The sequence below is a fragment of the Salvelinus alpinus genome, chromosome 4, assembly GCF_045679555.1.
Source record: "Salvelinus alpinus chromosome 4, SLU_Salpinus.1, whole genome shotgun sequence".
In the NCBI taxonomy this organism is placed as follows: domain Eukaryota; kingdom Metazoa; phylum Chordata; class Actinopteri; order Salmoniformes; family Salmonidae; genus Salvelinus; species Salvelinus alpinus.
Window position 1 is genome coordinate 58,443,744 of NC_092089.1, and position 61,308 is coordinate 58,505,051.

General features: G+C 43.1%; 1 protein-coding gene across 3 annotated transcripts; it reads right to left on the reverse strand.

Annotated features, from left to right (window-relative positions):
- Positions 1-4,999: 4,999 nt before the first annotated feature.
- Positions 5,000-24,013, reverse strand: LOC139574032 (E3 ubiquitin-protein transferase MAEA-like). Of its 3 annotated transcripts, none has more exons than XM_071398150.1 (10): positions 23,879-24,013; positions 23,536-23,650; positions 22,268-22,450; positions 21,736-21,939; positions 21,421-21,543; positions 21,247-21,323; positions 21,039-21,147; positions 13,675-13,808; positions 6,449-6,644; positions 5,000-6,344 (listed from the first exon to the last, which is right to left on the reverse strand). In XM_071398150.1, the coding sequence occupies exons 2-10, from the start codon at positions 23,602-23,604 to the stop codon at positions 6,249-6,251; spliced, it is 1,191 nt and encodes a 396-aa protein (XP_071254251.1). In that variant the 5' UTR covers positions 23,605-23,650; positions 23,879-24,013; the 3' UTR covers positions 5,000-6,248. The 3 variants fall into 3 exon arrangements, with proteins under 3 accessions (XP_071254251.1, XP_071254252.1, XP_071254253.1); XM_071398151.1 differs by having other exon boundaries at positions 23,829-23,957; XM_071398152.1 differs by having other exon boundaries at positions 6,114-6,344; positions 21,805-21,939.
- Positions 24,014-61,308: the final 37,295 nt, after the last annotated feature.

The window sequence follows — 61,308 nt, forward strand, 5'->3', positions numbered from 1 at the left end:
CAATTGGTAGTTACAGTCTTGTCCAATCGCTGCAACTCCCATACGGACTCGGGAGAGGCGAAGGTCGAGAGTCGCACGAGTCCTCGAGCCTGGACTCAAACCAGAATTTCTAGTGGCACAGCAGTGCCTTAGACCACTGCGCCACTCGGGAGGCACCTTTGCATTAAAGTCTTAACTAGTCCACACAGGTCTAGTTTCCATCCGGTCCACACAGGTATGGATGTTCATCCGGCACACAGGTTTGGATGCTAATGTTAGTTTTCATCCGGTAGATTTGGGTGTTAACGTTAGATGGCATCTCCCTCGGACCTCCACTGAAAAAAATAATAATAATGTTTTCAAGAAATGTCAGTCTCACCCTATTCATCTGTCTCTGTTCGGAACACCATAACCACCCGCCTGACACCCTTCTTCAGATCTTAGGCAGATCCCTGGCTTCTCCTTCAGTGGAGCGCAGGTTTGCCTTGAGCCAGTTAGTGTGTCCCCCCGTGGACGGTTAAACCTAGGTCCTCAAGAGCAGTCAGCAGATGGCGTTTGGTGTCCCATCTGGATCGCCAAATATTGTGGTGGAATATTCTAATCAGGTGAGAGAGACTTTGTCATTCTTCAAACAATCATCTTTATTCAATATTGATTAATTATTGCAATAATGAGGCTGGTCAACCTAACACCCTTGAGTCCAAGAGTCTAACCTTTACAGGTTCTTTATATAGGCTTGGCTCCCCCCACTGGAGTGCCAGGTTTAGCCAATCAGAGTTCGTTTTCCCCACAAAAGGGCTTTATTACAGACAGAAATACTCCTCAGTTGTTGTTTTTTTGTTTGTTAGTCTTTTTACCCCTTTTTCGTGACATCCAATTGGTAGTTATTGTCCCATCACTCAACTCCCGTACGTACTCGGGAGCGAAGAAGGTCGAGCTACATGTGTCCTACAAAACACAACCCTACCAAGCCGCACTGCGTCTTGACACACTGCCCGCTTATCCCAGAAGCACCAATGTGTCAGAGGAAACACCGTACAACTGGTCAGGGCATGGCCCGCCACAGGTGTAGCTAGAGTGCGATGGGATAAGGACATCCCGGCCGGCTAAACCCTCCCCTAACCTGGGCCAATTGCATCCCGCCTCATGGGTCTCCCGGTCAAGGACGGATGCAACACAGCCCGGGATCGAACCCGGGTCTGTAGTGACGCCTCAAGCACTGCGATGCATTGCCTTAGACCGCTGCGCCACTCGGGAGGCAAAATACTTCACAGTTTCATCAGCTGTCCGGGTGGCTGGTCTCAGACGATCCCACAGGTAGGTCCTGGACTGGCGTGGTTACACGTGGTCTGCGGTTGTGGGGCCAGTTGGACGTGCTGTCAAATTCTATAAAACGAAGTTGGAGGTGGTTTATGGTAGAGAAATTAACATTCAATTCTCTGGCAACAACTCTGGTGGACATTCCTGCAGTCAGCATGCCAATTGCACGCTCCCTCAAAACTTGAGAAATCTGTGGAATTGTGCTGTGTGACAAAACTGCACATTTTATAGTGGCCTTTATTGTCCCCAGCACAAGGTGCATGTTAAGTTCCCCAGTTTCTGTGTTGTTGTAGGTTTGTATGTGTTCATGTGTGTATTTCAGGAAATGGCTTTCTGAAGTCTTAAGGAGCTGATTGGTCAGCCCCATTGTGTGTTTGTATGTGTTTATGTGTGTATTTCAGGAAATGGCTTTCTGAAGTCTTAAGGAGCTGATTGGTCAGCCCTCTCGTCAGGATATACAGCTGTTTTCAATTACCGACTCCTTCTGCAGGTTTAAAAGCCAGTGTTGCTTTGTTAGGAGGAGAGAGAGCTTCTTGGTATGTCCTGTGTTTTGTTGGTCTGTATGAATATTTGTAAAGTATTTTGTTGCCGGTCCTGCTGAAGTTTGTGTATGCCATAGGACTGTGTTTTTGATTAGGGAAATTGTTCACTTTAAGTTTGTATTAGTCTGTTTCATTTGTTCCCGAAGGGGAAGGCACCTTGGGAGTGCTTAGGCAAGAGGCCTGCGGCATACATATACATGTAGTACATACTATGTCTATGCACACTAGGTAAGACCTGGGTGGACAATCCCCTGTATTTTGGTTAGTGCGCCAGTTGTGGCTAGGTAGGTAGGAGAGGGGGGCTCTTTAACTTTTACTTCCTTTGCTTTGGTTCCATCCAGCCCCTTTTCCACAAATTACCGTGACAATTAAATAAATTCCCTATAAATGGTAATATATTCTGCCTCTGTCATCCTTACTCGCACCTGCAGTCACATACGTCTTTCACTCCACGGTGAGTTGAGTGTAGCAGGGTGTTGCGTTCCCTCCAAGAGGTGTGTGTAACAGTGCACCTGTGTAATGATAATGCTGTTATGTGACCAGCACTTTTTACATGTTGCGTTTTATATTTTTGTTCAGTATAGTTTTTGGTATCTTTTAGTTGTCACTGTATTAGACTAAGCATAGGTGATTAGATGTTAAAATGGTACTGGAATAGTGGAGGCAGCTCCTGTTTTCTTTGTGATTAGCGATAACTCTCTGTGGTTCTAAATCAATAGTTTAGTAGTGCAAAAATGTTAAACATTACCTTGCTTAACCATGCTGTAGGTCTTGTAACTGTTTGTTACATGCAATATGTTTTGTGGACTTGACCGGACAGATGTTGCTCTCTGGTTTTGTAATGAAACATTTGTGGTTGACTTTATTCTGCCACTGTCTTCTTACTGTCTCAGCCTTAGGCCTATATATGACGTGTCAAGGTATATGAACTAACTGTTTTATAGAGCAAACACAATTATTACAACACGTAGGTTGTAATATGGCTTTTTTCTGGATTGGCTTTCCCGGTGATTTTACACATGCACCGTAACTACCCTTAAAACGAACCCAGTACTTTTGATAAACATGCGTTATCTGGCTTTGAAAATTCAAACATTTATTTTATAGAAAAGAGATGTTTGTATGTTTCTGGACGATAAACCATGCTCCCTTACTGACATGACCCAGCACTCCTCCCTCTCCGCTTTTGCCCGTTCACATCACAGTGCAGGGGAGAAAGTCGGCCCCCTCTCATTGATGCCATGGAAGTTCAAGGCTTATTTGTGAACTTATATTAGTACACTCGTAACCACAAAGATTACAAAACTTCCGTTTGATCAAATAAGCCTCACGTATCAAAAGAGCAATACATGTTTATCTTGACTAAATTTGACTCATTGCGCCCAATAGAAAAACTCCTCGCGTAATTAAGGATCTGATTAACGTGGAACAATTTTGGCCGGAGTAAACCTTCTCGCTTCGTCTCTTCCGCTTTTATACTGACGATTTGTCGCCACAGATTGTTTACGTTTCTACTGTTGTGGCTAGATGGAGAAGGCCTACAACTCCATCTAGTGTTCACGTTGGGTACCAGTTGACAATTGTGGACCACGGTTAACAATTGTAGCTAAGCCTAAACCGTTTCCTAATGTTAACTTAATTCTCCAAACCTGCAATGTTTATTATCCTAACCTGCTATGTAAACAAACCATGTGTGCTGACATATCATCAGTATCACCACACTGGTGATTTTCTGCAATATAAGTCAGGTTTCAAGTTTAGCTCAGTGGATTAAGTGCTCATGTTCAAAATTGTATTACTAGTAAAACGCAACCCTGAAGAAGGAACTGCGTTGCGGAAACGTTGGTTATATTCACATAGTGTAGTATAGTCTGTCTACAGATACTTTTGTGTATATATAGTGTATGTACTCCTTCAAATTGGTGGATTCGGCTATTTCAGCCACACCCGTTGCTGACAGGTGTATATAATTACGCACACAGCCATGCAATCGCCATAGACAAACATTGGCAGTAGAATGGCCTTACTGAACAGGTGTGACTTTCAATGTGGCATCGTCATAGGATGCCACCTTTCCAACAAGTCAGTTCGTCAAAATTCTACCCTGTAAGTACTGCTATTGTGAAGTGGAAATGTCGAGGAGCAACAAAGGCTCAGCTGCCAAGTGTTAGGCCACACAAGCTCACAGAACGGGACTGTTGACTGTTGAAGCGCGTAGCGTGTAAAAATCGCCTGTCCTCTGTTGCAACACTCACTACAGAGTTCCAAACTGCCTCTGGAAGCAACATCGGCACAAGAACTGTTCGTCGGGAACTTCATGAAATGGGTTTCCATGGCTGAGCGGCCGCATACCAGACTAATATCCCCATGCGCAATGCCAAGCGTCAGAGTGGTGTGAAGTTCACCGCCATTAGACACTGGAGCAGTGGAAAGGCATTCTCTGGAGTAATGAATCACGCTTCACCATCTGGCAGTCCGACGGATGAATCTGGGTTTGGCGGATTCCAGGAGAACTCTACCTGCCCCAATGCATAGTGCCAACAGTAGTGTGGAAGAGCAATAATGTTCTGGGGCTGTTTTTCAAGGTTCATGCAAGCCCCATTAGTTCCAGTGAAGGGAAATCTTAACGCTACAGCATACAATGTGCTTCCAACTTGTGGCAACAGTTTGGGGAATGCCCTTTCCTGTTTCAGCATGACAATGCACCCCGTGCACAAAGCGAGGCCCATTCGGAAATGGTTTGTCGAGATCGGTGTGGAAGAACTTGACTGGCTTGCACAGAGCCCTGACCTCAACCACATTGAACATCTTTGGGCTGAATTGGAATGCCGACTGCGAGCCAGGCCTAATCACCCAACATCAATGTTCAAGTCCCCACAGCAATGTTCCAACATTTGGTTCTAGGGAAAGCCTTCCCAGGAAGAGTGGAGGTTGTTATAGCAGAGAAAGGGAGGACTAACTCCATATTAATGCCCATGATTTTGGAATGAGATATTCAAGAGCAGGTGTCCATATACTTTTGGTCATGTAGTGTATGTTGCCAATTGCCATTGATTTAATCTGGGTATGCATAACTCGCTGTCATATTAAATCTGATAAAGCAGCACTTTAACTTCTATGGAGATGTTGGGTGGATAGAAAGAAAGACAGGACCCAAATGTAGTAAAACAATTTTATAGTCAATAATTAATCTATCCTACCAATATAAACATGCATGATCAGTTTCTAAACAGTCTCTCTACAATAACAATACTAAACAGTTCAGAAGCAACCAACCAAGATGGGGGGGAAAGGTGGGAGATATGGTAGGTACTGAAACATATGTTAAGGTGACCCTTGCTCATTTCAAGGAACTCCTTGGACCAACTATAGCCCCTTGAGAAATCTGCAGCAATTTGTGTTAGTCATACAAAATGTCTTAAAATCGGCAATAGAAAACAAAGAGCAAAAAATATAATCAAAATTCTCTTTAATTACAATGCAATGTTCATCGTTGAAAGATATGTATGAAATTAAAAGTCAATCAGTATTTTGACTATGTCAGAGTTGTTTAACTAAATATCAAAAGTACACTGATGAATTAACCCATCCTTCTGAAAAAAGTATTTTTTTCACCATTCGTCAAGGTCCACTTCGGGTGGTGAGCAGACCTGGCATGTTCCCTTGTAAGACACAAATCCACAATGATACTCAAGTGTAGTAGAGTTTACATTAGGTCTGTGTACAAGGTTGCCATACCATATTTCAAGCAACAACAGTGAGACTGTTCAAGCCTGACCAGTGGAAGGTCTAGGGGGAGTTTTCTTTAAATGTTTCTTAAAACATTTTGAAAGACCTGAATCTGCACACAAATGATCAACGCGCTAGTATTTACATTATCAAGTGTATGGTCCCAGATCTGCAATCACAGATTTCACAGGAGGGGACAAACACAATATTACCAATTTCAAGGTATTTCTATATATCCCCCACACGGCTACACAGAAATTATGTAAATGGTGCGCATCATGAAATGAGTGCCATCAAGGAGCAAACACCAATGTGATCAGCCTGTGATTCTGATTGAAGTAAGTCTGATTTATCTAAGGTAAAAAGGCAAAAGATAAGCTCCTATTATCATATTGGAGCAACACCGAGTTATAATGCGCCACACTGCTGGTTGGACTACAAGTTAAATAAAAGTCAGAACATCAACACTTTAAATATAAAAGTCTGTTAATTAGTCCAGTTTCACAAATCTACCCAAGGTGATTTTGGCCCTGTTCTCCATAGTGGGAGGCAAGTTTGGCAAGTCGGGGGGGGGGGGGCTGTGGGGTGTGTTTGGCTGAGTCACATGGGGGCTGGAGGCTCTGCTGGGGGATCCACTGCAGAGGTGTATGCATCACATGAGATCCAGTATCCACCCCATCACATGATGTACACCTTCTCAGCCTGAGAGAAGTTGAAGACTTCTTTGGTTCTGGGGCAGATCACCTTGTCATCTTGGCGAATGGATAGAAGAGACTAGAAAACGAAGGACAAATTATTAACATCAATAATAAATGAAAACAATGAATATTATTCCATTACCATTGTAAATAAAAAATGTGTGGGATGTAGAGACTCACATTGTATCCATACACATAGCCGTTGGGCAGCATCATGGGTGGGTTGTTCTCGTTCATCACCTCCCCAGAGATTTTGCACACCAGACGGGAGTTGGCACAGTGTGCCATGGGCAGGGGCTGGGCCAGTTTGTTCAGGGACTTGCTGCACACGGGGCAGTCAGGGTTTATAGAGGTGCTATCTTCCTTATAGCACTGACTGGGAGCAGAAAGGTTAAGGGTTGAAATTTGATCATTTTGTTTTACATTCCATTACTTCACAGCTGGAGGTCTGTGGCAGAACACATTGAGATACATTAAGACTTATGTACCCTGATGTGCGGTTTTGGATAAGGTCTGCCATCACAACCAAAAGGAGACAGAAAGCACATCAGCAAAAAAAGCAGACGACAGACCACTGCTCCCAAGTGGCGCAGCGGTCTAAGGCACTGCATCTCAGTGCTTGAGGCCACTACAGACACCCTGATTCGAATTCAGGCTCTATCACAACCGGCCGTGATTGGGAGTCCCATAGGGCGGCGCACAATTGGCTCAGCGTCGTCCAGGTTTGGCCGGTGTAGGCCGGCATTCTAAATAAGAATTTGTTCTTAACTGCATTGCCTAGTCAAATAAATAACTTGTGGACTTGTTTACGTGCTGGTGTGCGTTTTGTTGCTAGCGTTACTTTGCTACCTGCCAACTTTACGGTTTTTACATTTTAATTACTGTTTTATATTTGAATTTTTCCCCCTCACTTGACTTGTTTCATTCAACTTTTTCACCCTGGACGCTTTATCTGTACATGGTTCTACAGGACCTCCACCAGCCGAAGCTAAGTAGTAATATTAACATTATGCCTTCTAATTGCAGTTGCTGTACTCATAATATATAGGAACAATCGCCTTATGGTGCTGCAAGCCCAGCTTCAGACGCACTTGTTAGGCAAGGGTACTTTAAGTGTAGGAAAGGATGAAACAGCGTCTGTGCCACCAGTAAGTACAGATAGTAGTATAAATCCCCCCGCACAGTCCCCGCAACCGGACAACTTTCTCATGGCTTCTGGAAGGAAATGCTGTAGGAATGCTCAACTGGTGTCGCTCATTCAGCCGACAGAAACTTTCAACCGGTTCTCCCCATTAACTTCTCTAGGGTAGGGAGCAGCATTCGGAATTTTGGATGAAAAGCATGCCCAAATTAAACTGCCAGCTACTCATCCCCAGAAGATAAGATATGCATATTATTAGTATATTTGGATAGAAAACACTCGGAAGTTTCTAAAACTGTTTGAATCGTGTCTGTGTATAACAGAACTTATTTAGCAGGAGAAACCCCAAGGACAAACCATTCAGATTTTTTTTGTTTTGAGGTCACTCTCTTTTCAATGAGTTTTCATTGGGAAACCAGATTTCTAAGGGACATGCTTGCAGTTCCTACCGCTTCCACTGGATGTCAACAGTCTAGAGAAATTGGTTGAGGTTATTCCTTTGTGTAATGAAGAAGTACGGCCATCTTGAACGAGAGTCACATTAAGTTTCCTTTTAGATAGAAGTGCGTAACCAGAAAGCTTGCTATAGTTGGTTTTAATCCTGTATTGAACACAGATCATCCCGTCTTCAATTTTATCGATTATTAACGTTAAAAAATACCTAAAGTTGTATTACAAAAGTAGTTTGAATTTTTTTGGCAAAGTTTACAGGTCACCTTTGAGATATTTTGTCGTCACGTTTGAGCAAGTTGGAACCTGTGTTTTTCTGGATCAAACGCGCCAAATAAATTGACATTTTGGATATATATTGACGGAATTAATCGAACAAAAGGACCATTTGTGATGTTTATGGGACATATTGGAGTGCCAACAACAGAAGCTCGTCAAAGGTAAGGCATGAATTATATTTTTATTTCTGCGTTTTGTGTTAGCGCCTGCAGGGTTGAAAAATGCTTATCTCTTTTTGTTTACAATGGTGCTATCTTCAGATAATAGCACCGTATGCTTTCGCCGAAAAGCCTATTTGAATTCTGACATGTTGGCTGGATTCACAACCAGTGTAGCTTTAATTTGGTATCTTTCATGTGTGATTTAATGAAAGTTTGATTTTATAGTAATTTTCATAGTAATTAATTTGATTTTGGCGCTCTGCATTTTCTCAGGCTTTTTGCCAAGTGAGACAGTAGCGTCCCGCCTAAACGCTGATTTTTGGAAATAAATATGAACTTTACCGAACAAAACATACATGTATTGTGTAACATGAAGTCCTATGAGTGTCATCTGATGAAGATCATCAAAGGTTAGTGATTCATTTTATCTCTTTCTGCTTTTTGTTACTGCTCTCTTTGGCTGGAAAAATGGCTATCTTTTTCTGTGACTTGGCTCATACCTAACATAATCGTTTGGTGTACTTTCGTCGTAAAACCTTTTTGAAATCGGACACTTTGGCTGGATTTACAACAAGTGTAGCTTTAAAATGGTGTAAAATACTTGTATGTTTGAGGAATTTAAATTATGGGATTTCTGTTGTTTTGAATTTGGCGCCCTGCAGTTTCACTGGCTGTTGACGAGGTGGGACGCTACCGTCCCACATACCCTAGAGAAGTTAAGCAATGAGTCGGAGTCAGAGGCTGAGCCTTCTCTGGTCTCTCTTCCACCCGTTATGGGGTCTGAGACGCCGAAGCCTCCCACCATTAGCTCTGACAAATTGCAAACCCTAGTCATTGGCGACTCCATTACACACAGTATTAGACTTAAAAAGAATCATCCAGCGGTCATACACTGTTTACCAGGGAGCAGGGCTACTGACGTTAAGGCTAATCTGAAGATGGTGCTGGCTAAAACTGGCGAGTGTAGAGAGTATAGGGATATTGTTATCCACGTCGGCACCAACGATGTTAGGATAAAACAGTCAGAGCTCACCAAGCACAACATAGCCTCAGCACGTAAATCAGCTAGAAAGATGTCGGCATCGAGTAATTGTCTCTGGCCCCCTCCCAGTTAGGGGGAGTGATGAGCTCTACAGCAGTCTCACAACTCAATCGCTGGTTGAAAACTGTTTTCTGCCCCACCCAATAGATAGAATGTGTAGATAATTGGCCCTCTTTCTGGGACTCACCCACAAACAGTACCAAGCCTGGCCTGCTGAGGAGTGACGGACTGTGCTCTCATCTTATCTATGAAAATAGACAGGGCTCTAACTCTTCTAGCTCCACAATGAGATAGACAGCCTGCCCGCTTAGTGGATTCTGCCACTAGCAGTCAGCTCAGCTATCCCCATTGAGACCGTGTCCGTGCCTCGATCTAGGTTGGGCAAACCTAAACATGGCAGTGATCGCTTTAGCAATCTCACTGGAATAAAGACCTACTTCATTCCTGTCATTATTGAAAGAGATTGTGATATCTCACATCTCAAAATAGGGCTACTTAATGTTAGATCCCTCACTTCCAAGGCAGTTATAGTCAATGAACTAATTACTGATCATAATCTTGATGTGACTGGCCTGACTGAAACATGGCTTAAGCCTGGTGAATTTACTGTGATAAATGAGGACTCTCCTCCTAGTTACACTAGTGACCATATCCCGCAAAGGCGGAGGTGTTGCTAACATTTACGACACCAAATTTCAATTTACCCCCAAAAAATGACAGTTTTCGTCTTTTGATCTTCTAGTCATGAAATCTATGCAACCTACTCAATCACTTTTTATAGCTACTGTTTACAGGCCTCCTGGACAATATACAGCGTTCCTCACTGAGTTCCCTGAATTCCTATCGGAATTTGTAGTCATGGCAGATAATATTCACATTTCTGGTGACTAATATTCACATGTCAAAGTCCACAGACCCACTCCAAAAGGCTTTCGGAGACATCATCGACTCAGTGGGTTTTGTTCAACATGTCTCCGGACCTACTCACTAGCACAGTCATACTCTAGATCGTGTTTTGTTCCGTGGAATAAATACTGTGGATCTTAATGTTTTTCCTCGTAATCCTGGACTATCGGACCACCATTTTATTACGTTTGCAATCGCAACAAATAATCTGCTCGGACCCCAACCAAGGCTCATCAAAAGCCGTGTTATAAATTCTCTGACAACCCAAATATTCCTAGATGCCCTTCCAGACTCTCTCCACCTACCCAAGGACGTCAGAATACAACAATCGGTTAACCACCTAACTGAGGAACTTAATTTAAACCTTGCGTATTACTCTAGATGCAGTCGCACCTCTAAAAACAAAAAACATTTGTCATAAGAAACTAGCTCCCTGGTATACAGAAAATACCTGAGCCCTGGAGCCAGCTTGCAGAAATCTGGAACGGGAATGGTGCTACACAACTGGAAATCTTACGATTTGCTTGGAAAGACAGTACCGTGCAGTATCGAAGAGCCCTCACTGCTGCTCGATCATCCTATTTTTCCAATTTAATTGAGGAGAATAAGAACAATCCTACATTTCTTTTTGATACTGTCGCATAGCTAACTAAAACACAACATTCCCCAGGAGAGGATGGCTTTCACTTCAGCAGTGATTAATTCATGAACTTCTTTGACAAAAAGATCATGATCATTAGAAAGCAAATTACGGACTCCTCTTTAAATCTGCGTATTTCTCCAAAGCTCAGTTGTCCTGAGTCTGCACAACACTGCCAGGACCTAGGATCAAGGGAGACACTCAAGTCTTTTAATACTATATCTCTTGACACATTGATGAAAATAGTAATGGCCTCTAAACCTTCAAGCTGCACACTGGAACCTATTCCAACTAAACCAATGAAAGAGCTGCTTCCTGTGCTTGGCACAACTATGTTGAACATAATAAACGGCTCCCTATCCACCAGATGTGAACCAAACTCACTAAAAGTGGCAGTAATAAAGCCTCTCTTGAAAAAGCCAAACCTTGACCCAGAAAATATAAAAAACTATCGGCCTATATCAAATCTGCCATTCCTCTCAAAACATTTTGAAAAAGCTGTTGCGCAGAAACTCACTGCCTTCCTGAAGACAAACAATGTATACGAAACGCTTCGGTTTAGACCCCATCATAGCACTGAGACTGCACTCGTGAAGGTGGTAAATTAACTTTTAATGGCGTCAGACCAAGGCTCTGCATCTGTCCCCGTGCTCCTAGACCGTAGTGCTGCTTTTGATACCATCAATCACCACATTCTTTTGAAGAGATCGGAAACCCAAATTTGTAAATTTCGGTGTTCCTCAAGGTTCTGTTTTAGGACCTCCTATTGTTTTCACTATAGTCACCTCTTGGTGATGTCATTCGGAAACACAATGTTAACTTTCACTGCTATGCGAACGATACACAGCTGTACATTTCGATGAAACATGGTGAAGCCCCAAAATAGCCCCCCGTGGAAGCCAGTGTTTCAGACATAAGGTAGATGGCAGCAAATGTTTTACTTTTAAACTTGGACAAAACAGAGATGCTAGTTCTAGGTCCCAAGAAACAAAGAGATCTTCTGTTGGATCTGACAATTCATCTAGATGGTTGTACAGTCATCTCAAATAAAACTGTAAAGGACCTCAGCGTTACTCTGGACCCTGATCTCTCTTTTGACGAACATATCAAGACTGTTTCAAGGACAGCTTTTTTCCATCTACGTAACATTGCAAAAATCTGAAACTTTCTGTCCAAAAATGTATCCATGTCACTTCTAGATTAGACTACTGCAATGATCTACTTTCCAGCTACCCGGATAAAGCACTAAATAAACTTAATTTAGTTCTAAACACGGAAGCAAGAATCTTGACTAGAACCCCCAAAAATGATCATAATACTCCACTGCTATCCTCTCTACACTGGCTTCCTGTTAAGGCTAGAGCTGATTTCAAGGTTTAACTGCTAACCTTCTGTGTACTACATGGGATTGCTCCTATCTTTCCGATTTGGTCCTGCCGTACATACCTACACATACGCTACAGTCACAAGATGCAGGCCTCCTAATTGTCCCTAGAATATCTAAGCAAACAGCTGGAGGCAGGGCTTTCTCCTATAGAGCTCCATTTTTATGGAATGGTCTGCCTATTAATGTGAGAGACGCAGACTCGGTCTCGACATTTAAGTCTTTATTGAAGACTCATCTCTTCAGTTGGTCATATGATTGAGTGTAGTCTGGCCCAGGGGTGTGAAGGTGAACGGAAAGGCACTGGAGCGACGAACCACCCTTGCTGTCTCCGCCTGGCCGGTTTCCCTCTCTCCACTGGGATTCTCTGCCTCTAACCCTATTACGGGGGCTGAGTCCCTGGCTTACTGGTGCTCTTCCATGCCGTCCCTAGGAGGGGTGTGTCACTTGAGTGGGTTGAGTCTCTGACGTGATCTTCCTGTTTGGGTTGGCGCCCCCCATGGCTTCGTGCCGTGGGGAAGATCTTCGTGGGCTATACTCGGCCTTGTCTCAGGGTAGTAAGTTGGTGGTTGAAGATATCCCTCCAGTGGTGTGGGGGCTGTGCTTTGGCAAAGTGGGTGGGGATATATCCTGCCTGGTTGGCTCTGTCCGGGAGTATAGTCGGACGGGGCCATAGTGTCTCCCGACACCTCCTGTCTGAGCCTCCAGTAATTATGCTGCAATAGTTTGTGTCGGGGGGCTAGGGTCAGTCTGTTACATCTGGAGTATTTCTCCTGTCTTATCCAGTGTCCTTTGTGAATTTAAGTATGCTCCCTCTCTTTCTCTCAGAGGCCATGAGCCCTAGGACCATGCCTCAGGGCTACCTGGCCTGATGACTCCTTGCTGTCCCCAGTCCACTTGGTCGTACTACTACTCCAGTTTCAACTGTTCTGCCTGCTATGGAACCCTGACCTGTCCTCCGGACGTGCTACCTTGTTCCGGACCTGCTGTTTTCAACTCTGAATGATTGGCTATGAAAAGCCAACTGCCATTTACTCCTGAGGTGCTGACATGTTGCACCCTCTACAACCACTGTGATTACTATTATTTGACCCTGCTGGCCATCTATGAACATTTGAACATCTTGGCCATGTACTGTTATAATCTCCACCCGGCACAGCCAGAAGAGGACTGGCCACCCCTCAGAGCCTGGGGAGTTTTTCCTAGCCACCGTGCTTCTACATCTGCATCGTTGCTGTTTGGGGTTTTAGGCTGGGTTTCTGTATAGCACTTTGTGACATCGGCTGATGTAAAAAGAGCTTCATAAATACATTTGATTGATTGACTAAAAAAAATACAAATAATGATGTTCCTGCCCGACATAGCAAAACTAAGGAGCACAGAGCGGTGACCAGAAAGGATACGGAGTTTTGATAGCAGACAAGCCGGCCTGGAGTGTGATGGTAAACACAGAGTTGTTGCCCAGCTGATGTAATCTGTAGTTGTCGTATCTGAACTGTTGGATCAGCATTTTCCAGCGGGCTGGATCCAGGAGATCCTGTGAGGGTTGATTGACAAAGAGATAATCAGACCATTTTTTTTATATTTTTTTTTAACCTTTATTTAACCAGGTAGGCAAGTGGAGAACAAGTTCTCATTCACAAATGCGACCTGGCCAAGATAAAGCAAAGCAGTGCGACAAAAACAACAACACAGAGTTTCACATAAACGTACAGTCAATAACACAATAGAAAAATCTATGTGCAAATGTAGAAGATTAGTGAGGTAAGGCAATAAATAAGCCATAGAGGTGAAATAATTACAATTTAGCATTAACACTGGAGTGATAGATGTGCAGATGATAATGTGCAAGTAGAGATACTGGGGTGCAAAAGAGCAAAACAATAAATAAAAATATGGGGATGAGGTAGTTGGGTGTGCTATTTACAGGTACAGTGATCAGTAAGCGTTCTGACAGCTGATGCTTAAAGTTAGAGAGGGAGATATAAGTCTCCAGCATCAGTGATTTTTGCAATTCGTTCCAGTCATTGGCAGCAGAGAACTGGAAAGAAAGGCAGCCAAAGCAGGTTTTGGCCTTTGGGATGACCAGTGACATATACCTGCTGGAGCGCGTGCTACGGGTGCCTGTTGCTATGGTGAACAGTGAGCTGAGATAAGGTGGGGCTTTACCTAGCAAAGACTTATAGATGACCTGGAGCCAGTGTGTTTGGCGACGAATATGTAGCAAGTGCCAGCCAACGAGAGCATACAGGTCGCAGTGCTGGGTAGTATATGGGGCTTTGGTGACAAAATGGATGGCACTGTGATAGACTGCATCCTGTTTGCTGAGTAGAGTGTTGGAGGCTATTTTGTAAATGACATCGCCAAAGTCAAGGATCGGTAGGATAGTCAGTTTTACGAGGGTATGTTTAGCAGCATGAGTGAAGGAGGCTTTGTTGCGAAATAGGATGTCGATTCTAGATTTAATTTTGGATTGGAGATGCTTAATGATGTGAGTCTGGAAGGAGAGTTTACAGTCTAACCAGACACCTAGGTATTTGTAGTTGTCCACATATTCTAAGTCAGAACCTTCCAGAGTAGTGATGCTAGTCGGGTGGGCGGGTAGCAATCGGTTGAAGAGCATGCATTTAGTTTTACTAGCGTTTAAAAGCAGTTGGAGGCAATGGAAGGAATGTTGTATGGCATTGAAGCTAGTTTGGAGGTTTGTTAACAGTGTCCAAAGAAGGGCCAGATGTATACAGATCATAGGTCTACAGTATGTTGACATACACAAATTAGGGATTTAACGATTCACAGATACGGATCGGTCCCGATCCAAATTAAGCATGCATCGGTAAGAAAACCTACTTTTTTTCTGTCTTATTCCGAAAATAACTAATATTTTCTGACTGAATTTATGCATTCTCTCCTTCAGCCTATTAAACTTTTATGCATGTAACTGCGTATGACATTGACCTACAACTCAGATAACAACTGTGCTCACAGTGCAGGAGACGCAGCTGCGCGGCACCTTCAGATGTTTGTAAATTGGTTTTCGCAATATTAAGTCATAGGCGTTATTAATTGAGGGACAACTAATGTAATTTCCTGGGTCATTGTTTCCAAATGCACTGTAGAAAATTGTGTTTTACCAGCAGAGCTGTGGTAGGCAACCGGAGTGGCCACAACTCACACCCTGCTGAGTGTACATCTTAACTGCTGATTGGGACTTTTCTATTGCCAGGTTCCCCATACAAAATATATATTTTTTTGCAAATGTATAAAACATTTAAAACATAAATACCTTATTTACATAAGCATTAAGACTCTTTGCTATGAGACTCGAAATTGAGCTCAGGTGCATCCTGTTTCCATTGATCATCCTTGAGATCATTCTACAACTTGATTGGAGTCCACCTGTGCTTAATTCAACTGATTGGACATGATTTGGAGAGGCCTGTCTTTATAAGGTCCCAAGGTTAACAGCGCATATCAGATCAAAAACCAAGCCATGAGGTCGAAGGAATTGTCCATATAGAGCTCTGAGACAGGATGGTGTCGAGGCACAGCTCTGGGGAAATGTACCAAAACATGTCTGCAGCATTGAAGGTCCCCAAGAATACAATGGCCTCCATCATTCTTAAATGGAAGAAATTTAGAGCCACCAAGACTCTTCCTAGAGCTGGCCGCCCAGCCAAACTGAGCAAACGGGGGAGAAGGGCCTTGGTCAGAGAGGTGACCAAGAACCCAATGGTCACTCTGACAGAGCTCCAGAGTTCCTCTGTGGAGATGGGAAAACCTTCCGGGAGGACAACCATCTCTGCAGCACTCCACCAACCAGCCTTTATGGTAGAGTGGACAAACAGAAGCCACTCCTCATTAAAAGGCACATGACAGCCCGCTTGGCACCTAAAGGACTCAGAACATGGGAAACAAGATTCTCTGGTCTGATGAAACCAAGATTGAACTCTTTGGCCTGAATGCCAAGCGCCACGTCTGGAGGAAACCTGGCACCATCCCAAAGTAAAGAGAGGTCCTTGGTGAAGCATGGTGGTGGCAGCATCATCCGGTGGGGACTGGGAGACTAGTCAGGATCCAGTGAACGATGAACGGAGCAAAGTACAGAGAGATCCTTGATGAAATCCTACTGGTGGTGTGGTGTGATGGTGTGGGGATGCTCTGCTGGTGACACTGTCAGTGATTTCAAGGCACACTTAAACAGCATGGCTACCACAGCATTCTGCAGCGATACGGCATCCCATCTGATTTGCACTTAGTGGGACTATCATTTGTTTTTCAACAGGACAATGACCCAACATACCTCCTGGCTGTGTAAGAGCTATTTTACCAAGGTGTGTGATGGAGTGCTACATCAGATGACCTGGCCTCCACAATCAACCAACCTCAACCCAATTGAGATGGTTTGGGATGAGTTGGACTGCAGAGTGAAGGAAAAGCAGAGTGAAGGAAAAGCAGCCAACAAGTGCTCAGCATATGTGGGAACTCCTTCAAGACTGTTGGAAAAGCATTCTAGGTGAAGCTGGTTGAGAGAATGCCAAGAATGTGCAAAGCTGTCATCAAGGCAAAGGGTGGCTACTTTGAAGAATCTAAAATATATGTATTTGTTTAAAACTTTTTAGGTTGCTACATGATTCCATATGTGTTACTAAATAGTTTTTATGTTTTCACTATTCTACAATGTAGAAAATAGTAAAAGTAAAGAAACCCTTTAACGAGTGTGTCCAAACTTTTGACTGGTACTTTAAGTCAAAGCTGTAACTACTCAGGAACATTCAATGTCATCTTGCTAAGAACCTTGTGTATATTTGGCATATTTTTTGGGGGGGTTATTGTCCTGCCGAAAAGGTGGATTTCTCTCCCAGTGCCTATTGGAAAGCAGGCAACCAGGTTTTCCTCTAGTTTTTTGCCTTTGCTTAGCTCTATTCTGTTTTGTTTTTTTATCCTAAAAAAGTACCTAGTTCTTGCCGATGACAAGCATACCCATAACATGATGCAGCCACCACCATGCTTGAAAATATGAAGAATGTTAAGACAGCCGCATGCTTCCCAACCGAAACAGTTCATGCATTTTGCGACGTTTTCCCTCATTTTGGTTTTAGGCTAGGGTTTTGTCGATTGTTCAGGCACACTTTCTTTTCTCAAGGCCAACCTAACATTGAGAGCCGAAGTCTACGCCTCTTCGTTCGTGATTGGTCAACGCGAGTTTATTCTTCTTGATGATTACATGGCGAAGGACAACTTCAAGCATCGATTGACACATGAAGTAGAAAAGTACCTTCACCAATATGATTCTAGCCATACATGCATTATATAAAGACCAGCATGTAAATGCCAATTCATTTAGAGAGATTTCGGAGCATGCTCGGGTCTGACCCATCCACTTGTTTGAAAAAGTGGAGTAGGGTTCACAACAAGTTCAAGGCAAAGAAACAAGGATCGCAGTGGAGATGCTGGCCGTGAAGCATGGGAAGACTGAAAGCAAAATGCGATCTTCACAAAAGAATGAGCTATGTTGTATTTTCTATTGTAGTCGACAAGAAGAGTAGCCATGTTTTGCAAACAAAAGTTAGCGCTAGCTACTTGGCTAGTGGCTAGCTAGCCTAGCAGCAGAGAAAACAAGCCAACTAACTAAAGATCTTTACAACTTTAAGAAATATTTTATCAGAGAAAGAAAATCCACTAGATGTTGGAACATAAGCTTCAAAATTGGCAAGGTCCAACTAGTCAAAATGTTGCAAACGTTTGAGCAGAGTAGCTAGGCCAGGCCTACTGAACTCCGCTCAAACGTTTGCAACATTATACCTGATTGACCATGCTTGTCATTTATGAACATTTTGAAAATCTTGGCTCTCTCTAATTCTCTCCTTCTCTCTCTCGGAGGACCTGAGCCCTAGGACCATACGCCAGGACTACCGGGCATGATGACTCCTTGCTGTCCCCAGTCCACCTGGCCTTGCTGCTATTCCAGTTTCAACTGTTCTGCCTGCGGTTATGGAACCGCCACCTGTCCCAGACCTGCTATTTTCAACTCTTAATGATCGGCTATGAAAAGCCAACTGAAAATTATTCATGATTATTATTTGACCATGCTTGTCACTTATGAACATTTTGGCATAGTTCTGTTATAATCTCCACCCGGCACAGCCAGAAGAGGACTGGCCACCCCTCATAGCCTGGTTCCTCTCTAGGTTTCTTCCTAGGTTTTGGCCTTTCTAGGGAGTTTTTCCTAGCCACCGTGCTTCTACACCTGCATTGCTTGCTGTTTGGGGTTTTAGGCTGGGTTTCTGTACAGCACTTCGAGATATTAGCTGATGTACGAAGGGCTATATAAAATAAACTTGATTTGATATAGTCTATTGTCTCAGTTCATGATATTTGATGTTTATTGATCATCATGTGTACTAAATAGACATCTACTTTATTTTTCAAGGAACAAACACCAGTGAATGGACAGTACCTGGTTGTTCACCGGCCACAAGCACCACCTCTGCTCCCAGTACTGATTGGTTATCGGCCTCCCACACTGAGCCGGCATGCACAATTAGAAACAATCTCCATTCAGGTCCTGGAAAGCTCTATCCTGACTATCACCTCCAATACCTTCTCCACTGGCTTGCACCTCCCAAATGCCAGAGCAGCAGCAAGGGTGTGAGAAAACAACTGCAGACTCAAAGGCATTGAAGTCAGATGTCAAGAACATCATGCACCGAGCCACCAGCTTGTACCAGAGGTAAAAACATAATATAATTTCACCCTCCTTTACAGATCACCTTTCCTCTAGTCCTTTTTCCTCCTCCAGACACTCCTAATCCCCCCCCCCCATATAGGGCCCTGTACCTATAGCTGATTTCATGGATGAATTCCCACCAAAACTCTAGGAGGAATTCGATCACCAGCTGCATGAGTTTGTGCATGATGGACTGAACGACCGGGACCACAGTGAAATGAACAACTTGTTCTGTTGATGTTCAGACATCTCAGGAGTTAAGACAATAGACACTTTCATTTTATTCCAGACACTCGTTTACATGTCAGTTCATAGCAGACACTGTTTTACTCATTTCCCCAAAATATTTCTAGTGCTCATTAATATTTGTATATCTGTGTGCCACAGACTTTACAGGCTTCCTTCTACATGTGGCGTAGATCATTATAATCAAAATGACTCCACACAGACATCAGGCTTCATTTTATTAACAAGAATAAAACTCCACATTTTAGTACAAAGTACTTTGGTTCACAGTGCACACAAATAACTGAGTCTATGCATCTATCAAGGGGTGTGTATGTGAGAAGTCCAAAGAAAGATCTATTATGCATCATTGATGGCCTTGGGATGAGTTGTCCTGTCCTAACCATGTCTTCCTGCTATTGAAGAGCTTCCCACTTGTTTAACTTGCAAGCCGTGTCACACTGGCTCTTGGAGATGGTTGTGTTAGTCACAACCCTCTTCCACTCTCCAGGTTGGTAGTTGCCAGAAGGGAGGGGGTGTCAACAAAAGAGGGAGCCACGATTCTTGCGTTTGGCTCATGAGCTTAATCTGTGGAGGACAGGTAGTTCTGGAGGGCAACACAAACCCTTAGCCTTTTCAGGGGTAAACTCGATTAGGCGACCAAGAATCCTCATCCTTGCAGCCATGATCCCGAACGCATTATCTGACTCTCCGACAGAGTGGCGATAGTTCCAGGTTCCCTCAGGTTCATTGAGAGACAGACACCTGTAAGTGAGGTAACAAGAGAATATATGTCAGATATTATATACATATGGTAAACAAAAACACCATACCATTTTCCAGAAACCATACTCCAAACGCCTTGATAAAATGTCATTTCTCATAGAGGTGAATACAAGTATGCATTAACAAGGGAAATTAGTTTCCAACATGCTATTATCAACATACCTGAATAAGGGCGCATGCGGTTCTCATGTAGGGAGAAGCTATCTCCCAGGAAAACATAAGGACTTGGCGTTGTTGTACCTGGCAGGATAGCTTGCGGTGGATAAATCGAGGGTCTTCTGCAGCAGTTTGGACCCACTTTAACTCTTGAAACACTCACCATAGTTCTCTCGGGCCATATACCCCTACATCCACAATTGTGAACATGTAGCGAGCATCTTCTCAGTCTCCGTATCTCACCTATCATGTGTTGCTTGGTACAGCAAATCTAGATCCCGGGGAATTTGCACAACTCCAGTCAAGTGTCTCTCTGAACTCTTATTCTCCAGCACGTGTCTTCCTTGTTTGGCCGTAGATGCCATTACCAGCTTATCCCCCTCTACTGTACCGGGGTAATAATGCCGCTTTTCCTCAGAATGTCTTTTTAGAAAGCACGCAAGCACACTCGTTGCGCCCCCCCCCCAATCTGATAGTGGTAGATGCTCAGTCTGCCCTATGGCTCAGCTCACACACTACATCATTCTCACACACACACACACAGCCCAGAGAAGTCAGCTCAGACAGACCCAGCTCAGCTCCTGAGCATAAGATATTCATTTTTCACACTAAATGAATGTGTTCATGCAACAATTGTTAGTGCACCGAATCATTTCGAACCGCATCGAATAGTTTCAAATTAAAAGTATAATTCCTGTATCGGAGTCCATGTACCTAGACGCGTATCGAATTGTGCTTGTAAGGAAGGGGGATACCTAGTCAGTTGTACAACTGAATGCATTCAACTGAAATGTGTCTTCTGCATTTAACCCAACCCTACAAAGGAGGCATATGCGAGTGCATACACACTAGAGATCACTACTATGGTATTACCTTATAAGGGGAGATATGGGTGTCTGAGGGGAACGCCAGCATGCCCATAACCTGCCGCACTTCGTCCAACTGACCCCCCTCCGCTTGGCTGAAGTGCTTCCGCGCATGTCTGTGAAAAACATGGTTCATGATTGTTCTCATTTCAACTATGAATATATGTTTCAACATTAACATAGGATGTGCTATGGCAGTATAAACGGATTCCCACCTGACAGCATCCATACGCTTGTTCTGTCGGATGAGCTCAATAAACTCCTGGATTCGCAGGCTAAACTCCAAGCAGCTCTGTAAGGAAAAGCATCAAGGAGTTCATATATAACGTAATGTATGAGACACTGCCATTGCGATCTACTAACAGACATGGCATAATCCCCTGGCTCACCTTCATCTTGCGGAGGCGTGACTTGTTGTCATGGCACCAGGCCAAACAGGTGGCTGTTTCCTGTCGCTCCAGTGACTCCTCCACCTCTTTGGCTGTGAGGAACATCTCAATGTTGACCAGATCCTGGAGAACAGGGGGAAAGCGGGGTTATGTCAAATAGAGACAGCACACGTAGTTCTCTAAACAATTGAAATACAAGGAGCTCTACAAGCAATTTGAGATACCACAGAAGTCGCTTTCTGTAAGGAATAAGGAACTCGATTGTAGCATCCATGTATATAAGATGACATGTTGACAGATAGAAGTGGGATGCACCTCAATGCCACTTTGCCGTGCCAGTTTGACCGCTGTGTTGTAATAGCCACACCGCAGCAAGTGTTCTACCATCATGCGGTCCATTCGTTTCTTCTTCCAGACGTTGACGCCTGCTGGCTGGTCGCTGCTATGCTCCTTCAGGTGTTCAATCCTCCGCTTACACAGCTTAGCACTCTCATCCTCCGCCTGGATGGACTCAGCAGCCTACACAACATCCACCATTTAGATTTTGTATACTTACAGCAAGCATGCAGTATCTCTGCTCTGCTGGGTCCTCTCCTTGTATTGTACTGCTATATTTTTCATGATGATGAATCATTATTCTGTCTTGGAAATCGCTCAATAACCATACATTATTTGTCATGTGCTTGGATTTGAAAACATGTAAAGTTGGCTTATTTTCAGAAATTCTCCCTAAAATAGCAGTAGCTAAGCTATCTGGAGTTGGAGGAGGAATATCATTAAAAAAATATATGAAATGCACAGCAACATTCCAATGCTAATTGTTCTGAGAGCAACTGGGTGAACCTACCTTTCTCTTCAGGGCACTGAGCTTCTCCACCACCCCATCGAGAAGGGACACCACAGAATCCACCACTGGGAAACTGCTGAGGGTCTTCTCCAGCTCTGCCACCACCATGGTTACGTGACTCGTCTCCCGGTCAATGTTCTTCTGTGCAGCTCTGAATCGCTTGTTCAGAGTTTCATATGGTACCTGTACAAATGAACAATGCAAAACCTAAGTGAGGTGGTTTCGGTAGTACATTCTGACCATCTAATAATCATTCTTTGGCTGAAGTTTCCAATTATTTGACCCATAACTTGTTGAGAACATATCCTCCAATATATGACACTTTCCAACCAATCACTAAGGCATCAACACAGAACAGCAATCTTACATAACCGTCTAGTTATGCTAACATAACTACTCAAATGGCATACAACTACTCTTGTAACCCTTAATGAATTAAATTACTATTCTGATAAAATGGCCACTAACAAAGCAAACATTAGCCGTATGGCAGCAGCCACAGACCAATAGTGTCGCAGTGTGATATGGCTGCAGACAATCTTCTCAGCCATATTGAGGTAGTACCTTGAGGACATAGCGCTTTTCCCCTATCGAGCTATCTAGCTACTAGTCATGTACAGAGCATAATTATACAGCTACAAACGATCAACTGACTAGTATGCATCGTGTTGCTTTGGATTTACTAGAGAGCCAACTACCTCGCAGCTGGTGACGACCCTTCATGCCATGTTGATTTCACTAGTTATGGTGAATTTGGAAACCAACGTGAATAGCTAACGTTACATGTCTCTATTAGCTAGTTATCTAACTAACGTAGTTACATTTATTTAAGACAGCAAATTGTTAGCTATGAATAGGTGGCTTCCCACGCCACAAAAGAATATCGACGGAGAACCAGCTAACGTTAGTTAAAGTTTGCTAGGTATCAACATAGCTGATTAAACTGTCTGTCTAGCAAAATTAATGACTACGAAATTATCTGTTTAGCTAACAAAGTTAGTAAATAACCTCCAATCGTCTCGATAATTGACTATCAACTAATAGGTTGAGATTGGTGTATCTGACCACATCATCAAATCTGCTCGTATTAATCTTCACCATCTGACATCAGCCGTTGTTTTTTAACCAACTTGCCCCCTGGCGTCGCTAGCTAACGTTAGTTAGTCATCCAAATAATCGAAATTAGTGCCTAGTTTGACAAATGTGAAGCTCGTGCCTGCATCATGATCGGTTCGTCTCGATATTCGTTCAAATAAGCCATTTCAAACCTTCAAAGTGGGATATTCTTGAACCTTCAGAGCCATGGAGAGTTGAGCAGCTGTCTCTTGCACCGCCATCTTCGTTTGTGAATTTCTCCAGATACTTTTTCATGGAGCCAGATAGCTGCCAAAAGGTTGAACGCACGTATCGTTAGGATCGTAAGAAAATCCATACGTAAATTATTAGGATTGTAAGAAAATCCATACGTAAATTATTAGGATTATAAGAAAAACCATGCATGAAACGTAAACGTGAAATTTCATCTGAACATACAAACACCATGTTACGATTATGGACTAACATTTTGGACTTGAACAAATCTTGTCTTGCAATTCTGACCTACAAAAATACCTTTCAGATTGTTGGCAGTTTCATCTCACCAACAAAAAACGTACACCAAACAGCTTGTGGGGAGTGCTATTTAAACAAGCATAACGCAGCATAAAAAAACGGAAGTCAGGGAAACCGGAAAGAGATATCTTGGACGTTTTCAAGTTAAAAGTCTCCATTCTTTATTACTCGTCAGTTGAATTTACTTCACATTTAGGTAGATCATGTAATGGATTTGTTTGCCAGTTTAAGTCTAGATAGCACTAGGCTGTATTATGCCTAAAACAGTGACGTTTCAGTCCTTTATCTCTGGGTAATGTACACCCAGAGCATGCACCTTATCAAAACATGACTATCAATATTGCACCATCCCATTCTCTAGGCTTTGTCTGCAATCATAACCAGTAGTATCTACCAGTAATAATGAACCAGAATAATAAAAATAGATGTTTGGTGAATCTATGAACTACGTATGACCACTGCAGTCTTTGCCAACCACATTTTTTTTTATATAACATTTTTAAATGTATTTAATAACTCAAAATCTTGCCAAAGCATATTCTGTAGGAGGGGTTAATATGAATTTAAAATAGTTTATATGAATTGGTTCATGAACATATGGACTTTGAAATGAACAAGGGAGGGGTTAAACATAGGCTAAGTTTGGCATAAGCCTATTTTTATTTGACCTTTATTTAACTTGGCAAGTCAGTTAAGAACAAATTCTTATTTACAATGACAGCCTACCCCGGCAATGCTGGCCCAATTGTGTACGGGACTCCCAATCACAGCCAGATAAGATGCAGCCTGGATTTGAACCAGGGACCGCAGTCCCTGGTTCTTGCACTGATAGAAAAATGCAGAAAAATAGAAAAATGCAGTGCCTTAGACCGCTGTGCCACTCAGGAGCCCCAGTTGAAGAGCTTGTGATCTCCATGCAGCACCCCTCAGCCCTTCTGGAGGAATGCAGCCATAGAGTCATTATACCCTAATGTAGAGGCCTATTTGCCTACTAGCCAAATAAAGTGTAGAGCATGCATGTGTAACAGGGTTGGTTATGTTTCCACTTGCCTCTAAAGAATGGTGTATTTAATGTTTAAGCGTTCTTATTGGTTGGTTCAATTCTGATGACAATAAGGCGTGTTTTGCGAACGTCAGGTCTCCCCAGTATGAAAATGTGATGTAAGGGTTAGGTCACGTTCTGAAAACTATTTTACAATGTGTACAAGTTTGCTGTACATTGCTGATTTATACATGTGTGGGTATATGGTACCTGTTAGGGATTGAGGGGCTTTCTGGTATGTGCTTTGGTATATGATTGCTATATATATATATATATATATATAAGTGTGTTAGCTAGCGTGCACCGATGTAATGGTCACATAAGCTCACTGCTAACACAGTTGTTTTCATGCTACAGATTTTACCATCGACTGCCATCAACACATTAAGCCCTGCACAACTAAAGTGCAGTTTCCTATTTAACAACAGGTATTTACACATGTTATATTTTGTATTGTATTTTGTTTATGCCCCAGTATGAAATGCGATGCTAGGGATTTTACCATCGACAGCCATTAACATCGTTAAGCCCTGCACAACTAACGGGCTGTTTCCTATTTAACAACAGATAATAAATAATGTTCAACTGGGACCACTGGCTGGGGTGATTTATTTGGACAAAACACAACACAAGGAGAGTACGATTAACATCTGTTACACATGCTACCTGCAGCTCATCATTCCAACATATTTGAACATTTAATTCCAGGCTGCATCTCATCTGGCCGTGAATGGGAGTCCCATAGAGGGATGCAAATTGGTGAGGGCCCAAAAAGGTGACACTTCCTTTTTTTTGCACTGAAACATACAAAAAACCTTGATAGGGGAAAATGCAGGTTTTAACTAATTAAACAACAAAGAATACGATCTACATGATCAGTCTCTGTGTGTAAAATAAAAAGTGTTTAATGTGAACCTAACTCACAGCTAAAAAAATTTAAAGAATGCAATCTGATGATATTTGTTGCCTAGACTTTACTGTAAATGACACTCAAGTCTTGAGAAAAAAACAATACACTAATATTACAGTTAGCTATGACAGCCCTTATAATAGAATGCTTGTGACCACACATACATCTAAATATTGCACTTGGGGAAAAAAACATCTTAAAGTATAAATAGAATGAAACAAACAGACATTCTATTTTTGCTCTATTATAGTGGCCACTATAGACATCGATCAAGTGCACAAGGCTGCATGTGTCTAAAATAACATTCGCTAAGTAAAATATATACTGTATATAATCCCCCCTCACTCACACGCGTTACTGTGAAATTCAACACAACAAAACAATATCTTTGGGATACACTGCACATTATTACATTGTACACTTTCTGCCTGTGGACATCTGTTCTACAATGTGCCAGCAAAAGTGAGAAAGAGGGAAAGTGTGTGGTGTTCCTTTCACCTCTATAGTGGCATCCAGTTTAAACCAGGCCCAGCTACAGCTACACTTAATCCCTGAATCCACATTTTTAACAAGCAACGCCTCATTGTCACCTAATTATCTAATTCTGAAAATGAACCACAAACTGTAGAGGAAAAACAGTTAACAGATAGTGGTTAGTTCGTTAGCTAGTTAACATTTCACACAGATTACCAGGGGTCCATTTAGCAACTAACACGTTATAACTTGAGTTGAGGAACGGCAACGAGTCGGTTACCAGTTAATACTATAGATAATTGGTTAGGTTACTAATGTTAGCTCATCTGATGTTGTAACGTTAGCTAGCTAACATTAGCTGTCTGACTTTATTAGCAAGCTAATTTTCACACCATAAACTCAATTATTTGATCAGATAAATTGGCTAATGTTGCTCAACATTTCTCTGGCTAGCTAGCGGAGAATTCGATCCAGCTAGGAAGATACTTAACAATGCTAATACTTGTTCCACCACAATTTCTCCATCACCTCAAACTTTCAAAATGCCAGTAGTTTTCCGGTTACAGCTCATGAAGTGTGCTTCATCACCTTCTCACCCCCGTCTCCGTGGTCAGGATTCTCACCTAACGTTACCTCGTTGTTAATGCTCAGGGACACGCTGTTGTAACTAGCAAGCTGACTTTCCGGAGCGCGCGCTGATGCTGTAACTAGCAAATTGGTTGTCTCTTCTTTCTTCAGTCGCTGCTGTGCTACATTCTGTTATTATGTAAATGATTGGCTGAGCCTTGGATACAGCCAGTATTGCTCCAAACGCGCATCACTCGTTCGCTTACAGCCAGTATATACTTTAAGGTGCAGAAAGTCTTTATTTTAATAACGGAGCATTTTCTAAATTCAAACTGACCCCTGCAACTGGACACTGACATTGTATGCGACTTCTGTTTCCCCAAATCGAGGACGAAGACGGCATCGCTAAGGTTGGTCGAAAATTCTCTGTGCTACACCAAACACTACCTTTTGTTCTAGACCTGATAACGTTAGTTGTTTAGCACCCCCTAGTGGCAATTTAAATGCAGCAGTGTAGAATTTACCTGTTTGTGTCATGTGACAGGAAGCAGGTTCAGAAGTGAAGCAATGGCTTCAGTTCAAACACTTAAAAAGACACACCCTATCCCCTCAGCCCTCAAATTAAGTGGAGACTTCTGATAACGTATCATGACATCTGACGAGTATACACTTGCAGGGCAAGGTGCGAAGGAGGAAGGAACTATTTTTTTAAATGGACCACCCTTGGCTGAAAATGCCTCAGCCTTCAAAGACACACCCTATCCCCTCAGCCCTCAAATTAAGTGGACACTTCTGATGACGTATCATGACGTCTGACGAGTATACACTTGCAGGGCGAGGGAGGAAGGATTGATTTTTAAACGGACGCCCTTGCCTGAAAATTCATCACTCGTTCATCCCGCGATGATTGTGTTTTCAGCCACCAGTAGCTTGTGGGTCCTTTATATGCGCTACAGTCAATTATGATTGCATGTCTAATTATTAATATACACCTACTGTATGATAGCTAATTCATTTGCTAGCTAACTAGCATTAGCCTGCCTAGCTGGAACATTTGAAGAAGGAAAAGGTTTTATTTCTACAATTTCCAAAAGATAACCAAACATATTTACTTTTTATGAGACGTGTTTGTGCCGTCATGTGCATTGGTAGCACAATTTCTAACTTATTTGCATTAGTTTTTACTTACACTTGTATGTTGACTTCTCCATTGATGTTGTTTTTAAGTTTTGGCAGACTTTTCGTAGCGGATGTACAATCGTCGCAAATTGAATTATGGGGAGTTTCATTCCCTGGAATGAACATAATTGTACACTCAAACGCGACTAAAAACGTGGGCTGAGTGGCTTACGTTGCAAACTTCCCTTGCTTGGCTAATCATTTGGACCGCCCTCCAAGATGGTGACGGGGATTCCCCCAAGTGCATAAGGCGAGGGTAAGTGGACGAGGGTGTGTCTGTCTTTTATGAGTTTGAACCGCAGCCAATGTGTAAGATGTGCAAGTGTGACTGAGTAGTTACAATCCTTCAACATCCTTCTTTATAAGCTTTGTAAAACGCAATGTCGGTAAGTACATTTGTTTATGAACCTCTTTTGGGTACGTGAGACGTTAGCGTCCCACCTCTTCAACAGCCAGTGAAACTGCTGGGCGCCAAATTCAAATACAGAAATACTCATTATAAAAATTCAGAAAACAAAACATATTTTACATAGGTTTAAAGATGAACTTCTTGTGAATCCAACCACGGTGTCAGATTTAAAAAATGCTTTACGGCGAAAGCATACCTTACAATTATTTGAGAACATAGCCCACTAGACAAATCATTACAAACAGTAACCAGCCAAGTAGAAGAGTTAACCAAGTCAGAAATAGAGATAAAATGAATCCCTTACCTTTGATGATCTTCATATGGTTGCACTCAGCAGACATTCATTTACTCAATAAATGTTATTTTTGTTCGATAAGGTCTCTTTATATCCAAACACCTTTGTTCGCGCATTTTCTTCAGTAATCCACAGGCTCAAACGCAGTCAAAACAGGCAGACAAAAAAATCCAAATTGTATCCGTAAAGTTCATAGAAACATGTCAAACGATGTTTATATTCAATCCTCAGGTTGTTTTTAGCCTAAATAATCGATAATATTTCAACCGGACAATAACGTTGTCAATGTAAAAGGTAAACAAGATAGGCACTCTCTCGGTCACGCGCATGAAAAAGCTCTGTGACACTTTAGGGTCCACTCATTCAGACTGCTCTTACTTCCTCATTTTTCAGAATACAAGCCTGAAACAATTACTAAAGACTGTTGACATCTAGTGGAAGGCATAGGAACTGCAATTTGAGTCCTAAATCAATGGATACTGTAATGGCATTGAATAGAAAACTACAAAACCCCCCAAAAACTACTTCCCGAATGGATTTTTCTCAGGTTTTCGCCTGCCAAATCAGTTCTGTTATACTCACAGACACTATTTTAACAGTTTTGGAAACTTTAGTGTTTTCTATCCAAATCTACCAGTTATATGCATATCATATCTTCTGGGCTCAAGAAGCAGGCAGTTTAATTTGGGCATGCTTTTCATCCAAAATTCCAAATGCTGCCCCCTACCCTAGAGAAGTTAACGCAATATTTATCACATAATTTTCATGTTTCTGTAAAAGATGAAGAATTGAGTTAGCTGTTAACTACTTTGCATTATCTTCAGTGCCATTTCTCCCTTGGGACACCTAGCTGAGGAATATCAAGCATACAGTTGCATTCTAGTAACTTCATTTTATATTTGACTCTAGATTGAGTACTCTTATTCCTGATTTTGTACATTTGGTGCAGTTATTGTGGAAGACATTCTGTGCTCTATACTATTGTAATTGAAAACATGTACTTTTGTAATCTTCCAAAACGGCACCCTGCTTATCACAGAGTTATTTGAATGAGTGTTTAGCTAACTGGATAGCTGGATAAGGGCTAGCTGGATAAGGGAACCTCCACTTGGAGCAGCAAGGATTCAAGTGTTAAGGGGCTGTCAGCTCGGCACAGAGCAAGCCATCACAACATAGCCAGCTTAAGTCTTCACCCTACGTTGCACACATACCTCACATCATCATGGCAGAAAGTAGTAAGGAAAATGCTACGCAGCAAGACAAAAACATTGAAGAGAAACATTTGATGCACAGCCTATTTTACCTTTATTTAACTAGGCAAGTCAGTTAACTTGTTATGGATAGGGGGCAGCATTTTCACATTTGGATGAAAAGCGTGCTCAGAGTAAACTGTCTGCTACTAAGTCCCAGTTGCTAATATATGCATATTATTAGTAGATTTGGATAGGAAACACTCCGAAGTTTCTAAAACTGTTTGAATGATGTCTGTGAGTATAACAGAACTCATATGGCAGGCAAAAACCTGAGAAAAAATCCAACCAGGAAGTGGAAAATCTGAGGTTGGTCGTTTTTCAACTCATTCCCTATTGAAGATAGTGGGATATGGCTTCCACTAGATGTCAACAGTCTATATAACCATTTTTGAGGCTTCTACTGTGAAGTGGGGCCGAATGAGAGGGGAATGAGTCAGAGGTCTGGCAGAATGCTTTGAGCTCGTGACGCTCGTTCACGTGAGAGCGAGCTCTGTTCCATTTGCTTTTCTGAAAACAAAGGAATTCTCTGGTTGGAACATTATTGAAGATTTATGTTAAAAACATCCTAAAGATTGATTCTATACTTCGTTTGACATGTTTCTACGGGCTGTAATATGACTTTGTCTGAACTTTTGCCTGGACCTGCCCGCATGTCGTGAGTTTAGATTGTGTACTGAACGCGCGAAGCAAAAGGAGTAATTGGACATAAATGGACTTTATGGAACAAATCAAACATTTATTGTGGAACTGGGATTCCTGTGAGTGCATTCTGATGAAGATCATCAAAGGTAAGTGAATATTTATAATGCTCTTTCTGACTTATGTTGACTCCAACATGGTGGATATCTTCTTGGGTTGTGTTGGGTCTCTGAGCGCCGTACTCAGACTATTGCATGGTTTGCTTTTTCTGTAAAGTTTTATTGAAATCTGACACAGCGGTTGCATTAAGGAGAAGTATATCTTTAAATCTGTGAATAACACTTGTATCTTTTATCAATGTTTATTATGAGTATTTCTGTGATTTGATGTGGCTCTGTGCAAATTCACGGGATGTTTTGGAGGCAAAGCCAAATGTAAACTGAGGTTTTTGGATATAAATATGAACTTGATCGAACAAAACATACATGTATTGTGTAACATGTTGTCCCGGGAGTGTCATCTGATGAAGAATATCAAGGTTAGTGATTAAACTTATCAATATTTCTGCTTTTTGTGACTCCTCTCTTTGGTTGGAAAATCGCTGTATGCTTTCTGTGACTAGTTGCTGACCTAACATAATGATATGTTCTGCTTTCGCCGAAAAGCTTTTTTGAAATCGGACACTGTGGTTGGATTAACAAGAATTGTATCGTTAAAATGGTGTCTAATACTTGTATGTTTAAGAAAATTGAATTATGAGATTTCTGTTGATTGAATTTGGCGCCCTGCAATTTCATTGGCTGTTGGCGAGGGGTTCAGCTAGCGGAACCCCAGTCCTAGACAGGTTAAAAACAAATTATTATTTACAATGACGGCCTAGGAACAGTGGGTTAACTGCCTTGATCAGGGGCAGAAAAACAGATTTTTACCTTGTCAGCTTGGGGATTCGATCTAGGAACCTTTCGGTTACTGGTCCAACGGTCTAACCACTAGGCTACCTGCCGCCCCTATAAGTTCTCGCTCTTACAAATCATCAGTCAGTTCGAGATCGTCAGCCAGTTCAAGGGCTAGTATACAGTCGTGGCCAAAAGTTTTGAGAATGCCACAAATATTAATTAATTTTCACAAAGCCTGCTGCCTCAGTTTGTATGATGGCAATTTGCATATACTCCAGAATGTTATGAGGAGTGATCAGATGAATTGCAATTAATTGCAAAGTCCCTCTTTGCCATGCAAATGAACTGAATCCCCCAAAAACATTTCCACTGAATTTCAGCCCTGCTACAAAAGGACCAGCTGACATCATGTCAGTGATTCTCTCGTTAACACAGGTGTGAGTGTTGACGAGGACAAGGCTGGAGATCACTCTGTCATGCTGATTGAGTTTGAATAACAGACTGGAAGTGTCACACCCTGACCTTAGAGATCCTTTTTATGTCTCTATTCTATTTGGTTTGGTCAGGGTGTGAGTTGGGGTGGGTATTCTATGTTCAATTATTTGTATTTCTATGTTTTGGCCGGGTAGGGTTCTCAATCAGGGACAGCTGTCTATCGTTGTCTCTGATTGAGAACCATACTTAGGTAGCCCTTTTTCCCACCTGTCTTTGTGGGAAGTTGTCTTTGTTGGCACTATAGCCTTTAGTTTCACGGTTGTTTTCTCGTTTGTTGGCGTCATTTTTCATAATAAAAGAAAATGTACGCTCACCATGCTGCACCTTGGTCCACTTCCTTCAACAGCCGTGACAGGAAGCTTCAAAAGGAGGGTGGTGCTTGGAATCATTGTTCTTCCTCTGTCAACCATGGTTACCTGCAAGGAAACACATGACATCATCATTGCTTTGCACAAAAAGGGATTCACAGGCAAGGATATTGCTGCCAGTAAGATTGTACCTAAATCAACCATTTATCGGATCATCAAGCACTTCAAGGAGAGCGGTTCAATTGTTGTGAAGAAGGATTCAGGGCACCCAAGAAAGTCCAGCAAGCGCCAGGACAGTCTCCTAAAGTTGATTCAGCTGCGGGATCGGGGCACCACCAGTACAGAGCTTGCTCAGGAATGGCAGCAGGCAGGTGTTGGTGCATCTGTACGCACAGTGAGGAGAAGACTTTTGGAGGATGGCCTAGTGTCAAGAAGGGCAGCAAAGAAGCCTCTTCTCTCCAGGAAAAACATCAGGGACAGACTGATATTCTGCAAAGGGTACAGGGATTGGACTGCTGAGGACTGGGGTAAAGTCATTTTCTCTGATGAATCCCCTTTCCGATTGTTTGGGGCATCCGGAAAAAAGCTTGTCCGGAGAAGACAAGGTGAGTGCTACCATCAGTCCTGCCAACAGTAAAGCATCCTGAGACCATTCATGGGTGGGGTTGCTTCTCAGCCAAGGGAGTGGGCTCACTCACAATTTTGCCTAAGAACACAACCATGAATAAAGAATGGTACCAACACAGCCTCCGAGAGCAACTTCTCCCAACCATACAGGAACAGTTTGGTGATGAACAATGCCTTTTCTAGCATGATGGAGCCATAAGGCAAAAGTGTTAACTAAGTGGATCGGGGAGCAAAACATCGATATTTTGTGTCCATGGCCAGGAAACTCCCCAAACCTTAATCCCATTGAGAACTTGTGGTCAATCCTCAAGTGACGGGTGGACAAAATAAGCCACAAATTCTGACAAACTCCAAGCATTGATTATGCAAGAATGGGCTACCATCAGTCAGGATGTGGCCCAGAAGTTAATTGACAGCATGCCAGGGCGGATTGGAGAGGTCTTGAAAAAGAAGGGTCAACACTGCAAATATTGACTCTTCGCATCAACTTCATGTAATTGTCAATAAAAGCCTTTGACACTTATGAAATACTTGTAAATATACTTCGCTATTCCATAGTAACATCTGACAAAAATATCTAAAGACACTGAAGCAGCAAACTTTGTGGAAATTAATATTTGTGTCATTCTCAACTTTTGGCCACGACTGTAGTCATCGCCAAAGCGAGAACCAAAGCAGAAGCAGCCCAAGCCAGAGCAGTTTATGCAAAGAAAGAGAGAGACATTAAGGTTGAGAAGGCCCGCCTCGAAGCTACCTTGAATGCCCTGCAGGAAGAGAAAGAGAAAGATGTTGTTCTAGCTGAGGCAGAAATACTGGAGGCAGCTCTAAAGGAAGTAGATCTTGGTTTGGCCGGCAGGGTCTCACCCCCAGTCCCATATCAGAAACGCCTTCCGCGCACCTCAGACTATGTGATAGACCACGCTAGCCTTAGTTCAAGTCTCAGAGTGAGGGATGAAGAATGTGACTCTGCCGACACAGTTACATTAGGTAATGTGCCCTGTGCCACCAACCAAACATAGACAGACAAACAGCCTACACCAGATCATACGACCCTCACCAGCACGAGCAAGGTCAACAACCAGAGGAATGGAGGGATGAAAGAAGAAAGTCACCAGCAGTCTCCTACTCGTTCCCATGGGAACCCCTGCAGAACCTCTACTCCAGGTGACCATGGCGTAACCCCCACCACCTACGACCTTGCCAAGTACCTTGCCCACAGCCAGTTGGTCACTACAGGGTTAACCACATTCGATGATAAACCTGAGAACTATTGGGCTTGGAAAGCCTCCTTCCATAATACCACATCAGAGCTAGGCCTTTCAGCAGGACAAGAGCTTGACCTGCTCATCAAATGGCTTGGCGCAGAGTCTTCCGAGCAGGCAGGCAGGATAAAGGCAGTCCATGTCAGATATCCGCCAGCTGGGCTGATGATGCTTTGGAAGAGACTTGAGGAAAGCTACAGCTCACCCGAAGCCATTGAAAGGGCTCTCTTTGCCAAGTTGGAGATGTTCCCCAAGATGACAAATGAAGAACCCCAGAGACTCTGTGACCTTGGAGATCTACTATTGGAACTCGAAGCTGCAAAGCAAGATGGCTAACTACCTGGCCTATTGTACCTGGACACACCCAGAGGGGTGAGCCCTATCGTAGAGAAGCTCCCGTATGGCCTGCAGGAAAAGTGGACATCATCCAGGTCAAAATTCAAGCTAGAAAACAACGTCACTTTCCCTCCATTCTGGGTGTTCCCCAACTTTATCCATAGAGAAGCCAAAGTCAGGACAGACCCCAGCTTCAACCTCTTCTCCTCCCATGTGGCACCCGTCAGAAGAGACAAGCAAAACAGACATGGGAAGACAATATCTGTCCACAAGACACAAGTGTCTTCAACTGATAACATGGGGGATCAGAAGAAATCAGTGGATTTGAATAAGCACTGCCCCATCCACAACAAGCCTCATCCGTTATAAGAAGTGTAGAGGTTTCAGAGAGAAGACCCTGGAAGACCGCAACCAGTTCCTCAAAGAGAACTCTGTGTGTTTTCAGTGCTGTTCTTCTACAAACCATCTCACCAAGAACTGTAAGGTAATGATGAAATGCGACGAATGTGAAAGTGGCCGACACCTCTCAGCACTCCATCTCAGCTCCAGCGCCCGCGTAATCATGCTCAGATCACATAAAGAAATTGCCATAGTAAAGTTTTGAAAAACATTTGGTATTCAAATTAAAAGCCCAATGAATACTCGCCTTTGTGTAATGATTTAACTCCCATAACAACTGCACGAGGACAGACAGTGACTGACAGGCTGACACACGTCACAGTTACAAATAGTAGCTAGCTAGAAATTGTTCAAAAATTTGTTTAAAAGATTTCAAAGAAAAGTAGATAATGAATGTAGGTTGTTCCAGCAAGAGAGGACAATGACATATATCTTTATTGAGCTATCAGGGAAAGCTGTGTGCTTAGTGTGCAAAGAGAGCATCGCTGTCTTGAAAGACTACAACTTGTCCCGACACTTCCAGATGAAGCATGCAGAGAAATATAGGAATATGTCTTCTGAGCAGAGGGCAAGTGCATCGAAAGGGTTGCTTTCTCAGTTGCAAAAGCAGCAAGGCTTTTTCACAAAACTGCATTCAGCAAACAATGGAATTGCGAGAGCTAGCTATGTACTTTCCCACAGAATTGCTAAATATAGCAAGCCATTCGCTGAGGGTGAATTAATGAAAGAATGTTTAATTGACTCTGCAGCAATACTTTGCCCCGACAAGAAAGAGCTGTTTGAAAATGTTACCCTGTCAAGACGAACAGTGACACGGCGTGTGGAGGACATCGCAGAGAATATGAAACAACAGTGAAAGACTTCACCTATTTCTCCTTGGCCCTGGATGAGAGCAGTGATGCACGTGATATGGCGCAGTTGTTGATTTTCTTACGAGGCATAAACCCAGACTGTGAAATTACAGAGGAGCTTGCTTCAGTGCAGTCAATGAAGAGCACAACCACAGGGAAAGATTTATTGGAGGTGGTTAATAAGTGTGTGGCAAAGCTGGGACTGAGTTTTAAAAAGTGCCCAAACTTGACAGGAAAAAATGTTGGCCTTTTGAAAAGTAGCTGAGCTGAACTCAGATCAGAAAATTATTTTCTGGCACTACGTTCATTAGGAGGTGCTCTGTAAATGTGTTCTGAAAATGAGCCATGTTGTGGATACAGTCACTAAAGTGGTAAACTTCATAAGAGCAAAATCTTTAAACTACAAGCAGTTTGTCCCACTATTGGAAAAGACTGAGTCGGGTCATGCAGATCTCCCATACCACTCAAGCGTGAGATGGCTGAGTTTGGGGAAGGTGCTTAACTTCTCTAGGGTAGGGGGCAGCATTTTCACATTTGGATGAAAAGCATACCCATATTCAACTGCCAGCTACTCATCCCCAGAAGATAAGATATGCATAGTGTTAGTAGATTTGGATAGAAAACACTCTGAAGTTTCTAAAACTGTTTGAATCATGTCTGTGAGTATAACAGAACATATTTAGCAGGCGAAACCCCGAGGACAAACCATTCAGATATTTTTTTTGAGGTCACTCTCTTTTCAATGAGTTTCATTGGGAAACAAGATTTCTAAGCGACCTGCTTGCACAGTCCTGAGAAATTGGTTGAGGTTATTCCTTTGTGTAATGAAGAAGTACGGCCATCTTGAACGAGAGTCACTCGACGTGTCAGGTTTGTTAGAGGCGCGAGACCAGAAAGAATGCTACACATTGTTTTCCTCCGGTATTGAACACAGATCATCCCGTCTTCAATTTTATCGATTATTAACGTAAAAAAATACCTAAAGTTGTATTACAAAAGTAGTTTGACATTTTTGGGCAAAGGTTACCTGTAAACTTCGAATACCTGAAGTTGTATTACAAAAGTAGTTTGACATTTTTGGGCAAAGTTTACAGGTAACCTTTGAGATCTTTTGTCGTCACGTTTGAGCAAGTTGGAACCTGTGTTTTTCTGGATCAAACGCGCCAAATAAATTGACATTTTGGATATATATCGACGGAATTAATCGAACAAAAGGACCATTTGTGATGTTTATGGGACATATTGGAGTGCCAACAACAGAAGCTCGTCAAAGGTAAGGCATGAATTATATTTTTATTTCTGCGTCGTGTCGCGCCTGCAGGGTTGAAATATGCGTATCTCTTTGTTTACAATGGTGCTATCCTCAGATAATACAATCGTATGCTTTCGCCGAAATTTGAATTCTGACATGCTGGCTGGATTCACAACCAGTGTAGCGTTAATTTGGTATCTTTCATGTGTGATTTAATGAAAGTTTGATTTTATAGTAATTTTCATAGTAATTAATTTTAATTTGGCGCTCTGCATTTTCTCAGGCTTTTTGCCAAGTGAGACAGTAACGTCCCGTCTAAACTCAGATTTTTTTATATAAACTTTACCGAACAAAACATACATGTATTGTGTAACATGAAGTCCTATGAGTGTCATCTGATGACGATCAAAGGTTAGTGATTAATTTTATCTCTATTTCTGATTTTTGTTACTGCTCTCTTTAGCTGGAAAAATGGCTGTCTTTTTCTGTGACTTGGCTCATACCTAATATAATCGTTTGGTGTGCTTTCGTCGTAAAACCCTTTTGAAATCGGACACTGTGGCTGGATTTACAACAAGCATATCTTTAAAATGGTGTAAAATACTTGTATGTTTGAGGATATTTAAATTATGGGATTTCTGTTGTTTTGAATTTGGCGCCCTGCAGTTTCACTGGCTGTTGACAAGGTGGGACGCTACCGTCCCACATACCCTAGAGAAGTTAAAAGGGTGTGGTACCTGAAGTCGAAGATTGCTGAGTTTTTGCAAATGTAAGGGAATGAATGAATGGGAACTTACTGGCACCGTACGAAACATGTACACGATGTACAATACCACTCAAATGGACGTCGTTTTATTGCAAATGCCATATGGCAAATGCCAAGTGTCACACAACAAAAATCCAATAGAAGCTGAGCGCGCTCCACGGCAAATTTTCATATTGCAAATACACATCAAGTCAAGACCCAAGGGTCAACATTTTTAAATGCGTAAAAAAAATCTAAAACTTAGCACCCCCTTAAAAAAGTTTCTTGACCGTTTTTTTTTGTCAATTATACACGTATATGAACTGTATGAACATACTTTTGTCATATTTTATTATCATGTTATTTTTAAATTGTCCATAAGACACATGTTTTGTCCAATTGCAATATGATTTCATAGGAAGTCAAGTCATAGTCAAAAGTCAGATGCAATAAGAAATGTCCAAATGCAATATGAAAGTATTGAAAGTGCCAAATCAGGATGTTATATCCATTTGCCATGTACGATCATAGGAAGTCGGTTTCCAAACTCAAAAGTCAGTGAACCATGTCCAAATAGCATTTATACTGCCCAAATGATATATAACACTATGTTAAGCCATGAATCAACCTAGATGGTCTATTTGTCATGTATGATGAGGGAGAAGTGGGACTCTGTTGTTTTTTATTTTTTTTATTCCAAAATGACCAGGGGCGCCCCCTATTGGATGGGCACGGGTGGGGGGGGTGCTCCCTACCCAACCGTAGAACCCTTGCACCCCCCAAAAGCCATTAAAAAAACATTTAAAAAATGTGCTCCTGGTAACCCATTCCGATCACCAGGCGCACGGCTGTCCATTTGCAATATGTTTCAATGGGCATTTACCATCACGAATTTGACATGCTCAAAAATACTGCAGAAATGCAAAATTGACTGGCCCAGTGAACTCGGGATGGCCGGGCAGTGATAGTGGTTCCTCTCCATCGCTCGTTGGTGTTGATTTCAGACTGTAAATTTGGTGATGGTCTATCACTGTTTAAACATATTGCAAATGGACAAAAGTCTGCCAGCAAGTCACCGTCCATCAGTCAATTCGATATCATTCTGACACCAAACTGATACAAACTGACACCACACCGACTTTTTCCAACTCGTTTAGAAGCCAATTGTCACATATTTCAGAGCAGGCCCAAAATTCACAGCGTCTTTTGTTTAAATCAAATCAAATCAAGTTTATTTTATATAGCCCTTCGTACATCAGCTAATATCTCGAAGTGCTGTACAGACACCCAGCCTAAAACCCCAAACAGCAAGCAATGCAGGTGTAGAAGCACGGTGGCTAGGAAAAACTCCCTAGAAAGGCCAAAACCTAGGAAGAAACCTAGAGAGGAACCAGGCTATGAGGGGTGGCCAGTCCTCTTCTGGCTGTGCTGGGTGGAGATTATAACAGAACTATGCCAAGATGTTCAAAATGTTCATAAGTGACAAGCATGGTCAAATAATAATCATGAATAATTTTCAGTTGGCTTTTCATAGCCGATCATCAAGAGTTGAAAATAGCAGGTCCGGTTTAACCTTTCTCAACCACCCATCCCGGATCCGGGAAAATTGTCATCAGCAACGCTGAATAGCATAGCGCCACAGTCAAATAATATTACTAAAAATATTTATAATCATGCAATCACAAGTGAAATATACCAAAACACAGCTTAGCTTGTTGTTAATCCACCTATCGTGTCAGATTTTTTGTGAGTGTAGCTTTCTATGCTACGTTAGCTTAGCCTTATATTAGCTTGGTTAGCTTGGTCACGAAAGTCAAAAAAGCAATCAAATTAATTGCTTACCTTAGATAATCTTCGGATGTTTGCATTCACGAGACTCCCAGTTACACAACAAATGTTATTTTTGTTCGATAAATATTACTTTTATCACAAAAAAACGCCATTTGGGTTGCGCGTTATGTTCAGAAAACCAAAGCCTTGTTCCGTTCGACAAATTCCAAAAAGTATCCGTAATGGTCGTAGAAACATGTCAAATGTTTTTTATAATCAATCCTCAGGTTGTTTTTAACATACAGAATCGATAATATTTAAATCGGACCGTAACCTATTCAATAAGAGAGAAAAGCAAAATGGAGAGCTCCCCTCCACAGGCACTCCACAGGCGCACAGGCACTATTCAGAGGACACCTGACTACTTTTGAAAAATCTCGTTCATTTTTCAAAATAAAAGCCTGAAACTATGACTAAAGCCTGGGCACAGCCTGAGGAAGCCATTGGAAAATGAATCTGGTTGATACCGCTTTAAATGGAAGAAAGACTGGCCAGGAAACACAGAATTTAAAAAAAATAATATCACTTCCGGGTTAGATTTTTTCAGGTTTTCGCCTGCAGAATCAGTTTGTTTATTCTCACAGACAATATTTTGACAGTTTTGGAAACTTTGGAGTGTTTGCTATCCTAATCTTTAAATTATATGCATATTCTACGATCTGGACCTGAGAAATAGTCCGTTTACCTTGGGCCCGTTCTTTAAAAAAAAAAAATATATATATATATATGACCCCTAGCGTCAAGAGGTTATTAACTCAAAAAGCGTTGAGGCCTCGACGCCATCTTTTTCGGGGCTAATAGCCCATTAGGTTTGGACTATGTTCACCAAGTTTCGTCTTTGAAGTCTTTTCCTTTTAGGAGAAATGGCTATGGCATGATTGGTGGTGTTTTGTACATTTGCAATAAGATTCCATTTGCCATCTGGTGGAATTTACCGGGATAGCGGAAAAATGACCAAAATGTGAACATTTTTTAAAACGGAAACCGTATGTCCGAGAGACTTGCCCCGGTGCACGGCCCGCTGCCGTCTGCGAATTTTACAAACATTCGCGGACATCTAGTAAGGAACCGTACATTTGCAATATGGAGTTTCTCATCGATCATACAGCAAATGCCAAAAAGTGCCCTTCATGTATGAAAGGAAAATATGTGGATTTCCCTCAACTGCAAGATAAAGAATGTTTGGCTGAACTGAATTCCAAACTACAAGGTAAGGGCCTTTTTGCACATCAGATGTACAGCCTTGTCAAATCCTTCAAGGGAAAATTACTCCTCCTGACCCGCCAAGTAGAAGCCAACAATCTCAAACACCTTCCGACACTGCTAGTCTGTTCCCTATCAGATGACCAGCGGGAGAAGTATACGTCGCTGCTGAGCGCTTTGAATGGTGAGATCTCGTCGTTTTGAGGATTTCAAAGTGTTGGAAAATGACATGCTGTTGGTTTCCTCTCCTTTCACCTTCAATGTGGATAACGCTCCCACTGACCTGCAACTTGAGCTTATCGATCTTCAGTCTGATGCAGTGATTGGAGAACTATTCAAAACAATGTCACTGACGAGGTTCTATGCATCTCTTGATGAACAAAACTTTCCAAAGATTAGGAGTCATGCTCAGAAGATGTTTGTACTGTTTGGGTCAACCTACACTACCGTTCAAAAGTTTGGGGTCACTTAGAAATGTCCTTGTTTTTGAAAGAAAAACACTTTTTTTGTCCATTAAAATAACATCAAATTGTTCAGAAATACAGTATAGACAATGTTAATGTTGTAAATTACTATTGTAGCTGGAAACGGCTGATTATTTATGGAATATCGACATAGGTGTACAGAGGCCCATTATCAGGAACCATCACTCTTGTGTTCCAATGGCACGTTATGTTAGCTAATCCAAGTTTATCATTTTAAAAGGATAATTGATCATTAGAAAACCTTTTTGCAATTATGTTAGCACAGCTGAAAACTGTTGTGCTTATTAAAGATGCAATAAAACTGGCCTTCTTTAGACTAGTTGAGTATCTGGAGCATCAGCATTTGTGTGTTCGATTACAGGCTCAAAATGGCCAGAAACAAAGCACTTTCTTCTGAAAGTCTTCAGTCTATTTTTGTTCTGAAAAATGAAGGCTATTCCATGTGAGAAATTGCCAAGAAACTGAAGATCTCGTACAACGCTGTGTACTACTCCCTTCACAGAACAGCGCAAACTGTCTCTAACCAGAATAGAATGAGGAGTGGGAGGCCACGGTGCACAACTGAGCAAGAGGACAAGTACATTTGTGTCTAGTTTGAGAAACGGACGCCTCACAAGAGTTCAACTGGCAGCTTCATTAAATAGTAAAGTCAACAGTAAAGAGGCGACACTGGGATGCTGGCCTTCTAGGCAGACTTGCAAAGAAAAAGGCATATCTCAGACTGGCCAATAATATCTCAGACTGGCCACTCCTGGCACTACGTCATGTCCCCCCTCGGGAGTTATTACCCATTAGAGAGTTGTATGCAATAGTTAAGCATTGTGTCACTCGTAAAGTGAATGTCTGCTTTTCTCAAATCTAACTCGCCTGTATTATCACATTGTGCATTGTAGTAACTACCCATGCCCAGCCTGCCTCACACCCCCCTCCACAATACTTGAACTGTCTGCATATAAAAGAAACTCAGGGCTTTCCAGCGAATTACTCTATAAACCCATCAGAGAGCTGATCCAAAACAACTCACAACAGTCATGTTCAAGTAATGTGGTATCTGTAGGATACATCAGAGTAGCTGGATTACATGGTGTCTTTCAACTATAGCCATGTCCCACAGATCTTTACTCACTACTTTAGTAGCGTCCATAGCTTCCTTGCTAATGTGATATTCTTTTGTGCAAGGTGGAGCAACACCTGTCAAGCACACTGATTACATATCCAAAGTGCCACACTCATTTTTCTTCGTAGTACAAATAGCATGGTTCTGAACTATAGATTCCATTCTGAACTATAGATTCCTATATAAACACAACATGTAAAGTGTTGGTCCCATGTTTCATGAACTGAAATAAAAGATCCAAGAAATGTTCCATATGCGCAACAAGCTTATTTCTCTAAAATGTTGTGCACAAATTAGTTTACATCCCTATTAGTGAGCATTTCGCCTTTGCCAAGATAATCCATCCACCTGACAGGTGTGGCATATCTAGAAGCTGATTAAACGGCATGATCATTACACAGGTGCACTTTGTGCTGGGGACAATAAAAGGCAATCTAAAATGTGCAGTTTTGTCGCACAATACAATGCCACAGATGTTTCAAGTTTTGAGGGAGTGTGCAATTGGCATGCTCACTACAGGAATGTCCACCAGAGCTGTTGCCAGAGAATGTTATGTTAATTTCTGTACCATATGCCTCCTCCAATGTCGTTTTAGAGAATTTGGCAGTACGTCCAAACGGCCTCGCAACCGCAGACCACGTGTATGGCGTTGCATGGGCAAGCGGTTTGCTGATGTAAAAGTTGTGAACAGAGTGCCCCATGGTGACGGTGGGGTTATGTTATGGGAAGGCATAAACTACGGACAATGAACACAATTGCATTTTATCTATGGCAGTTTGAATGCACAAAAATACAGTGATGAGATCCTGAGGCCCATTGTGAGGCCCATTTTTTAAGGGTATCTGTGACTAACAACTGCATAGCTGTATTCCCAGAATGTGAGATCCATAGATTAGGGCCTAATTTATTTATTTCAATTCACTGATTTTCTCATATGACCTGTAACACAGCATGTTTCGTTAAAAAAATGTGTTCAGTATATTTCACTCCCAGCCTTTCCTGACACTCTTGTTCCCCATACACCCTCCCCCTTATACAAATGTTTATCTTTCTCCCTGGCCCCAATCCCTCTCTCCACTGCATGCTCAGACTTATTTTCTTGAATGAGCAAGTGAACCCTCCACAAGCCTGTCTAGTTGAGTAATGAGCCATATTGTGATTAGTCTAGATAGTAGCCAGAGGCAGCCAACCTTGATTGGCGGTCTCACAGCTCCTATGATTGGCCAATGTTTTACCAAGGACATGCATAGTCTGGATTTGGAGACACAGAAAAGGGTAATGCAAGGTTTGTGATTGTTTTTGACTCATATTGTGCTTCCTGTGTGCTGTGTGTGGTTGTCGGAGGTCACTAGTAGGCCAGGATGCACGTCAGGACCGCGTTGTGTTCAGTCAGGGAAGGGGAGTATGCTGATTGGCACTTTGCATAGGGGGGGATGTATGAGACTGGAGTTCCAATCAGTTGTAAATAGTATTGTGTGTGTGTGTGTGTGTGTTTTCAAAGTATTAGACCACTGGTACTCTATTGTGATACCATTTGCTGAGTTTTCTGGAGTCCCCAGCCTTCTGTCCTCAGAGACAATATCTGTGTGTGTACTGGAGATGTGTGTTTTTACTATGAGTCAATAGTGGTTTTTGCAGGGATACTCCAGTGTTTTTTCAAGAACAAGGATCAAGACATTTTGACGCAACCTACACCCTACTGAGTCCCACAACCTTTAAATTATCTTAATCTACAAAATAGGTCTGTTTGACCTCCCGCTCTCTCTCTCCATGTTATATCAGAACGTATACAACAGGTATGCCAAAACGTTTATTTTTACTGTTCTAATTACGTTGGTAACCAGTTTATAATAGTCATAAGGGACCTCTGGGTTTGTGGTATATGGCCAATATACCACGGCTAATGGCTGTACTCCGTGTTGCGTCGATCATAAGAACAGCCCTTAGCGAGGGGCGCAATGTGAAGTGTTTTTCATTTACTCGCGCAGTATTCTTAAAGTTTGTGAATTTTGCAGAAAAACAGTATTCATTTTCAAATATTAGTTTGTTGATCCCATTCCGTAATACACAAGACTACTTTGCTTTCAAATGTCGGTATGTCGACGAAACATAAGGCCAAAAACACAACTTTGAAAGAACCCGGCCAACAAGACCCATTTTTATCACCGCCCTATCCTGAGTCTGAGGGCTTGGAGACTCGCACTACCCGGGGGTGCGGGTTTGTCTTGGGGCACTGAAATGAACATTCGAGGCCATCGAGCTTCTACGCTCAGAGGTAATCGAAATGAAAACAGAGGTAGTTGCTACGATTGAGGCCCGAATGCAAGTTGTTTCATAGTTCAATGTCTATTATTTCATAGTTTTGATGTCTTCACTATTATTCTACCATGTAGAACATAGTAGAAATAAAGAAAAACCCTTGAATGAGTAGGTGTGTCAACTTTTGACTGGTACTCCAGAACTGGAAGTTCCCCCATCTTATAAATATTGGGTGGGAGATGTTGTGCTCTCTGAAATTAGAAAAAATGTAATTCAAACCACGTGGGAACTCCAAACTGATTTATGATGCTTGGGCTCCATTCCGGTCTTACTTTGAACAGTCCACACTGATATCATTCTCATTAAAACAAAAATATCTGAATTTGACAGCCCTGTGATTTACTGGTTGGAGGACCATTTTTTGGGGGGGGCGGGGGGGGGGCATGGTCTGTTATGTGCCTATTGAATGTGACTTGTGGATGCCTTATTCCTCTTGCCCTGTCAGAGCCTAAAATGTGAGCTTGTTTTGCGTTTACACTTACATAGTAAAAAGAATATTTCAAAAATAAGCATTGTAAACTTTAATTTTGGTAGTCTGTGGCCATGACTGTCTGTGAGTGGGTGCATTTCTCCATCCCTCATCTGTTTACAGGAACAATGGTGAGGTGACCGCTCTGTTCCTGTATTAACTACAGGATGCCCTTTAACCTTTGTACCCTTCTGCCCAGTGTGTTTAACTTGTCTAAAGTACAGTATCTTTCTAGTTATATTTTGACTATATTATTTATATTGTTTGTGTTATCATGTGTAAAACTGAATAAACAAACAAATAACAGCCCAGAGCTGTATATTGGCCATAGGGGGGACACCTTGATGTTATGGAGCACAACAAGATTGTGGGACAAAAACGAGCAACACTACTGACACAATCACTCCTCTCCGATTCTCAAAACACAATACAAAGAGTATTTAAAGTTACCCATTTGAGAGGGTAACTTTTACAGCATCTCTGAAGCACATAGGCGTTCACACTGCTGTAACATATGGCTTAACTCCAACCCGTCCTACATAACCTCCTCTATTTCCCAGCCAGGCTTCAGCACCACCGCAGCCACACTGGAGACGGCAGGCTGGACCAGCTTACCTGAGGAGCATCACACACATAATATGCTTTCAGCATGTTAACATGACACAAGGGAAGACCAACGATCTGGGGTCTCTATCACATAATTGGTGTCACTGAATTTCTTTTCCACAAGATATGGCCCAGAAAAACGTGCCGACAGATGAGCCAGGGATTGGCAACAAAACTAAAACTTGATCCCCTGGTGCAAAAGAACAGCCAAGCTGTCATGTAACTTCATGCATTTGAGACAAGGAGAGACTTTTGGGCTAACGCACATGCTGCGTGCAGTCTCTCCCGCATCCCGCATAATCGAACATTTTTAGGGGCGCTACTGGGGGTAGGAGATAGGATATGCTCCTTCAATGCTTTTCGCAGACCCTGTGGGGTATGTCCAACACAAAGTCAGCAGGGCTGAACCCTAAGGACTCTTGTATTTTTTCCCTGATAGCAAATAGGACAAAAGGCACCCTCTCATCCCAATCGGTACCGGTATCCATCGAGTACTTACATAGCATTGCCTTTAGTGTCTGATGCCAGCGTTTGAGTGCCCCTTGACTCTCCGTATGATAGGGACTGGAGACCTGATGGGAAATACACATCGTCTTTAACACATTTGAGAACAGTTTTGACAAAGTTTATTCCCTGATCAGTTTGGATTACTATAGGGAGTCCAAACGTAGAGAAGAACTTCACTTGTGCCTTCACCAGTCTTAGCCGTTATAGTACGGAGAGGGATAGCCTCTGGGTATCGAGTAGACCTGCACATTATTGTTAGTAAGTACTGGTTACCTGACCTGGTTTTTGGCAACAGACCTACACAATCAATTATCACTCGTTCAAACGGTTCCCCCATCACTGGAATCGGGCAGAGCGGCGCACAAGGAACTGTTTGATTCGCTTTCCCAGTGAGTTGACATACATGACAGGTTTTACAAAAGTAGACCACGTCAGACTTCAAACCTGGCCAGAAATAAATGTTGAAGGACTCGGTTATAAGTCTTCGTGATCCCCAAATGTCCGGACCAAATGTCCGGCGAGTGAGAGCACCAGCTGTCGGAACGGTGTAGGAACAACCACTTGACACTCCAGTCACTAACAGTGTCATGAGCTGCCCATTTATGCATCAAAACTGCTGCTTCCATAAAGTAGGCGGTCTCCTTAGTTTTAGCTTCCTCAGTGGAAATAACCGAAGCAAAACACTTGCAAAGACTGGTGTTTCCTTTTTGACATTCAATCACCTCCTTGGGGGTGACAGACAAAAGAATGTCATGTAATTGGGGCGCGATTCTACTTTCCCCTGCCTTAGTTTTTAGAGGGGTAAAAACTGTCTTGCAGAAGGAATACTCGGTGCATTGTCTTCTACCTCAACATTCTCAAAAATGGAACTAGACAAATCCACCACATCTCCAAGCTTGTGAGATTGTGCCCTCGTAACCACACAAGCAGGAAAAACATGGGGAAACGCTTGAACCAATTTACCTGTAGTTTTGATTTCTGTGTTGTCTACTACTTCTAACACAGGAGTGACATTACCACCAGCAATATCGTTCCCTAGTAGCAATGTGACTCCTTTTACTGGCAGTGTAGACACTACACCAACACGGAAACATCCTGATACCAAGTCTGACACTAAGTGGACCCAGTGTAATGGTACAGGTACGGTTTTTGTCGCTATACCCTGTAATATGACATCCCAGCCACAATATGTTTCAGGAGACCAGGGTAAAGCATCAGTAACAATTACTGACGGCAACGCCCCAGTGGTGCGTAAGATTTGAATGGGCTTTTGATCCGCTTGTTCTCCAGTTAAGGAAACAACCAGCAGAGATAAACGGAGCATAGATATTGATTCAGCATTTGGGAAATCGGATCCTTACTCTGTCCAACAGGTGAGCCAAAGTCTTTTATTTTATTTATTTTTCAAAACCAGGCAGTTTGCAATCACGTGACCCTTTTAGAGACAGTAAAAACATTCATGGATCTTGTGCGAAGGCATAGGGTCGGAGGAATAGCGACCCAAACGATGCACTGATGACGTAATCGTTCGGCCTTCAAAACGAGGGGCGCCAGAGTCTTGTGTCAAAGCATACTCATCTGCCAACGGTGCAGCCTGGGCCAATGTTGCCACTTTCTGTTCATTTAAATGAACTACAATTCTATCAGGGAGGTTGCTTTTAAAATCCTCCAACAGCATCAACTCCCAAATATCAGCAAAGGTGTTAGCTTTGCTGGCTGAACACCAGCGATTAAACAGAGACTCTTTGTCCCTTGCAAACTCAAAAGTAGTGAGATGGTTGTGGTTCCTGAAGCGCTGCCTACAAGCTTCAGGCACCAACTCATAAGCCCTCAATAAGGTTGGTTTAACTATATCATACTGTGAACTGTCTTCCAAGGAGAAAGCAGCTACTACTTCCTGGGCTTTCCCAGACAATTTACATTGTAACAGGAGCGGCCAAACCTCGAGTGGCCAATGCAGCGCAGCGGCCACACGCTCAAATGCAAATAATTAGGAATCAACTTCCGACTCCCGGAATGGAGGGACTAAAGCAATATTTTTACTCATGTCGAAGTGGGCTTGATGACAGGCAGGTTGTGGAGTCGGACTGGCGCCAGCGTCTAGCTCCAGTTGTCGGATCCTCATCTCCTTGTCGTTTTCCATTTTCCTAATTTCTAAATCAAACTTCATCCGTCTTTCTCTCTTTGCTCCATTTCCAAACGGGCAGCCTCACCTTTAGCTTTGCTGTCCCATCTGAATGACCCAAAGCATAAGATAAAGGGTCAAATCGGGGCAATATAAAGGGGGTTCAAGCAACCCCTTCGTTCTCCCTGTCCTCTGACTTTGACTTTGCATCGGAAGGTCTACCCATCGCCTCTCCAGAAGCCTCCCTCTCATCTTCAACAAGAACATTTGCTCTCACTAAACCCTCCCTGACTAGCACCAAAAGCTCAGCCTTTAGGGGTCTCTCAGGGACAAAGAGTCCATAATGTTCAGCTATTGCGCAAAGGTCTACTTTACACAACCCCACCAACAGAGGGCGCTTCAATAAACTTGGAGATTGCTGAGGCAGCCATTTTGTAGACATCAGCCTACTGAACACACGTAACTAAACAAGTCATCCAAACTCATAACCTACCATCACACCTCAATCACAGAGAACAGCAGGGTTTAAAGATCCCAGATGAGCCCCCGTTATGTTACGCACGCCTCTTGGAGGGGGAACGCAACACCCTGCTACACAACTCACCATGGAGTGAAAGAGGTATGTGACCTCAGGTGCAGGTAAGGATGACAGAGGCAGAATATATTACCGTTTACAGGGAATTTATTTCATTGTCACGGTAATGAGGGGAGAAGGGGCTGGACAGAATCTAAGCAAAGAAAGTAAAAGTTATAGCCCCCTCTCCTAACCACAACTGGCGCACTAACCAAAATACAGGGGGATGGTCCGCCCAGGTCTTACCTAGTGTGCATAGACACAGTATATACTACGGGTATATGTCTGCCCGCAGGCCTCTTGCCTAAGCACTCCCAAGGTGCCTTCCCCTTCTGGGAACAAAAACAGAATAATTACTAACATAAGTAAACAATTTCACTAATCAAAAACACAGTCCTATGGCCACAAAATACTTCACAAAAACTTATACAGACCAACAACGAAGCAAAGGACATACCAAGAAACTCTCTGAGCAACAACCTAAACAGGACATCCAAGAAGCTCTCTCTTCCTAACAAAGGAACTCTGGCTTTTAAAGCTGCAGAAGGAGTCTGTAATTGCAGACAGCTGTATCCCTTAACAAGAGGGCAGGATCCGACCTCCAATCTGCAATGGGGCCGACCAATCAGCTACTTGGGAGAATCCAGGAAGCCATTTCCTGAAATACACACATACATACAGTGGGGAGAACAAGTATTTGATACACTGCTGATTTTGCAGGTTTTCCTACTTACAAAGCATGTAGAGGTCTGTAATTTTTATCATAGGTACACTTCAACTGTGAGAGACGGAATCTAAAACAAAAATCCAGAAAATCCCATTGTATGATTTTAAAGAAATTAATTTGCATTTTATTGCATGACATAAGTATTTGATCACCTACCAACCAGTAAGAATTCCGGCTCTCACAGACCTGTTAGTTTTTCTTTAAGAAGCCTTTCTGTTCTCCACTCATTACCTGTATTAACTGCACCTGTTTGAACTCGTTACCTGTATAAAAGACACCTGTCCACACACTCAATCAAACAGACTCCAACCTCTCCACAATGGCCAAGACCAGAGAGCTGTGTAAGGACATCAGGGATAAAATTGTAGACCTGCACAAGGCTGGGATGGGCTACAGGACAATAGGCAAGCAGCTTGGTGTAAGGCAACAGCTGTTGGCGCAATTATTAGAAAATGGAAGAAGTTCAAGATGACGGTCAATCACCCTCGGTCTGGGGCTCCATGCAAGATCTCACCTCGTGGGGCATCAATGATCATGAGGAAGGTGAGGGATCAGCCCAGAACTACACGGCAGGACCTGGTCAATGACCTGAAGAGAGCTGGGACCACAGTCTCAAAGAAAACCATTAGTAACACACTACGCCGTCATGGATTAAAATCCTGCAGCGCACGCAAGGTCCCCCTGCTCAAGCCAGCGCATGTCCAGGCCCGTCTGAAGTTTGCCAATGGCCATCTGGATGATCCAGAGGAGGAATGGGAGAAGGTCATGTGGTCTGATGAGACAAAAATTGAGCTTTTTGGTCTAAACTCCACACGCCGTGTTTGGAGGAAGAAGAAGGATGAGTACAACCCCAAGAACACCATCCCAACCGTGAAGCATGGAGGTGGAAACATCATTCTTTGGGGATGCTTTTCTGCAAAGGGGACAGGACGACTGCACCGTATTGAGGGGAGGATGGATGGGGCCATGTATCGCGAGATCTTGGCCAACAACCTCCTTCCCTCAGTAAGAGCATTGAAGATGGGTCGTGGCTGGGTCTTCCAGCATGACAACGACCCGAAACACACAGCCAGGGCAACTAAGGAGTGGCTCCGTAAGAAGCATCTCAAGGTCCTGGAGTGGCCTAGCCCGTCTTCAGACCTGAACCCAATAGAAAATCTTTGGAGAGAGCTGAAAGTCCGTATTGCCCAGCGACAGCCCCGAAACCTGAAGGATCTGGAGAAGGTCTGTATGGAGGAGTGGGCCAAAATCCCTGCTGCAGTGTGTGCAAACCTGGTCAAGAACTACAGGAAACGTATGATCTCTATAATTGCAAACAAATGTTTCTGTACCAAATATTAAGTTCTGCTTTTCTGATGTATCAAATACTTATGTCATGCAATAACATGCAAATTAATTTCTTTAAAATCATACAATGGGATTTTCTGGATTTTTGTTTTAGATTCCGTCTCTCACAGTTGAAGTGTACCTATGATAAAAATTACAGACCTCTACATGCTTTGTAAGTAGGAAAACCTGCAAAATCGTCAGTGTATCAAATACTTGTTCTCCCCACTGTATATACAAACCCACAGCATAGAAACTAGGGAACGTAACAGAGTTATTGACCTCACAATAAACCAGATTCTGGCTTATTCTGGCACATTAGGGTGCTGAAACTTGAAGCAGCAGCCGCAACACAATCAATCGGAAATGGTTAGTTTATGGTGCAAATTCGAGTAGGCATAATTAATTTCAACCACCTACATTTTAATTAGACTTCACTAACAACAAGAGGGCTATGTGTTGGAGCCTATTTCTTCCTATTTAAAAATGAAGAGGTAGGCCTACCTGTTTGACAGACGAAATTAGGCTATAGGCTGCTATATCCATAGAGTTGTCAGTCAATTCCTTACCCACCATACACTCTTTAAATAGCCTTCCTCCGTATCAGTGAAGGGCTGTTAAGTTAAAACCATGACTCGAATTTAGGGGGTATGAGAGGGTATGCCATTGGCCTACCTTTTATTAAAGAAAATAACAAAAAGCACAGCCCTTCCCCATTGTTAACTAAAAAGTTTGAAGAAAAATGAAATGGATCAGATTATATAAAGTGATCTAAAACAGTGCTTTGGCCCACGATGATTTATCCTAGAAACAAGCAAAACGCATATGGGGATATCATTGTTTAATTTAATGGGGATATCACTATCTCTGACTGAGAATCATACTTAGGTAGCCGGTTTTCTCACTATGGGTTGTGGGTAGTTATTTTCTGTGTCTGTGTTTCACCATACAGAACTGTTTCGGTTGTTTGTTCGTGTTTTTTTTGTTATTTTTGCTCCGTGTTCATGTTGATTTATTTAAAATCTAATTATGGACACTTACCACGCTGCACATTGGTCCGACTTTTCCTACTCCTCCTCAGACAAAGAGGGGAATTGTTACATTGATATTGGTTATGATTATGACCATGGATGCATTCCAATCTCACTAAATTATAGGCATGACGGAAGATAGGATTTCAAACAGATGTAAATAACATGTATTCTATATCCAGCAAGCTAGTTAGCAAAGTTTACTAGCAAACAGTGAGGAGAAACAATAATACAACAATTTACTGTTGTAAATCTCTACAACTGAAGCTGGTTTTACAAGAAAAAATATTTGCCTAAGCATGCTTGATAGACATGGCTGTATGTAGATACTGTCTGCCTGCCTACCTACCTACCTACCTACCTACCTACCTACCTACCTACCTACCTACCTACCTACCTACCTACCTACCTACCTACCTACCTACGTACACATTTGTACGGTCCGGCCAATGTGTAAAGGTTGAGAGTTATGCCATATTTCCTTATATTAGGCTAGATATTGTTGTAAATGTAATCTCTGTGCCTGTGCACATGGGAAGGATGGTCTCGGGAATTAAGGTGCTTGGCAGTGCGGAAATATTCCAGGTTCTTGTGGTTGGTCCGCACAACCACAAGAAGAAGAAGGCACAGGGATTGAAGAAGAAGGCGCAGGGATGTAACTTGGGGTCCAGGGCAGAACGCTGGGACAGGACAGCCCCCGCTCTGACATCCGAAGCATCGGCCTCCACCACGAACTGGTGGGATGGGTCAGGATGAACCACGATGGGAGCTGTGGTAAAGCAGTGTTTTAGATCCCGGAATGCCCGGTCAGCAGTTGGGGACCACGTGAGCGGAACCTTGGGAGAGGTGAGTGCAGACGGGGCAAGCCAGGGTGCTGTAACCCCAAATAAAGCGGCACTAAAAGTTGTCAAATCCCAGGAAATGTTGCAGCTTCACCCTGGACATAGGCTGGGGCCAATCCACCACCACTCTCACCATTCTGGGATCCATCTGTACACTCCCTGCAGCGATGACGGAATTCGCAATTCTCTGCTTTTACAAAAAGCTGGTTCTCCAGGAGGCATTTGAGAACCTGTCGGACATGGATCACGTGTTCTTGGGCAGAGCGGGAGGAGATGAGGATGTCTTCGAGGTAGACAAAGACGAACCGGTTCAACATGGCGCAGAGAACATCATTAACCAGAGCCTGGAATACAGCAGGGGCGTTGGTAAGGCCAAATGGCATGACCAGATACTCGTAGTGACCGCTGGCCATGTTGAAGACAGTCTTCCACTCGTCCCTTTCCCGTATCCGCACCAGGTGGTAGGCATTCCATAGGTCCAGCTTGGAGAACACAGTGGCCCTCTGGAGCGGCTCGAAGACCGAGGAGATGAGGAGTAGCGGGTAGCGGTTCTTCACTATGATGTTGTTGAGACCCTAGTAGTCAATGCAGGGGTGCAGGGTTTTGTCCTTCTTCTCCACAAAGAAGAACCCTGTGCCGGAGGGGGAGGCAGAAGGATGGATGAACCCTGCAGCTAGGGAGTCCTCAATGTAGGTCTCCATAGCCTTGGTCTCCGGATACGACAGAGAGTACAGTCGTCCCCGGAGTGGAGTGGTGTCTGGGAGAAGGTCAATCCCGCAGTCATATGGTCGGTGCGGTGGAAGCGAAGTGGCCCGGGCCTTGCTGAACTCCTCTCGGAGGTCCTGGTACTCCGCGGGAATGGCGGAGAGGTCCGGGGCAACTTCCGAGCCCCCAGGAAGACATCTCGGGGCAGGTTGCACTGACTTCAGGCAATCGGCATGGCAGAACGGGTTCCAGCCCATGATGGCACCAGCAGACCAGTCAATGAGGGGATTGTGCCGCTGGAGCCAGGAGAATCCCAATACCACGGGAACATGAGGAGACTTAATGAGCAGGAATTGGATTGTCTCGCTGTGGTTCCCTGACACATGTAGGTTGATGGAGATGGTATTGTGGGTGACCCGGTCTATAGAGCTGCTTTCCAGTGCTCTACCGTCCATGGGAATGGAGAGGGGCTGAGTGGGGCTGTCCAGCTCTGAAGCCAGGGTAGCATCCATAAAGCTCTCATCGGCCCCAGAGTCGATGAGTACCCGGAGAGATTTCGACTGGTTCCCCCACAGCAAAATGGCATGAAAAGGGGTGTAAGGGGAGAGGAAAAGTGCCCAAAAGCCAACGTGCAGAAATCCATTGCATAGTCTGTGGGAGTCTTGCTGAAGCTGGAGTAACTTAACTTAGCCTCTCTCCCGGACAATGAAGCATCGAAAACTTTATTTACCTCCGCCACAAACTCCTCCAGAATGAAGCATAATGCCGACTGTTGTTCCCATAGGCATTCCGGGGGAGGTAAGCAGGGTTCCCGGGAAACCTGGATGACCGGGGAGGCGGCGCTGCTAACAGCCGGGTTACTGAGGGGCTGGGAGGTTGCTGTCATGGTCAGGTGCCTAACAGACAACCTGCGGAATTGCTCCAGCAATGTGTTCAACGCTTGGTCATGGCGTTCGGCCATGGTCTGGAACCCTTCCATAAGACCACGAAGCAACTCCTCGTGCCTTCCAATGGTGGCTCCTTGGGAGGAGATGGCATTGTGAAGCTGGTTCGAGTCTGCTGTGTCAGTCATGGCCAGTTCGTACTATCACGTTTCAGGTAAGACCCAGATGCACACAGTGTAACAAAAGTGTATTACTAGTTCAGGGGAAGGCAAAACAACAGCTCAAGGGCAGGCAGAGGTCAGTAATCCAGATAGGGTGCAAAACGTCCAGAACGGCAGGCAGGCTCAGGGTCAGGGTAGGCAGAATGGTCAAAACTGGGAAAAAAATTGAAAATAGGAACTAGAACTGACAGGAGCAAGGGGGAAACCGCTGGTAGGTTTCACAAAACAAAACGAACTGGCAACAGACAAACGGAGAACACAGGTATAAATACACTGGGGATAATAGGGATGATTGGTGACACCTGGAGGGGGTGGAGACAAGCAAAAAGACAGGGGAAACAAATCCGAGTGTGACAGAACAAGGATATTTCAAGTTATTTTAAATTAGAACATAACAGTATGCTGCCATCTTGTCCATTTCAAGTATTCTCTCATTGACTGAGACAGGTCTCTGTCATCATGACATGCAACACTTTAAGGTTGACATCCACCTATCTCGCTCAATGAAAGAAGACTTCTTTGGGTAAATCACATTATCTGGTGTAATAATCAGTAGCTACAGTTTTCTGCTCTTGTGTGTCTCTACACCCGAGACACACTCGGACACACTGAACCTATTTATTTTGTATGTTACTTTTACCATATAACATTATTGTTGAATACCCACTTCTGTTGAGTTAGCATTAAATAGTGTACACACCCCTGTATTTTTGGTTTTGACAAATAAACATTATTTGAATATCTGAATGTTTAGTATCTGTTTGATGCTACAGAGCCATGTACAGCTTATATAAATATATTTAGTGAATCCGTAAAGGCAGACACATTTCTAAGATTGATAGAAAATGGCCATATTTATTTTTTGGTGGTTCTAGATGGTCTTATGCTGAGCCACATTAGCTGAGTTTACACAGGCAGCCCAATTCTGATATTTTTCCACTGATTGGTCTAAATCACATCAGATCTTTTTCAGAACTGATCTGATTGGTCAAAAGACCAATTAGTTTAAAAAAATATCTGAATGTTAGCGTTTTACACATTTTATGGAAGGGTTTCAAACAAAGGCGACCGGTTAGCATATTGTTTAGGTACAATGAGTGACAGTGCGAATTGCTTTTGAGAGGAAAGATCAGTCAACAAAGTGAATGGGCTAAAGTTGTGAAAAGTCTTAGGAGGGCAGTTCTTACACAGTATGAATTGTTGTGTATGGGAGAATGGGGAGAAATGGAACCTCTCAATCGCTCTCATATACAACAAAACAAAAACTTTTTTTTTTACCCCCTTTTTCTCCCCAATTTCGTGGTATCCAATTGTTAGTAGTTACTGTCTTGTCTCATCGCTACAACTCCCGTACGGACTCGGGAGAGGCGAAGGTCGAGAGCCAGGCGTCCTCCGAAACACAACCCAACCAAGCTGCACTGCTTTCTAACACAGTGCGCATCCAACCCGGAAGCCAGCCGCTCCAATGTGCCAGAGGAAACACCATACACCTAGCGACCTGGTCAGCACACTCTGCCCGCCACAGGAGTTGCTAGTGCGCAATGAGACAAGGATATCCCTGGTGCCAAACCCTCCCTAACCCGGACGACGCTAGGCCCATGTGCCCCGCCCCATGGGCCTCCCGGTCACGTCCAGCTGCGACAGAGCCTGGGCTCGAACCCAGAGTCTCTGGTGGCACAGAGACTCTTAGACCACTGCGCCACCTGGGAGGCACCCAAAAACAATTACTTTTAGCACAACCACAACCACCTTCCTCATCTCAAAGTAATGTCTGTAAACCTCCCCAGCCCATTGACTTTGACTGATCATTCTTGTCAATAGTAGCCATTTGCAGGGGATTTGTTTTTACCTTGTCTTTGCATTGTGTTTTGAGAATCTGCAGAGAGAAGAATGAGGTGGTTGTGTCATTACTGTTGTAGTCATGATTTTTTACCTTTCAGTGTCCCTTGCTGGTTTCTGTCACACAATCTTTTTGTGCTCCATAACCACAAGGTGTGTCCACCCCCTCACGCTCCTGTACCCACAATGCAGCCGCGGGGCACTGTGAAATGACTCCAGATAACCTGCATTTTACAATGAGAAAGGTCAAAAGAGAAGAGGGGTAGACTAAATCTGAAACATGCATGAGAGCATCAGCTGTTCCGGACGACTGTGTGATCACGCTCTCCGCACCCAATGTGAGTAAGACTTTCAAACAGGTCAACATTCACAAGACCGCAGGGCCAGATGGATTACCAGGACCTGTACTCCGAGCATGCGCTGACCACCTGACAAGTGTCTTCACTGACATTTTCAACCTCTCCCTGGACGAGTCTGTAATACCAACTTGTTTCAAGCATGCCACCATAGTACCTGTGCCCAAGAACACTAACGTAACCTGCCTAAATGACTACCGAGCCGTAGCACTCACGTCTGTAGCCATGAAATGCTTTGAAAGGCTGGTCATGGCTCACATCAACACTATTATTCCAGAAACCCTAGACCCACTCCAATTTGCATACCGCACCAACAGATCCACAGATGACACAATCTCTATTGCACTCCACACTGCCCTTTCACACCTGGACAAAAGGAACACCGATGTGAGAATTCTATTCATTGACTACAGCTCGGCGTTCAACACCATAGTGCCTTCAAAGCTCATCACTAAGCTAAGGACCCTGGGACTAAGCACCTCCCTCTGCAACTGGATCCTGGAATTCCTGATGGGCCGCCCCCAGGTGGTAAGGGTAGGTAACAACACATCCGCCACGCTGATCCTCGCACGCCCCCATTCTCGTCGACGGGGCAGGTTGAGCGCTTCAAGTTCCTTGGCGTCCACATCCCCAACAAACTAACATGTTCCAAGCACACCAAGACAGTTGAAGAGGGCACAACAAAACCTATTCCCTCTCAGGAGACTGAAAAGATTTGGCATGGGTCCTCAGATCCTCAAAAGGTTTTACAGCTGCACCATTGAGAGCATCCTGACAGGTTGCATCACTGCCTGGTATGGCACCTGCTCGGACTCCGATCGCAAGGCACTACAGAGGCCCAGTACATCACTGGGCCCAAGCTTCCTGCCATCCAGGACCTCTATACCAGGCGGTGTCAGAGGAAGGCCCTAAAAATTGTCAAAGACTCCAGCCACACTAGTCATAGACTGTTCTCTCTGCTACCGCACTCAAGTGGTACCGGAGCACCAAGTCTAGGTCCAAAAGGCTCCTAAGTATCTTTACCCCCAAGCCATAAGACTCCTGAACAGCTAATCAAATGGCTACCCAGACTATCTGCATTGGCAATTTCTCGCATGTAATTGCCTTCATTTCTCAGAACAAGAATAGACTGACGAGTTTCAGAAGAAAGTTATTTGTTTCTGGACATTTTGATCCTGTAATCGAACCCACAAATGCTGATGGTCCAGATACTCAACTAGTCTAAAAAGGCCAGTTTTATTGCTTTTTTAATCAGGACAACAGTTTTCAGCTGTGCTAACATAATTGCAAAAGGGTTTTCTAATCATCAATTAGCATTTTAAAATGATAAACTTGGATTAGCTAGCACAACGTGCCATTGGAACACAGGAGTGATGGTTGCTGATAATGGGCCTCTGTACACCTATGTAGATACTCCATTAAAAATAAGCCGTTTCCTTCTACAATAGTCATTTACAACATTAACAATGGCTACACTGTATTTCAGATCAATATGATGTTATTTTAATGGACAAAAATTGAGCTTTTCTTTCAAAAACAAGGACATTTCTAAGTGACCCCAAACTTTTGAACGGTAGTGTACTGTGGCAGACCAGGGGGTTTGGTCAAGACGTTTACATAGATCAGACACGGACAGAGTATGATTAGTTCGGTTTCAAGGGTGTTTATTAAATAATAAATCAAAAAGAAAATAACAGGTCTCCCCCATGAGACCCTCTCCGGGATACCTTCTCCTGGGCTCCGGGTCTTCCTGTCAGGCACACAAACTCAACTCCTTCGGCTTAGCGCGGGTAACCGTATCTAACCACATGGAAGTCACCTCACTTCCTCTAGTTCTTTCTCTGTGTGCTGCCCTTCTGGTAGCTTTATGGACCTCGCACAGCTGGTGAGCAATCTGCCCTTGATTACTCACCAGCTCCCAATCAGCCCCAATTAGTCCTGTCCGGAGGGCCCGTCGAGACCTGGCACGTCCAGCAGATGGAGCCACCGCCTCGTGATGTATACTCCATCTGTTACCAGGCCTCGACGAGTCTCCCCCTGGTGGCTGACCTGCTGTACGCCACAGTACATATTACCTCAATTACCTCGACACCGGTGCCCCCGCACATTGACTTTGACTCTGTATTCTTATCTCTTACTTTTTTTTAGGTATTTTCTTAACTGCATTTTTGGTTAATGGCTTGTAAGTAAGCATTTCACTGCTGTATTCGGCGCATGTGATGAATAAAATTTGATTTGATTTAAATTGATTGCCTGGTCTCAAACTGTGTTTGCTAGGGATGGGGGAAAGTGTGACACCACTCCAGCCCCAAAGGACGGGAGTTGCCCATCCCTTTTCTGGAAGCTCTGGAGCAGGTTTTCACCAAGGATCTCTCTGTACTTTGCTCTGTTCATCTTACCCCCGATCCTGACTAGTCTCCCAGTCCCTGCCGCTGAAAAACATCCCTACTGCATGATGCTGCCACCACCATGCTTCACCGTAGGGATGGTGCCAGGTTACCTCCGAACGTGATGCTTGGCATTCAGGCCAAAGAGTTCAATCTTGGCTTCATCAGACCAGAGAAATCTTGTTTCTCACTGTCTGAGAGACCTTTAGGTGCCTTTTGGCAAGCTCCAAGTGGGCTGACGTGTCTTTTACTGAGGAGTGGCTTTCATCTGGCCACTCTACCATAAAGGCCTGATTGGAAGGTTCTCCCATCTCCACAGAGAAACTCTGGAGCTCTGTCAGAGTGACCATTGGGTTCTTGGTCACCTCCCTGATCAAGGCCCTTCTCCTCCGATTGCTCAGTTTGGCCAGGTGGCCAGCTCTAGGAAGAGTCTTGGTGGTTCCAAACTTCTTCCATTTAAGAATGATGGAGGCCACTGTGTTCTCGGGGACCTTCAATGCTGCAGAAATGTTTTGGTACCCCTCCCCAGATCTGTGCCTCGACACAATCCTGTCTTGGAGCTCTACTGACAATTCATTCGACCTCATGGCTTGGTTTTTGCTCTGACATGGACTGTCAACTGTGGGACCTTATATCGACCGGTGTGTGCATTCCCAAATCATGTCCAATCAATTGAATTTACCACAGGTTGACTCCAATCAAGTTGTAGAAACATCTGAAGAATTATCAATGGAAACAGGATGTACCTGAGCTCAATTTCGAGTCTCATAGCAAAAATACTTATGTAAATAAAGTATTTCTGTTTTTTATTTGTGATGCGTTTTCAAAAATGTCTAACCTGTTTTCTCTTCGTCATTATGGGGTATTAAGTGTAGATTTTAGAATAAGGCTGTAACGTAACAAAATGTGGAAAAGGGAAGGGGTCTAAATAATTTCCGAATGCACTGTATAGGCTACGTTCCATGTTGTTCCCTATAATAAAATGTCAAACATGGACACAACAATTCAATATAAAGAGAAATAATCTACACAATAATTTGTTAAATGGGCCTTTTCCTATAATGATAACTCAATCAGGCGACCGGTACTCAGTGCTGAACAGTGCTGAAATAGAAGCTGCGTCGGGTCTCGCCCCTCTATTCATCTGCTGATTACATGGACAAGGGGAACCTGATTAGTAATCCTAGATAATCAATGCTACTCTGAGACACTTTGTGAATACAGGCCTAGATCTTCCCGAAATGTTAGGTGTGTGAGTAAGTAAGTGGCAGGTAGGGGTTACAGGCAGTGAGACAAGTATACTGCAAGTGTGTGTGTGGTGGCCTGGCCAGTCAAATTTGGGTTGTTTGTGTAGCCTCAGGCCTTTGGCTCTTAATCTGAAACTCTCACCATTCTCTGTACCTCTTCACTGTCACTGTTGAGTGATGTAATTCTCTGACACCTCTTCTCTCCTCCTTTCCTGAGCCATGCCCTCGACAGACAGGATAGCAACAACAGCAGAGCTACAGCACCTCTCATTCTGAAATGACACCTAAAATGCTCAGATTACCAATGGTTAAGTAGGTAGCTAGGATATATCAGTTAGCTAACCATTTACAGTAACAGCAGTTCATTCATAAGACAAAAAAACACTATCTTTGTTGGGACTACCTTATAATCTTCAATCTACATCAGAAATAAAGAAATATCACTTTATCTTGGCATTAATAGAAATGAATACATTAATTAATAGATAATAGATTCATACAATGAAGTTAAAGGGTGAACTATTTTGAAGGGACATGAAGTGTTGGCTGTGCATTTAGCAAATGACAGGCATTCCACATTTAATCCCACCCGCATGTAAAAATCAAAATATTCAGATATTGTTTGGTTTATATGCAAAAACGTTTAAAGCCATTTTTAGTTTTTCTGGAAAAAAAAGAAAAAAAAGAGCCG

Bases quoted from the DNA above. Each gene is read 5' to 3' on its own strand.
- LOC139574032 (XM_071398150.1), bottom strand. From the start codon at position 23,604: ATGGCGGTGCAAGAGACAGCTGCTCAACTCTCCATGGCTCTGAAGGTT. The intron at 21,544-21,735 runs GTGCATCCCACT...CCTGTTCTCCAG, and splicing joins CACGGCAAAGTGGCATTGAG to GATCTGGTCAACATTGAGAT. The intron at 21,148-21,246 runs GTGGGAATCCGT...TGTTTTTCACAG, and splicing joins AAGCGTATGGATGCTGTCAG to ACATGCGCGGAAGCACTTCA.